The following is a 72089-nucleotide window of genomic DNA, read 5'->3' on the forward strand; positions in this document are numbered from 1 at the left end:
TTGATCCAGGCTTATTGCAGCTGATTGCAGAGTTATTGACACATATTTTTAATCTGACTGTTTTCTCAGGTGCTATTCCCAAGGTTTGGAAGGCAGCCCATGTGCTCCCTCTCCATAAAGGTGGTGACCCCTCCGACCTAGATAACTACTGCCCAATATAATATCCAAGCTATCTTGCCTTTCCAAAGTATTAGAGTCCCCAGTCAACTCCCAGCTAAGAACCTTTTTAGCTTCATTTTTTTTTTTATTCTATTCTAAATGTGCACCAATCTGGCTTTAGATCTGGTCGTAGCACAGTCGCTACACTTAGATGATGTGTTAAATTGCCTAGATCAGAAAAACATTGTGCTGCCTTATTTATAGGTCTCTCCAAGGCATTCGATACAGTCAACCATTACCTACTCATTCAGAGGTTGCCTGAAATAGGCCTGGATCAGGCTTCATGTAGCTGGTTTGAAAATTATTTAATGGACAGAGCGCAGTGTGTCTTAACTGATGGTGTTAGATACTATTTACATTCACAATATTGGATTACCTGTAAATAATTGTAACCTGCATCTATATGCCAATGACACTATTGCTATACACCCCACAACATAGACCCAGTGGAGATCGACCAGAACCAAAACGTTGTTTGCCATCAGGGAGTACTACTAGGGCGACAACAGGAACAACTCGGCCAAATGGCAGAAACACTCCAGGCACTTACTCACTCCGTCCAGCAACTCCCCAACCCCGATCCCGGAGGGGCCGCTGTCCAAGCCACAGCGCCCAGTGTGTCAATTGTTGGTGGAGACCCCCCCAGTGAATCAGCCCCGCGAACCCAAGATCCCAGCACCCAAACAGTATGACAGTCACCCGGGAAGGTGTGGCTGACTTTGCCATTGAGTTCCAGACCCTAGCGGCGGAGAGTGGTTGGAATCCGGAGGTGTTGATCACTGCTTTTCACCATGGATTGCCCGCTGCTATTAAGGATGAGCTCGCTGCTCAAGATCTAGGACTGGACCTCAAATTTCTAATTATGATGGCTATCAGGATTGACAACCGCATCTGTGAGCGAGTGAGACAACGCCACCTCAACACCACCCCAGTCTTCTGGTTTCCCGATCATCCCAAGCCTCCCGAACCTAGTCCTGAGGAGCCCATGCAGCTGGGCCATGCCCACCCGATTCCTCAAGTACGTGATAGGCACAGGCGCAAAGGTTGCTGCCACGACTGCACACATTTTCTGCTGATCACCTGAGAACCCCCTTATCCTCGGGTACCCTTGGTTAGTGCAGCATAACCTGCAATTCTCCTGGGCCACGGGCCACTTACTGGACTGGGGAGAGGCCTGCCGGATTTACTGCCTAAGACCCCTGCCAAGATCCTCTCTGTATCCTCCTGTTTGTTGGAAGGCTCAAGATCTCTCCACACTCCCTCCCGAATACCTCGACCTCCGCAAAGCTTTCAGTAAGAGGCGGGATGCCACCCTTCTTCCTCATTGCCCATACAACTGCACCATAGACCTCCTGCCTGGTTCCACACCTCCCTGGGACCGCTTGTATTCTCTCTGGGGCTCTAAAGCAGTGGCCATGGGCCACTACATCCATGAGTCTCTGGAGGCAGGCTTCATTTGTCTATAGAGACCTTTGGATCCCAAGTGAAAAAAATAAAGTATACTTGAGCTTAAATATACTAAAGTATATTAATTTATATTAAAACAACGCAGTTTAAGATTGTACTAAATAGTATTTAATATACTAAAATTGTAAATTATGTAGGTTTTAAGCATATTAAGTATACTTGAAATATGTTAAATTGACCCCTCTTAATTCATATTTAAGTATACTTACAATAAGATTATCTGAAATGTACTTTCAACACACTTAGAATGTAATCTTAGTCATATTCAAAGCGACTGTCAAATAGTATGAAGTATATTATAATTGAATAATAATATTATAATAATGTGTCACTAGCATATTTCTGTGTCTACAAAAGGACACTTAAATTAGATAGAAAATGCATTGTTATTTACTAGTGATGGGACGATTAATACCAAAGCTCTGACACAGTTTTCAAAGCACTAATGTACCACACAATGTACCAATGCTTGTATCGAAATCACAATACCACGTGATTGATGACGTTTGTGTCATGCCCTCCACTTCCTCCTATGTGCCAGTGCCTCCCTCTCTCCTGTCTGTCTGTCTGTTTGTGTTGTGTTGTGTGTGGGTGTGGCCAGGCTCCAGTTCTCTGTTCACATCATCATCTCCACCTGCCCGATCTACACACCTGCTGTTCATCAACCCATCACCTTGCTGTACCCCGGCTTCCCATCCACTCATCGCCAGATTGTTGTTTAGTGTTTCTACACGTTAGTCCTGTTCTTGGCCTCTTAGTTTAGTAAACCCCTCAGGATAAACAACTGATATGGGCAGGATCCCTGCTGTTACAGAGGTCCTATCCATATTTACCCACAGAATAAACTGGGACCCAGTGGAGAACTCACCGACTTTTCAACCTCATCACAATACACCATCCCGGTCTGGTATACAGTCAGACCTGAAGATCTTAAAATCCAGCCAATCACTATAGAGACAGTTAAAACTTACCGGCCCTCAAACAAAATCACTGAATCTGACACAATCAATATGGCTTTGCTGAATGTCAGATCTCTAACAAATAAGAGGTTTTTTATTAATGATTTTATATCTGAGAAAAAGCTGCACTTTTTGTTTTTAACTGAGACCTGGCTTACCAAGGATGGTGTAGCAACTTTAATTGAGACCTGACCTCCCAATTACAATTTCTTTCAGTCAGTTAGACATGACAAAATAGGAGGTGGAATTGCTCTTATACTCAAACCAGTTTACTTGTACTAAGATCAATTTCGGCAATTTCTCTTCCTTTGAATATCTTGCGTTTGAAGTTTTTGTTAAATAAACAATGAAAATATCATATTTTTAGTTTGTGTCCTTTATTTCAAATGTCTTGGGGTTTATTTTATTTTATTTATTTTATTTCAAATGACGAATTGGGGTTTAGACACAAGATTTTATAAATTCATTTTAATATTTATACAAAAATAATGACCATCCCTGTAGGATTCACAAACTTTCAAGCATCACTGTAGATATGCAGTATATGCTTAAACTCAATGCTTAACCCTCATGTTGAGATCAAAAACACATTGGATGTTAGACACTGGGATTTGTTCAGCTGTTCAGTCGTCATTTCACTTTTAATGCTGTCAGCGCATTTTCACCAGTTTGACCCTTGCAATGTACAATAGTTTCGCTGAGCGCGCACATTGATTTTATTTACAATATGCAACAAATAATGAAGGACACACCAACAGACGATGATAAATGCCCAACAACCTTTAGCCAAAGGGTTTTCACAGCCACACTCTACGATTTAGAGGATCAGCTTCAGCAAGACACATCGCAGATTCACTGACATTGATTAACTAACGAATCGGTGGTTACGTTGCGTGCACTGTCTGTGTGGTAACTTGTCTTCCCTGTCCATGTCCCACTCCTTACATTTTGATATAGGCCGAGTTTTTTTCATAGGTTTCAGAGATTTGACAGTGAGATTGCTATTCCCTTTGAATGTGTGATATTGTAGCGCAGCTGAGAAGATCCATGCATCCCATCTCCATTGTATACAGTAGCTTGTCATGTTAAATAACATGGATATGGGGGAGTAGATACAAGTGAGAAAATTATACTTTTATCACACCTTGCTGCATTGTGATTGGCTGAGAAGGTGCTAATAAAAACATGCAGATTATTGTGTTTTCTGTTTTCCCCTTTATATGACATCTACAACCTAATGTATTGTTTTTTTTTTTAATTATTATTATTATTATTATTATTATTATATATAATGATCATGTTTTGACAGCCCTTATTATATTGTTTGACAGCCCTAGTTATTTTACTTCACTGTTTGTACAGTTTTGAAATGTGTTTCCAATATTATGGATTGAAATGTGTTTCCAATATTAAATATGAATTCGAGAGTGGTCACATTTCCCCAACTTTATACCAAGTGGCAAAAACTAATTAATCAGTCCATGGGATAAGATTTTGGCATCGACACATAGCATTTTAAAGGGTTAAATATCATAGCACCGCACTACTGCTGTAAGCAAGGTTCAGGTCAGCCCCATTCCATGCCAGCCATAATGGCTAGTATAAGTTTCATAAGCCATTCAAGATCCTTACTGAATCCATAGTTCAGTTTTAAGTTCAACATTTGTTAGCATCATCATTTTTTAGATGTTAGCATACTCATTTTTGAATCTGCATTATTCGTATTCCTCCTCAATGTCTTTCAGTCTCAAGAAACTGATGTCATGTTTGGAAAGGACAGGCAGAGCTTCTTCACCAATGGGCTGACCTTTTATAAACTAGCCAGGTAGAGATTTTTGAGTTGCCATGCCAATCATTACACGCGTTCCAGAACTATCAAGCAACCTGCGTCCCTAACTACAGTACAGTGATATTTCATGTGTTCCAGAACTATCAACGAACAGTTTTATGAACTACTTGTATAGGCAGATGGCATAAACCAATACAATATATCATGAACAATATCTAGGATATCGGAACGGAACGGCTGTGCCTCGTGCCTATGACTGCATCACAACCGATATCCACAATATCGCACACCCTCGTGTGTTAATGATTAACTATTCTCAGTTCTAATAATACACGTTTACGCTTGTAATAGTGGAAATCACTGCTTAATTTTCACTATCTGTCTTATAAATCGTAGAACGATTCTTGATTTCTGCACCCGCAGAAATATAGTGCCATCACATCAGAACATCAATCCTCCATTGCTTTCAGTGGCATTGCCTTATACTTTATAAAGTATAACAACTCAATTAAAACAGGCTATTAGAGTAATTGGCTACTTTTAGAGATACTTATATGCACTGTTTTGTATACACAGGAGTATGATGAACACCCCTTTCGTTCCGTATAAAATGTGATTAAACCAGCTGGCTAGTTGACCAATCATTGCTATTTTTCGTTTCATGACAGCGCATATTTTAGAATCAGAGTCGCGCTATCTGTCATTGAGTGGGAGAGACTGTTTTTCACCTCGACGCTCGGTCGCGCGTACCGCTAGCAATTAGGATGCGGTGTTTTGCGTAATGATTTGAAAATAATATTGTGCCAACTTTTACAAGCTGAAATTGCTGACACCTGTGCATGCGAGATGTGAAGTCTTATTGGTCGGTAATCATGCGCAGCCCATAAACAAGCCGTATAAACGCTTCTGACCACTGGTAAATCGACGTTTGCGTCACACTGATGTGGTGGTCTGGTGTGTGTGCGCAAAAAGTGACTTTTTTTTTTCAATGTCTTGGAAAGGGAAAGGGGGCCGTCAAGCTCTGATATGCCTGATTTTGAGTTATCTGAGCTCTTGTAGTCATGGCAGTGTATTAACGCGGACAAGATCAATTTCATCCAAAGTTCGGAAAATCCATTTGATGGGGAATGCAACTCAGAATGATGGAGGCCTAAATAACAAGTCTACAGGTGATGTGCGATTTGGAAAGCTCATTGTTGGTCACACAACAAACGTTTTTCCAAAGATGTGGATAGCTAATAACTCACTGGATGATGATGCTGACTACCAGTCGGATTTGGGTATGTATAGATTTGGCATGCGAGGGGCTCGAACTCTGGCCGCCGTATTTGCTAGATGTTATTCAGAAAAGTAAATGGGATTGTGTGGGGAGGCTGATGGCGGGCTTCCATTTGACCAAGATTGCTACACTGTATATGAGTGTTTTACCATTAAAAATGGTTACTTGGATTTATATTTGTACACTACTGCAACGTTCAGTCTAATGAGTAGCCTGTGTTGCCATCTTTCAATAATCAAAAATTGATTACTTTAGTTGCACCTGCCATTGTAAATTGAGGTTTCAGTGCTACAGTTCTGGAACCCATTCATTGCTTTAATTGTATTGAGAAAATAGTGTTTTAGCATGCATGGCATGTGCCTTTTTCATTTTGAGTGAAGAGCGCTTCTCATTTCATTCAAAGGGTGGAATGAGCCTGAGTACCTTAAGGGGCAAGTTTATAGCACGGCTAGCCCCAATAGTCCCGTGGTGGAACTTCTCCTGCAGATGGAACCAAGGGTAGAATGTGTCGGTCACTCCATGAAACTCAGGGTCCATGACATCGGGTCTACATCAGGCTCCTGGTTTCATGTGGACAGAGGCAAGTGACTATCCATCTCTACAAGCCATACCCTTGTATTTTTGATCCATTGTTTTTGCAGCAGGATTGAGGAGCCTAAATTAGACACTTCACCCTTGTTTATATTCATTCATTATCTCCAGCACCATATCATTGTCTACATATGTGAAAATGCAAGTTTTCTACCTTCTGTAGTCAAAAAGATGACACAAGGACCCATGATGTCATTGGGGGTAAAAACATATTTTCTCAGTCACTGAGTACAAATAAATAAAATGCCCCCAATTACATTGTTTTGACCTAAATCTTAATCTTGCAGGAAGTCTCCTGTCTCCCCTGCCTCTGTCCCAGTTGCCCCATAGTTGTGGTTACACTGTGAAGGCAACAAGGAGGGACTTTATGTTCGTTGCACCATATGATGGCTGCTATGTGACCCGAGAGGTGGGATTATTATATCTTTTTTTTGTTAAACTCATTCTCTTTTGTGTAAGACTTAGAATGGACCTTTATTTCCTTTACAGGAGGATAGCTATGTTCAACCTTTGCGTCTGTGGGGTTTGCCAATGAGGATGTCCTGTCCTGCCTCAAGGCCATCGACACCCAACCCTCCTATGGTTTCCTGCTACCCTGAGGGCATGATTGTAAAAATGGAGCGGGCCATCTCTGACCAGGACATCAAAGTGAAGTGTAAGCAGTTAATCTAAACCCGTGTGCTGTTTCCCCCTTGATATAGTAAGCGTATTGTGTTTCTTTATTTTTCATAAATGTTGTGTTTGACAGTGTTGGGTAGGGCTGCTGCATTTTATTGGAAGCAATGACGTTTCACCTGTTTGATCCTTGTCCTGCAGTCAATGGCCGGTGGCAGCCGTTAATGATGGTTTCCCTTCAGTGTGGATACAGTGTAGTAGCTCATCCAGAGGGTGTGGTCATATCTGCTCGTTATGCACCCTGTGTGGAAGTCAAGGTAAACTGTAGCAGCCCGCATTTTTAGGCCAACATAAATATTGGTGTCATTGATGGTTTAGAGGACACTACTTATTTCATTTTGAATGTTTTTGATTGACTACTTTAACCCTTTCCCTGTACTTTTGTTTCAGGATGGGATGTTTACTCTTGAACTTGCTGGAGAGGGCGAGATTGAAGTGTCCTGCCCATATCAGGCTGCCTCTAATCCGGATGTACCCAAAAATCCAAACCAGCCTGACCCCAACACAAAAACTCCAGAAAACCCCCAGAAGCTCCAACGAGTTACTAGTCCCCCTTCTGCTCAGCCTACACCTGCCATACCTCCTTCTACTACCCAAGCCCCACAGGGCAAGGTTCCACAACACTTCTACCCATATCCCTTCTACCCCCAGTGGCCCCAACAAGTCAACTATCCCCCTCCTGACCAAAACCCTACTCCTGTCCCTACCTATGCGTCTCAGGGCCCTGTGAATACACCTTATGATCCAAGTCCTCTCTTACCCCAGAAGCCCCAACGAGTTACTAGTCCCCCTTCTCAGCCTACACCTGCCATACCTCCTTCTACTACCCAAGCCCCACAGGGCAAGGTTCCCCAACACTTCTACCCATATCCCTTCTACCCCCAGTGGCCCCAACAAGTCAACTATCCCCCTCCTGACCAAAACCCTACTCCTGTCCCTACCTATGCGTCTCAGGGCCCTGTGAATACACCTTATGATCCAAGTCCTCTCTTACCCCAGAAGCCCCAACTAGTTACTAGTCCCCCTTCTCAGCCTACACCTGCCATACCTCCTTCTACTACCCAAGCCCCACAGGGCAAGGTTCCCCAACACTTCTACCCATATCCCTTCTACCCCCAGTGGCCCCAACAAGTCAACTATCCCCCTCCTGACCAAAACCCTACTCCTGTCCCTACCTATGCGTCTCAGGGCCCTGTGAATACACCTTATGATCCAAGTCCTCTCTTACCCCAGAAGCCCCAACTAGTTACTAGTCCCCCTTCTCAGCCTACACCTGCCATACCTCCTTCTACTACCCAAGCCCCACAGGGCAAGGTTCCCCAACACTTCTACCCATATCCCTTCTACCCCCAGTGGCCCCAACAAGTCAACTATCCCCCTCCTGACCAAAACCCTACTCCTGTCCCTACCTATGCGTCTCAGGGCCCTGTGAATACACCTTATGATCCAAGTCCTCTCTTACCCCAGAAGCCCCAACTAGTTACTAGTCCCCCTTCTCAGCCTACACCTGCCATACCTCCTTCTACTACCCAAGCCCCACAGGGCAAGGTTCCCCAACACTTCTACCCATATCCCTTCTCCCCCCAGTGGCCCCAACAAGTCTCCCGTCCCCCTCCTGACCAAAGCAAGACTGTTTCAAGTCCCCTCTATCCCTCTAATCCGTGGGCTGGTCTTCCCTTTTTCATTCCTCCACAGCCGACTCCCTCCCCCTTTATTTTCTACACTTGGCCAGCCAAGCCTGAAGCCCGTCCCCCTCCTACCCAAAACCCTACTCCTGCTGTGCAACCCCCTGTCCCTACCTATGCGTCTCAGGGCCCTGTGAATACACCTTATGATCCAAGTCCTCTCTTACCCCAGAAGCCCCAACTAGTTACTAGTCTGCCTTCTGCTCAGCCTACACCTGCCATACCTCCTTCTACTACCCAAGCCCCACAGGGCAAGGTTCCACAACACTTCTACCCCCTGTGGCGCCAACAAGTCTCCCGTCCCCCTCCTGACCAAAGCAAGACTGTGTCAAGTCCCCTCTATCCCTCTAATCCGTGGGCTGGTCTTCCCTTTTTCATTCCTCCACAGCCGACTCCCTCCCCCTTTATTTTCTACACTTGGCCAGCCAAGCCTGAAGCCCGTCCCCCTCCTACCCAAAACCCTACTCCTGCTGTGCAACCCCCTGTCCCTACCTATGCGTCTCAGGGCCCTGTGAATACACCTTATGATCCAAGTCCTCTCTTACCCCAGAAGCCCCAACTAGTTACTAGTCTGCCTTCTGCTCAGCCTACACCTGCCATACCTCCTTCTACTACCCAAGCCCCACAGGGCAAGGTTCCACAACACTTCTACCCCCTGTGGCGCCAACAAGTCTCCCGTCCCCCTCCTGACCAAAGCAAGACTGTTTCAAGTCCCCTCTATCCCTCTAATCCGTGGGCTGGTCTTCCCTTTTTCATTCCTCCACAGCCGACTCCCTCCCCCTTTATTTTCTACACTTGGCCAGCCAAGCCTGAAGCCCGTCCCCCTCCTACCCAAAACCCTACTCCTGCTGTGCAACCCCCTGTCCCTACCTATGCGTCTCAGGGCCCTGTGAATACACCTTATGATCCAAGTCCTCTCTTACCCCAGAAGCCCCAACTAGTTACTAGTCTGCCTTCTGCTCAGCCTACACCTACCATACCTCCTGCTACTACCCAAGCCCCACAGGGCAAGGTACCACAACACATCTACCCATATCCCTTCTACCCCCAGTGGCCCAAACAAGTCACCCACCCCCCTCCTGTCCTCCATCCTGGGTATTGTCCTCCAGTCTGTTCTCCTGGGTTCTTAACCTGCTGCCCCCCACCCTTCTCTTTTCATCAACACTACCATTATATAGTTCCTGTACCATTCAAGGGCAATGGAATCCTTCCAATCCATCCTACAGAAGCCACAACTGTGAAGACTGAAAAGGCATTCAAAAATCCATGGATAAATTGAGTCTGCTTGCATCCTGTTGACCAAGACTGGTTGCTTGAATGAAAGGCTCTTTGTACTGCCTGCAAGTGACTCCAACAAGCCCTCTGAACAGCAGCCTCTAATGTATGGCCCAGCTCATCCCAGTGACCCGCTCCCCCCCCCCCCCCCCCCCTCAACAGGCCCTTTGAAACTCAGCGCCTGCCATGGACCCCAATAAGCCCTCTGAAAAGCAGCCTCCAATGTATGGTCCAGCTCCTGCCAGAGAACCTCAACCTGTAGTGCAGTATGACCAACATGTTCTCTGCACCCAAACCTCAAACACAACCCTATGGAAAGTCTATTTGTGACTCAAAGATTCCGGGCCATAAAGCTCCAATGACAGGTTTCCTCTCTTACTCCAGATGCCAAATTGTCGGTTAAGACCACTGCTGACCACCAACCAAATCGTATGTTATTTTATTTGTTCATTGTATTGCCCATGTCGTGTTGATCCATGTGAACTGCATTTTACAAAACTGATTGTTTACATTTAGCCTGTAACCCCTCAATTGAATATTGTATGTGTATTCTTTTCTTGCAGAGTTCATGAACCAGGGTCTCTCTCATGCCTGCACAAGTGATGTGACGGAACACACCTGTCAAGCCAATATTCCCATACTTTTGGTGCCATGAAATAGGGGAACTATGTATAAAAAGGGTAGTCATTTCTAAATGGTGAAACCAGACAAAAGAAAACATTGAAATAAAGCTGATCATCTCTACTTTAACATCAGTACTTGTTTGATTTCAAATCCAAACTGTTGGAGTATAGAGCTAAAAGACAAAATGCTTCCTCTTTCTAATACTTATGGAGGGCACTGTATGAGAACGTATACTGTATGACATGGGAAAAGTGCAATGTACAGTGCCTTCAGGAAGTCTTCAGACCCTTTCACCTTTTCCACATTTTGTTGTGTTATAGACTCAATTTAAAATGGATTAAATTAAAATAATTTGCCATCAATCCACACACAATACCCCAGAATGACAAAGCAAAAACAGGTTTAGAAATTTCACTTGGTAGTGACATCCTAATCTACACAGTGTGTAATTGATTCCTATGCAAATCAGAGATACTATAAAAACAAAGATATTAATTCCAAAATTACGTTAACTATTATCCTTGCATTAAGATGGACTCAATTCAACTTATTGAGTGATTTGTTGATGGCATTTTAGCTAATTTTAAGAGTGCTATAGCAAAGGGTCTGAATACTTATGTACATGAGGTATTTCTGTATTTCAATTTTAATAAATTCACTGGAATTTCTAAAAACGTGTGTCGTTCTGGGGTATTGTGTGGATTGATGGCAAATTGTTTTAATTTAAATGGAGTCTATAACACGTGGCAAAAGTGAAGGGGTCTGAATACTTTCCGAAAGGCACCGTATGTATTGTAATATGTAGAGTATGTGATGTGCAGTGTCATTTTATATATAGCAGTACTGGGTGTCTAAGACAAATGTCCCCTCTGGGATATTCAAGTTTATCCATATCCTATCCTAAATGTGAAAGCGTATAAAGATGTCGTGCCTACAACTTGATATTCAGTGCGAAGACTGCCATCATAATTCCTCCACACACTTACTATAGTGCAATGCAAAAGAATGTCAGTGCATTCTTTTCTTTTCATTTTATAAAAAATTTATACATGAGAGCAAGAAATGGTAACCGTACTGAGAGCAACCTATGCATATGCAGTATATCAAATCAGCAATCAATGCACTGTGGCAAGTGTGTGGAAGAAGTTTCTTTAAAAAAAAAAAAAAAACATTTGATTGTATTAGCCTGATGATGTGTACTTTGTCAATCTGATATTTACCCCAGCTTTCAGACCGTTGCACTCCTGGATGGTCTTGTCTAGGCCCTGCAGGACTATTCATAAGCCCTGCTAGGCAGTGGCAGGATGGTGGTGTCATCGGGTCCACAGGGTTTGCATTGGCATAGGACGCCAGCATCAGCAAACAGTATCCCAGTGCTTTTGCTGCCAGACTGAAATAAATAAGTGAATGATAAAAATGGTGCCAAGTGATTGAAGATGGCAGTGTGTGTTGGTTCACTTCTTAAAATTCTATGCAGATTATTTTACGAGGAAGTTGGAAAGAGGTCCCTAGTAATTTGGGTTGCAATTCTTTGAATTGGAAGAGGGGAGAACATGGTTTAATGATTGACATAATTGATTCAAGCAAGTATCAATGGTATTGTGAATGAAAAACGGTACAACATCAAAGGCCTGTTGATCAAAGCATGTTAATGATTCATTGTGTGTGACCCTGCACATGTGTTATTGGAATATTACTTTTCTAAATTGTCAATATTTCTCATTCGAAAATATCGTAAGATCCTGGACATTACACATGTTAAGTTCAAATCAAAAAGGACAATGTGCAGATATTTGTAATAAAAAACAACTGATGTTCACAGCTATTGTTTTCCAGCATTGAAAATCCGACCCAGTCCTTATTTTTCCACAGATTGCAATGCAGACGCAAATGGATCTCGAGTGAACCCTCTGGCTCCTCCTATACAGTATCTGAGGTAAAAAAAACACATTACCTGTTATGGACTCAATCCAGGATTTGATCTGCTGGTCATTTCACTTCAGGATACAGTATTGATTGATTCTCGAAGAATATGACTTAAAAATGCCATAGTAGCTTGGTACAACTGTCATGGCTTATCATAACCCAAAATATTAAGTTACTTTACTTTCTTTATACACAGTTTTGATTTTAAAACTCTAATTTCAATATCATGGACTGTTTGTTAGTCCTTGCATCCAGAACTATGAATTTGAGTCTTGTCACATTTCCCAGACTTTATACCAAAACAAGAGGCCAGCCATTTGGCTGAAAAACTAATTAAGGATTGCATGTTTAAAGACACATGAGCAGTGAGTAATGTAAATCTTTATTATTCTCAGGTATTAGACAGAGCAGTATGGAGTACACACACACCATAGTATGTAACTCCTCACAGGCTTAGCACCATGACAAACTCCCTTACTAAGTAGCCAACAGTACATCTCTACCTAACCAATTGATAATGGTCTCTTGACAGCAAAATGGAGAGACTGTCAGGTGACAGGCTCATGCCTTTGTTCTATATGCATCAATATGGTGAAAGACCGCTGCAGTTGATCATTGCAATAGTGAAGAGTCTTTGCTTTATCAAAAGTACTAACTAAAGAATTTGACCTTCCCTGGGCACACTGGCTCCAGTGGCATGACCACTGGCTGAATGGCAGGACTGTCTATTGCAGCAGCATCTGCTGCAGGGGCCTGTCTCTTTACCACTGTTAAAACAGGCGCTTCAGTGCCAACTGCCTCTACAGGAACTACAGTGCCAACTGCCTCTACAGGAACTACAGTTCCAACTGCCTCTACAGGAACTACAGTTCCAACTGCCTCTACAGGAACGACAGGGACTACAGGAACGACAGGGACTACAGGAACGACAGGGACTACAGGGACTACAGGGACTACATCCTCCTCTGACTCTGCTGACTCTGCAGACACAAGGCCGCTGGCACTGGGGTCATGGAGGCTAGTGAGTTTGTGGTGCCTCAGGCCGTCAATGACAGGGAGGTTGCCAGTGTGGACGTGGACCACTTGCGGTGGGACTGCCACCGTGCCATTGCCCATAGGAGTCTGTAGGACGAGATAACGTGTTTAATTACAGTGTCAATGTAATAATAATAATAATAATAATGCATTTTATTTGGAGGCGCCTTTCAGGTCACCCAAGGTCACCTTACAGAAAAGAAGCAAAAGCAAAAGCACGACATCAATCATTTAAAAACAAAACAAACAACACATCAAGACAAAAACAAGTGAAGTGCAGAGTGTCCAATTTATGGATAGTATGCCAGTTTGAAAAGGTGGGTTTTGAGTTGGGACTTGAATGTTGTGATGGAGTCTGACTGTCTTATGTGTGGGGGGAGAGAATTCCAGAGCTTGGGTGCTGAGCAGCTGAAGGCTCGGGCACCCATGGTGCTGAGGCGTGACGTGGGGATGGTTAGCAGTCCAGCAGAGGTTGAGCGAAGGGAGCGGGAGGGAGTGTATTCATGGAGGAGGTCACGGAGGTAAGTGGGGGCTAGATTGTGGAGGGATTTGTAGGTGAGGAGAAGGTTTTTGTACTGGATGCGGTAATGTACCGGGAGCCAGTGAAGTTGGATGAGGACAGGGGTGATGTGGTCAGATGATGTATTGTGTAAATGTTTTGTCTACATACAACAAAAAAACGATTTCAATAGTGTTTTGATAAACATAGTGTTTAATAAATATTTTATTCTTACCGTAAATATACTGCAGCTCAATGAACCATCTTCACCTTGCTGGTAGAGAAAAGGGAACACATGCCTCTTGTTAACCTTTCCAGATTTTTTGTGTACATATTTTGTCTAAATACAAAAATGATTTTGATAGTGTTTTGATAAACATAGCGTTATAATAAATATTTTATTCTTACCATTGCAGTTAATATATTGCTTTTGACTGGGAGACCTTTTACTTGACAAAAGCCATGTTGCTGGTAGAGAAAAGGAAACACATGCCGATTGTTAACCTTTGCTTAATCAGTTTTGGTTTACACTGTTCTTAACTTTATAAAATACATTTATAAAGCTTTTTAAAAAAATAAGCTAATAAATTTAATCTTTATAGGTTTTCATGTTCCTTTCAAGATACAATAGCTGATAATGTATACTTACAGCCAGAGTATGGTTCAGGGGCACACAGTTATCGCTGTCAATAGCTGTGCAGTTAGTCTCCACTATGGCATATTCTGCTAATATGTATGTGGTTCCACCAGACACAATCTACAAACAGAATTAATATGTTAATAATACACACAATCACAGATGACACAAGTGAAAAAATAGTTTGTATCCCAAAATGAGTGGGATTTATTTGGAAGTAAGAGGTACAACCTGAATGTTATGTACAGTTATGTACAATGAATAACTGTTTTGCTAGGCAACATGATGATCATGTGATCAGAAGGACATTCACCTGAGTTGCCATCCGTCCAACCTCCATGATGGCAAACAGTGATGCATTGCCAATTTTGTTGTCATTGAAGGTGTCGATCGAGGCAGAGACCATAGCTAGGCCTGCGGTATCGTTGAGGGGAAGGAGCGAAGGACAGCCTAGACAAATGTCCTCAGTGGATTCTATACATGGTATCAGACAGAGAGAGGAGGTCATGAGTTTGTGTGTGTGTGTGTGTGTGTGTGTGTGTGTGTGTGTGTGTGTGTGGATGTGTACTCATAATTATATAATCTAGTTGGAATGAAAGAAAGAGATGTTTTTATTTTTTTAAATAACATAAAGACATTGCCAGTGACATACACTTACCTTCAGTTTTACACTTGAAAGCTGTGACAGACAAAACTTCCCCAGTTTTCGTCAACACCACATCACAATCTGCCTCCACTGACTAGATAAAGAAAGCAAAACAATATTGCCAAGGATGCACTGGCATGAATGCATCATAGAACCAGTAATGTTCTAACCTACACACAGCAAATAAACAACATGACATACAATATTTCTCAAAAGTTTCTATTGGTTCATTGCAGATGTTGAGAAAATCACCCTTGAAACAAAAAAGGACATTATTCCTAGTTCTTCTAGATCAATGGCTCAATTTATGGCTCAATGTAACAATTATTAGAAGTAATACATTAACACGAAGTGTTAAAAGGTTCACGATGTACCACAACAGTCAACAGGTTTTTTCCACACTATTTATATGAGACATTTCACCTTGGCAATACAACCACCAGGGGGCATTGTTAGGCAATTCTAATGGATGGGCTTGTTGTGAAACAGGAGCTCATATCTGTGTCTTCACTTGCCCAATTTCTGAGCTGATATTAATTGTATGGTGGAGATATGGCCTCACCGTCAAAGCTTTGGGCCTGACTGAGCAGTTGGCCACAGGTGTGGGGTCCAGAACATGACAGTAAGTCTCCAGAAGGTCCAGTTCCATCAAATAGTGTTCTCCCCCACCAGGCTGAGTTATAATAAAGGATAGCATTACAGCAGCTCAGGGCTAAAACTGAATGGCATTACAGCAGCTCAGGGCTAAAACTGAATGGCATTACAGCAGCTCAGGGCTAAAACTGGGATGTTGCAAAATAGATGCTTAGGGAAATCTGTATTTTTGTTGTAGTGCTAAAGCATGCCTTTGAACTGAGATGTTTGCTGTTCTTTCATACATTGATTCACCCAAAAGTAAATATTTTCTGTCAAATTAGTCAGCATATGAGTCAGTATATCCACACATAGCAAGTGTATGGTGACACAGGTAACCAAAAATGTGTATTTAGTTTTAACAGGACACCAGTTGAAAGACATACAATTTAGATTATAGTATAAATCTAGGTAAGATTGATTTACAATAATAAAAAACACATCAGAGTGTCAGATCTAGTATGGTATTAAAAATGGCATATGGCCATATAATATGGCATATTAATGAATTACAACTATAAGTATCAAACCACAGATGTGAGCTAAGCTGTCAATTCTTTACCCATAATGATATCTAAAGATTGTTCTCTCTTTGGTTCTTCTCAGGCTAGAGTTTATATTCTAGGACAATATCATCAAGTGTTAGTTCAGAGATATTCAAACTCAAACATATCATACATACAGTACAGTATATGGTATTTTGTATGATCAATTGTCCATGCTAGCACTGCCTCACCATGGTAAGAATCTTGAAGTCGTCAATCTGGTTCAGCCTGTATTTGTAGCCGTGAGTGTGCTGGGCATTGAGATAGTCTTGTGCCACCAGAGCTGCAGCTTCTGCCTCGGGTGAATCACATGGTGGACGTACTGTGGGCATCAACTGCGCCCAGGTCCCCAGCACCAGTAGCCCCAAAACCAGCGTGATACCCAGAGGACTCATTTGGAGGGTTGGAGCGGGCATAGAAGTATTGTACCAGGCAGGTAGTCAGGGGGAGAGAGTGTGGGACTAGGTCCATGCAACCTGTGGTAAATATATATCCTGTACTTTAAACTGAACAACAGGGCCAAGGTAAACACGATCACCCCCCTAGACTCCTGCGTCACATGTGGGTTGTGTATGCCTTTAGATTGGACCCCTGGGGAATACTGCCAAAATAAATGCAAACTGACAAAGTCTGGGGTTATCAAGTGCATTGGTGTCAGAAAGACTTCAAAGTTTGAATCTTCGGTAACTGAATTGATAAATATATTTTCTATAGGGTGCCATTTGTAAAGTTGAATATTTATAAATCTGACTAGACCCCTTTTTAGTAGATTTAATTTATATATCTGAGTCTCAAATGAACACATTTAAATATTTACATATTATTTTAAAGGAACTATTTAGTAAATAGCAAAGTGAGGCCGTACCCAGTATTAGTATAGTGTTCCCAGTGAGTGTATATGTTTCTACATGTTACTTAGCAATCACACAATAACGTATGGTGCCCCAGTAGCCCCAATTTTATGATCTCAGCTAACCTTATGCCATTGACAGGCAATGACTGTCAATGACAACACAGTGGAGTGGCCCAATCTCACACAAAAATCAACAGGCACCTGTTTAGACACCCTTGTCTGACCACTGAACCAGAACACACCCATTTCTCCTTAGGTGGATGGGGTTAATTAGCATATATAATACATCTGGCAAAGGGTAAATCTCAGATTTAGATTTAAATTCAATATTTAATGTAATATCCCCAGATTTAAGATTTTATATAAATATGTGTCTATAAAATAAATATGTAGTATTTTTAATCCAGATTTAAGATTTAAATTAAATATGCTATACTATATATACTATTTACTATTTGACTATATTTACTACTTTAAATATGTATTTTGCATTACAGATGTTTTTTGTTAAAACATTTTTTCAAAACACTGATTTAAGATTTAACGTAAATATTAATTCAAGGTGAAGATTTGTAAATTAAATCTATTTATTACATTTATTTGACCATATTTATAAATCTAGTCAGATTTATCTAAATCTGGGGAAAACAGGCCTGTAAAAAAGGATGAATTAAGGTACCTGTTAGTGCTGTTCTGGCAGGGTCTGGTTAGTGCTGTTCTGGCAGGGTCTGGTTAGTGCTGTTCTGGCAGGGTCTGGTTAGTGCTGTTCTGACAGGGTCTGGTTAGTGCTGTTCTGGCAGGGTCTGGTTAGTGCTGTTCTGGCAGGGTCTGGTTAGTGCTGTTCTGACAGGGTCTGGTTAGTGCTGTTCTGGCAGGGTCTGGTTAGTGCTGTTCTGGCAGGGTCTGGTTAGTGCTGTTCTGGCAGGGTCTGGTTAGTGCTGTTCTGACAGGGTCTGGTTAGTGCTGTTCTGGCAGGGTCTGGTTAGTGCTGTTCTGGCAGGGTCTGGTTAGTGCTGTTCTGGCAGGGTCTGGTTAGTGCTGTTCTGGCAGGGTCTGGTTAGTGCTGTTCTGGCAGGGTCTGGTTAGTGCTGTTCTGGCAGGGTCTGGCCACCACTAGACAACATAAATGATGCGGGGCTGAAAGCACAGACACACAAACAGTAATAAAGCTGGTCAAATAAATTAGCTGTACATGATTGAATAAAGATACAGCATTTCTTTTATGATGTGTTGGAGCAAAGGACATGGAGCAGATCATCACTTGAATATTGTGCTTTGCAAGCAGTTTATTTATTTGTTTGTTTGTTTTAATATTGTTGAACTCCATAGGCCAACACATACATTTATTTAATTGACCTCATCAGATCCCATTTTTCTTTCTTGTAAAATTCCGATTGGTAGGGATTTAAGTGACGTATACGACGTGCGACCGCTCGATATCAACAACAAATCTTTTCTTTTAAACTGGCTGGATGAACGTTGACAACGCCTGGTCCATGTTAGAGACATGGGACATTGTGGTAATATAACAAGCTGTATGTGTTACCGCACATTTGTAAATTCATGTTGCTAAGGGAGGTTGATAACTGCAGCTAGTGTTACTCATGCCATGGCATGGTATGTGAGCTACACATGCGGCTGAAATGATTGTAAATTAGCTAACGTTAGCTATTGTAAAAGGGCTGGCTGGTTGGCTATGCGCTATCTAAGATGAAAACGGGAGCCTAGACGCTGGCATATATGTAGCTAGTTCATTGAAGACTTGTTCTAAAAATAATAATATCTCTTCCTAGGGTAGCCATGCCTGTATGACTAAGTAGAACGCGTTCTCAATCTGAATTCAGATTAAGCACGCCTTCTTCGTCATATTACACATATGGCTATACTTAGGATAGTTAGCTTGCCTTGCTTATCATATCATGTTTTGACATCATCACACAGCTAACCAACTAGAATTGAGCCTTACAGCAGCCAGGTGTGCCATCCCGTGTCTCTCAGTGGTAGATAGCTAGTTAGTCCAGTGAAATATTTATGGACACCCTCCAATGAGAAAATCAGAAAGTATGTTTGTAATTACCAATTAGCATTGTAACATGTGGCTACTGGCCCAGATGCTGGTTTGCGGTGTTACCTGAGGAGAGTCACAGTATCTAATTCTAAGGACATGTTGTTTCTCTCAACCAGCAGTGTGTGTGCATGGTGCGTCAGTTGAGGCGGTATAGGAGAGCAAGAGTGAAGGCAAGGGGCAGGTGTCTCGCCATCCTCCGTCGGGCCCACCTGAGAGCATTCCCATGGAAGAACAGGAGAAGATGGAGTGTTCACAGCCACTTGGGCCTACTCAAGAGACTTAAGCTCTCAGCACTCCACCCAAAGACTAGGCTGGAGCTAATAGCAGTCCAACTAAAGAAGACGAGGAATAGTGAACCTGAGACGGAGCCTCCTGACCCTGCTTCAGTCCCTCACAGTGTGATCAACCATGACCCTGACTCAGAGTGCCCCTCTCCCACTGACAACAACACACAAATAGTCCTGAGGTCAAGTTTAAACCTGAGCTCAGTGTCACAGACCTTTTCTTCAGGTGACCAGGGTATGTCTCTTTCCATGACCATTCTGTCACCCCCAGCCCCTTGTATAGTGTACAGCAATGGGCAGCCCCTCCCAGACCCCTCTCACCTCTGCAACCCTGTTGCACCAACCATTGCAGTTACCAGAGCAAATCAGAGGCAACGTCAGAGAAAGGGCCTCAAGTCCACTATGGAGGGAGTGTCACCACTCTCCAGGCGACCCAAGAGGCAGTCAAGGTGTAACATCCAGTTCTGGTGCCGGGCATGGAGGAAGTGGGGTCACAGGAAGTGGAGGAGAGCCAGGTGTCTCCTGTGGCTTTCCATGTTCAAAGCTAAGAGACAGGTTAGAGCTAGGAGTCGCCCGTCCAGCCTGGACACACAATCTCAAAAACACACAGTGACTGTGAAAGGCAGCGATCAGCAGGAATCACAAAGGGTGCAAGAGAGGAGAGCAGCTCCGATCAGGGGCTGTGGTGGTCAAGGTCCTGAGGACAGGCTGGCGACAGCTGGCTCTGACCAGACAATTTGCCACTTGATGGGCACATCGGGTCTGTGTTGCATCCCTCCACAGGACCAGTGCACAGCCAAAGATGGGGTGTTGGACACCACCAGCAATGCCACAGGAATAAAGAGGGCAGTGCCTGCTGCTCAAAGCAAACAGGCTTCAGTGGAAGTCAGTCGTGAAGCAATGCAGAAGCTCATCTATGGTACTTTTTTGTTTGTTTCCTTCTGTTCTGCTTCTACTGTCCAATTCAGGGTTGGGGTTGTCATATCTGTTCAGGAAGTGAATTGAAATTGCAATTCAGCTATTGTAAATTGGGAATTTATTTTTTTAATGAATCAAATTACTTCCTGAATTTAAATCAAATTCACCCCAATCCTGGTTCAATGTTCTTTATCTCTCTCTATAGAATTCCTTGACTGTTTCTATGGCAAGTATGGAAGCTTCATCCCACTAAACAAGATTGATGTAATGAGGCACCTTAGCAAGAAACTAAACAGTGACCTGACTAAAAGGCAAGTTGGCAAGCCATGGGTTTGATTCCCTCACTCAGTAATCCTATATGAGGCTTAATCAAATGCAAATACACTCTAGCTTTTGGGAATCTCAACCCAGTTTGTGTTCTTATCTGTTCTCTTCTCTCATAGGAGGGATTTCATCTTCACAGAGGTAGCAAAGTGCCAGGCTGCTTTGGCAAGAAGGCCGATGCGCTCTTTCCGGGTGGTCTACAACAAACACACACTAACACTGGACGACTTGTTTACACTGGACAATCAGAACTGGCTCAATGACCAGGTTGGCTGCTTTGACACAAAACTATTATTTCAGTCTTTATGTACTGTAACTTTATATCCATAGATAGACTGATACTACCCATACTGGGCTGTCTATAACTTCAGTGTGATGTAAATTAGTGTCATGACTGTGTCTTCGGTTCTTGTGTTTTATGTTTGACACTTCAAGGTGATGAATATGTATGGTGAATTAATCATGGAGTCTGCACATCACAAGGTAGTTTTCATTTCATGTCATATTCCCCCATTTATTCATTTACAAATGTGTTATGATATTATATCATTTGTCACAATAGAGTGGGGCTTGAGATTTCACTTCAAACTAATTAAAAGATCTTCATGCTTAGAACTGCTTTGGTTGTCATCCCCATACTTTTCTAGGTCCATTTCTTCAACAGCTTCTTCCATAGACAGCTTATGACCAAAGGTTACGAAGGCGTGAAGAGGTGGACCAAAAAGGTCAGGGTTGAAATTGTTCTGCTGTGATTTTGTTTTCAGTAGTCTGTGAGCATATTTTTATTGGCTCTTTATTTTGTCATGTTATCATTCATTTTCTATGACTGTTCCATGGCTGCCTCTACTAACAGATGCTGCTGTCATTTCAGTTCACTATATATTCTTATTTTCTGATTGAGCCAACCAAAATAGTGTCACCTACAGTGTCTCTGCTCTCTGACAATTTTGTTGATGTGTTCCTCATTTTGTCGTGTTGTTGATATATCCAGGGTTATATGGGCCAGTCAGAGCAGAAATTAGCCCTTATCAATGAATGGTAACATAAGGTTGAGTTTATTGGTTAAAGGCCTCCTGCTGTGAAGCTTCCTCCCTATTGGTAGGTGGCTAACCTGGCTGTGTGTTCTGCAGGTAGACCTCTTCTCCAAAACTCTGCTGCTGGTACCCATTCACCTGGAGATCCACTGGTGCCTGGTGACCGCAGATACCGTCAGCAGGAGGATCCACCTGTACGACTCTCAAGGCATCGTGTTCAAGGACGCTGCAGAGGTAGAGTCAGTGCCTATAGAAATGTACCTTCATGCCTGAAATGTACCTAGATGCCTTCATCTAGATAGATCAGTTAAGATGTTTATTTGTTACACAAGTACAATCGTGTGAGATACTTTCGCTGTGGGTACGTAGTAAATATATAAGACATATAAAATATAATAGCAAAATATAAGAGACAATAAAATTTCTGATTATATACATTTAAGGCACGAAAAATATACATTCAGCAGAATATTGCACAGGGGTTGGGTGTGTGTGTGTGTGTGTGTGTGTGTGTGTGTGTGTGTGTGTGTGTGTGTGAGATTTATTTAGCAGTCGTATGGCCTGGGGGACACAGATTAGGCCTAGACTGGATTTATTTAACAAAAAACACATTTAAATGATATCTACATATTTGATTTCAAAATAAACAAATCAATATTAAAATCTCATATCAATTGAAAGTCTCCATTGAAGATGCATTTTAGTCTAGGATTAGTCTTAATCTGTGTCCGGGAAAACAGCATTAATCATTAATGGCCACATGTACCTAATTGGACATACAGTATCTCCAGTTAATTATGGAGAGGGTTAACCGGTAGAGAATGTGTTCTTTCTCTGCTGCAGAGATGGGTAACTGGTGGCCCGCGTACATTGATTTCACTGTGATGTATTTTTGAGAGAAATTAGAATATTAGAATTTTTGCTGTTGAAAAAAATACTTAGGATCTTTTGGGATTATTTGAAGTTCTCCACTCTCCACAATAAGAACGTGAGTATGTTGATTGTTACTGGTATAATACAATTGGTTATAAGAGATTTAGTATAAATGCATAAATTGATTGTGTGTGTTTCTGTGTGTGGCCCTATCATAGCAAGTACTTTATTCGGACCCACCAGCATCAAAGTTGCCCATCTCTGCTCTACAGAGTTTATATTGGTGTGTTAGTGTAGTAGCTATGCAGTATGTTGTTTTTGACAGTTTTAGTGGCGAAGTTTACACATGCAAATAATGTTTAAGAGGGATGCTGTGTCTCCTGACTTGTAAAAGTACAAAACATGTATTTTGTTTTCCTACTCTCTTTCTATAGAACATCTTGAAATATATAAAGACTGAAGCAAAAGAGAAGAAGCAAACTGCCTTTCAAAGTGGCTGGACAGTGTTTGTGCATGAGGTATGGATGCACAGATACCACTTTTATTGCTGATACCGATACCAAGTACCTATCTGCTACTGCCATCCCTAGAAACCCTAAATTTTGCAACAAGCTGTTTTGCTGATTTCTGGCTCAAGGGTAATTCCGGACTGCAAACATCAGTCGATGATGCACGTGTTTGGCAGGTTTTTACGACCTACGATCATCGCATCAAATCGGTAAATAGAATTCCCCATCTCAGATTTCCAATCCGGCATTTTAGGCCAATATCGGCCCTATACCAATGCTCTGTATCGGATCAGTGCATCTCTAGCATAATGTATGACGTTGATGACATTAGAACGAATGTGTATTAACATGTAGATTAGGGGTTGGTCCTTGAAATAAACATTTGAATGTATTAGTAATGCAGACGATTTTTATCCAAAGTGACTTACAGTACAGTGAGTGCATACATGTTATGTATGTATGGTCCCAGTGGGAATAAAACCCTCAACCTTTGTGTTGCTAGCACCATGCTCTACCAATGGAGCCACACAGGGTTCAGGGTCCAGAGGTGTTCTAGGGGAGTGGACTCACTGATTTCTGCCTTTCTGTCAAAGAAAATGCAGAAACACAACAGCTAATGTTCGGGGGGAGGTTATATTATTATTATTAAGGAGGATGTTGTTTGGAACTTCAAACTGAATTTTGCGGCGATGTCCAGAGATGGCAGATTTCTGATAAACTTACGCCCTGATCCTGTAATGTGTTGTAATGTTCAGCCTGCCAGTGGTACATCCAGTCATATAAATCCTACCAAACATGCCTGTCTGAAATACCACCAATACCATAATTACAGTGCCTTCAGAAAGTGTTCAGACCTCATCACTTTTTCCACATTTTGTTGTGTTATAAACTCAATTTAAAATGGATTAAATTGAAAGAATTTGCCATCATTCCACACACAATACCCCAGAATGACAAAGCGAAAACAAGTTTTTTGAAATTTCAGTAACTTTATTCAAATTGAAATACAAAAATACCTCATGTACTTACATATTCAGACCCTTTGCTATGACAAATTCTGGATTGATGGAAAATTCTTTTAATTTAATTCATTTTAAATTGAGTCTATAACACAACAAAATGTGGAAAAAGTGAAGGGGTCTGAATACTTTCCGAAGGCACTGTATCTGTACATGTCTCTCTGTCTTCCTCTATTGTTTTTACAGAGAATTCCACAACAGACCAATGAGAACGACTGTGGTGTTTTTGTGTTAGAGGTAACTATGAACAACTTTTGATAATAAATCACAATTTCTTGAATTCTCTGCTTTTATCATCATGAAATTCACCTTAATTTGCCAGTTCAGCTATCCGTCTTATTTTCGTGTTGCTCTCCATTTCTCACCAACCACTCTCTCCCTCTCTCTCTCTCTCTATATCTCTCTCCCTCTCTCTCTCTCTGTTTCTCAGTACTGCAGGTGCCTTGCCTTGGGGAAACCTCTCCATTTCTCACAGGAGGACATGCCAAGTGTGCGCAAGAGAATCTACAAAGAGCTCTGTGACTGTAAGCTCAAGGGCTGAGGCTGACCTTTCACCTTTCACTCTCCCCTCACACTCACTCATCTGAAACCATGGCCCTGCCTCAAACAACCCCCTTGCCCCTACTCCCTAGATCAGAGGTAATTAACTACTCAACAAATGTGTATTTTCTTTATATAATTTAGGAAAGAAATAATTCCTTTCTTAATACTTTTTGTTGGACTCATTACTTACATTCCTTGTTAAGACAACATGGTAATTAGAAGGCTAGCCTGCTACAGGTCAGTTGTGATTGCACAGAACATTTTTCATTTTCCAAATAAAGAAGTTGTTTGTAAATCATTAACATTTATCAAATTTCTCTCATTCAATGTATTTTTTTGCTTGATTACTCAAACTCTTTTGTGGTCCTCTCTCAGCGCCCTGAGTCAGAGCTGCTATATTTTGCTGGTCCTCACCTCACCTATTTTGAGGATGCGTCTGTTTGAAATGGCTGTGTTTACGTTGTGGCCTTTCAAATTCCTGCTTTTCACAAGAGCTATCGACTCTGAGCGTATCAGGCACATTAAGCTCATATATAGCCCTTGTATCACAAGAATGACGTCTTGGTATATGCCCTAGACACTTGTTTAGAACTGAAATCCAACAAATGCACACTTCAGCAAGTGTGGGAAGAGACTCGGACAGCAGCCTCCCTCACTCATGGGAATGTATTACATCTGGCTGCTACTTTTGATTTGATTGGAGAAGCACCCTCATGTCCTCTCCCTGGATGGAAACAGGAGACAGGGGGACCCTAGTCCTCCTAAAGTCCACCACCATCTCCTTTGTCTTGCTGATGTTAAGTAGCAGGTGGTTCTGCTCACACCACTCAAAAACACTGTCCACCAGTCCTCTGTACTCGGTCTCCTGGCCTCCACTGACCCCATCCCACAATAGCAGAATTGACCAAGAACTTCTGCAGATGGCAAGTTATCTGTGTTGTGAAGTCCGAGGTATAGAGGGTGAAGAGGAAGGGAGCCAGAACTGTCCCCAGTTCTTTACAAGTCATTTAATAGATTTTAGCTTATCTTAAAAATGCTTTCATTTTAATGCAAACCATTTTCCTCCGGTTGGGTCAGTATATTCTGCACTATTTTGTGAGATTAAAAATTTCCTGAGGTTTGTTTACCTTTAATATCAAATGAGTCAGGCCTTGAGCAAGTGAATCAAAAATGTACAGTTAGGTCCATATATATTTGGACTCTGACATAATTGTTGTTATTTTAGCTGTTTACCAAAACATAATCAAGTTACAGTTATATAATGAATATGTGCTTAAAGTGGAGACTCTCAGCTTTAATTTGAGTATTCACATCCAAATTCGAGGAAGGGTTTAGGAATTACAGCTCTTTAAAATGTAGCCCCCTCTTTGACTCAAAAGCAGTGTCATGGACAGGTGTGTGCTATTCCTTTGTTATTTCTTTATCATTTAAGCAGGTAAAAGGTCTGAGTTGATTCCAAGTGTGGCATTTGCATTTGGAAGCTGTTGCTGTGAACGCACAACATGCGGTCAAAGGAGCTCTCAATGCAAGTGAAACAGGCCATCCTTACGCTGCAAAAACAAAAAGAATCCATCAGAGAGATAGCGGTAAATTAAGAGTGGCCAAATCAACAGTTTGATACATTCTGAGAGAAAAATGACGCACTGGTGAGCTCGGCAACACAAAAAGGCCTGAATGTCCACGGAAGACAACAGTGGTGGATGATCGCAGGATCCTTCACATGGTAAAGAAAAACCCCTTCACAACATCTAGCCAAGTGAATAACACTCTCCAGGAGGTAGGCATATCATTATCCAAGTCCACCATAAAGAGAAGACTTCACAAGAGCAAATAAAGAGGGTTCACCACAAGGTTCAAACCATTCATAAGCCTCAAGAATAGAAAGGCCAGATTAGACTTTGCCAGAAAACATCTAAAAAAGCCAGCCCAGTTCTGGAACAGCATTCTTTGGACAGATGAAACTAAGATCAACCTGTACCAGCATGATGGGAAGAAAAAAGTATGGAGAAGGCTTGGAACTGCTCATGGTCCGAAGCATACCACATCATCTATAAAACACAGTGGAGGAAGTGTGATGGCATGGGCATGCATGGCTTCCAATGTCACTGGGTCACTAGTGTTTATTGATGATGTGACAGAAGACAGAAGCAGCTAGATGAATTCTGAAGTGTTTAGGGATATACTGTCTGCTCAGATTCAGCCAAATTCAGCAAAGTTGATTGGACGGCGCTTCACAGTACAGATGGACAATGACCCAAAACATACTGCGAAAGCAACCCAGGAGTTTTTTAAGGCAAAGAAGTGGAATATTCTGCAATGGCGGAAGTCAATCACCTGATCTCAACCTGATCGAGCATGCATTTCACTTGCTGAAGACAAAACTAAAGGCAGGAAGAGCCACAAACAAACAAAAACTGAAGATAGCTGCAGTAAAAGCCTGACAAAGCATCACAATGGAGCAAACCCAGCATTTGGTGATGACATGGGTTCCAGACTTCAGGCAGTCATTGCCTGCAAAGGATTCTTGCCAAAGTATTAAAAATTAACATTTTATTTATGATTGTTAATTTGTCCAATTACATTTGAGCCCCTGAAAATAGGGGACTGTGTATAAAAATGGTTGCAATTCCTAAACGTTTCATACTATATTTTTGTTCATTAAAGCTGATTGTTTCATTTCAACTCCATTGTGTTGGCGTACAGAGCCAAAATTATGAAAATTGTGTCACTGTCCAAATATTTCCGGACCTAACTGTATATTTTTTGCTGCTGTAGCCTCCTTACTTTGAAGAATTGCAAGGAAGGGGAATCCTATAAAAGAAATACAAAAGTAATCTGGGGAAATGTTTGAATAAAGTGTTTTGTTTTCATTCCTAGATGTTTTAACATTGCAACATGATATTAAAGAAAGGTAAACATTCAATAAAAAGTTTAAATGTATGTCCACAGTTTATTGCACAGCTTCGCTTTACAGATCAAGTATGCATATGTGTTGTGTTTCATGTTGTGGTTTTGGGTTGACTATATCACATATTTTCTAGTAACACATTAAATGTTTCTCAAACAGATATGCACACTGCTATACAGTGCTGAACGTATGTATACATATACATATAAGCTAAGCATACAGTAACATGGGTTTCTGGCAACATTACGTTTCATTACGTCATAAAAGAAGAAATGTTAGAAAAATGCTCAGTGAAAAAAAGATGATAAGGCACGAAACAGCCTTGTATCACGTTGAGCTTTTAGCTTCTTCTATATGGAGACAGAAATAAACATTTCATTATTGTGATAGGAATAGCTGTAGGTCATTCTGTTCATGACAGATGAGTTTACATTTCTATCACCACTCCTGACCTTGCCAGACTTGTTGACACATACAGTATGAAACATTCACTGTTCATAATCTATGCATTATAATCCTAGACCTCTCCCATGCCACTTCACCCCTTGTCACCCACATTGCCTTCCCCATTTTATACCACATGTTGGCTCCCCAATCAATCAAGAGTAGGATGCCCTTGGCTAGATACTGATATAAGGTCAGTTTGAATCCCCCATGATGGTTGAGTTTACAATATAGAGCTTAGTGGTTTAAGTTTAGGATTTGGGGAGGGTAAAGCTGATTATAGATCTGTGCCTAGATGGCAACCTTTTACTTAGAGCCCAATTCAATGGACCCCTATTCATCGAACCATGCCCAATCGACCTCTGGGCCATCGTCGAGGCGTAGGATGAGGTAGGACATGACCTGGAAGATGTTCTGCCACTGGAGCATGAAGATGTAGAGGTAGAGATCACTGACGTCGATCTGACAGTGAACGCCCGAGAAGCTCGCCTCGCACACACACTGGAACCTGTTGACGAGGTTACGGCAGTAACCTCCATTTTCACAGGGGTTTGACCAACACTCATCCAGGTCTATCTGACACCTGTAGAAAAGGGGACGTTTTTTCACTGACATTAGTACATTACATTGACAACACATCCCACTGTATATCCCCACTAATGGTGATATGAATGGTCTACCATTGTCCTACGAAACCAGGCAGACAGTCACAGGTGTTCTCCACCCTTGAGCAGTTCCCCCCGTTGAAACAGCTGTAGTTCCATCGATGGCCCAGACACAGGGACACAGGCAGGTTTGGAAAACTGGAGAAAAAGCATCAGATATATGATACTGTATACGGTGGTGGTCTGATGGTTGGACTCAATGGTCAAACAACATGATCAGGTGGCTCAGCTGAAGCTAATGTTTTGAGTCACTATATTTGAACTAGTCTCACTGATCAGATTCTAGGTTCAGAGATTATGTTTAAAGGCTTACGGATATGCTAAAAAAAAAAAGTAGGCAATTTGGTACTTACTGTATCTCGTCCATGTACCATGGAATTTCTGGGACCTTCTCTCTGAAAAAGAATAATTTAGAGATATTATTTTGTGTTCAATGCCACTTCTTTATATAATATGCCTTAGACAGATGTACATTGTTTTGTACAGTTGTTTGTTTTTCTCTCAATTTAAGGAGAGGCTGGAATTAAATTAGTTTAGTTAAGTTTAGTTCAGGGTTTGATGGGGAGTCACATGTTTGAGACTAACTCGCAGAGTGGCCCAGTCATCTTCTGAGGACAGAGGCAGGCGTAGTTCTGGAACCCTCTGAGGCACGTGGCCCCCTGGCCACACTTGTTGTCTTCACACAAATCCATCTCCGCCTCACACCTTGCCCCCATGTACCCTGGCTCACACACACACTCGTACCCCCCCACCAGAGTGCTGCAGTTGCCATGGACACAAGGACCGGAAGCGCAGGTGTCCGTGGAGTCCTGGCACTGTGGCCCCGCCCACCCAGATGGGCACCTGCAAAGGGATAGGTCAAAGAGATCCTCACACACCCCCTGGTTCAGGCAGGAGTTGGGCGCACACACACTGACTCCCCAACAGCCATACCGGGGGGCCCCAGTGCTAGCTATCCTAACAAACTGCTCATCCTGCGGCCTTGGCAGGTTTAGATTAGTATCTCCATAATAGGGCAATGGAACCCCCCCGATCTCAACAGGGCCCAGACATCCAGCCAGGTTCCCCCCAGCGTCAGGACCCAACCCCCCCAGGAGGATGTCAACCCCATCTCTGAGGAAGTCCAGGTTCCCAGAGGAGATGGCGGACACATAAGGTTTCTCCTCTCTTCCCTTATCCAAGACCATGGTCCACCTGGAGGTCTGGAGGTTCGGAGCCTCCATGGAGAGCTCCACGGTGTGCCACTCCCCATCGCTGATTGGACCCTGGCTCTGTGCAGTCAGCTTGGGGGAACCCTCCCCACCACTGGCCTGTAGCTCCAGTAGCAAGCGGGACTCCTGGAGGGAGATGGTGAGGTACTCGGAGCCTCTCTCTGCATGCAGTAAGGTGGCATCAGTCTGCCTTGTTCTGACACTGAGGAGGACACTGCTGAGGCTGCGACTGATCTTCCCGTTGCCTCTGTAGGATAGAACGGCTGTGTCATCCCGGAGGGTCACATTGGACACACCTGGAATACAAACGCAACAGTAGACAGTTTAAGGGTGCAATCTGTCATTTTACTATGTTCAGTGGTGACTAGAGGTGGTAATACAAATTGATTGATAAAGTAACACGTGCCATTACTTGGGAACCATGAACCATGAGGTGGGGCAGTTAACTTGGCAAGGGATAATCTTAGGGATAATCTTTAAATAATTTATAATTATTTAAAATGATTCTAATTTATAGTGTACATGCCCCATACCCATTTCACAGCCTCTAGCCTTATTGCCACTTAGCCTTGCACAGCCTACAAAATGTATTGTTTTATTGTTCTATTCTGTAAATGTGTTATTGCTATTGTGTTAATATTTTTGGTGTTTTGTAATTTTTTTGTTATTATTATTTGAATTATTTGAATTATGGAAATTCAGGGCCTCTGCTGCTGCCTCAAGCCCCCCACCACCCAAATAAATGAGAGGATACACCATCAGCCACTAAGAGTGTGAATAGGCCTACATAATGTGGCATAAAATACAATGCATGGCCTAGGATTACAATGAGTGTGCTTTTCCTGCTACAGAGAGCCAGCTGGTGGAACCAATGTTAAGCCTAAATTATAGACATACACTCACCAAACAATTTATTAGGAACACTATACTAATACTGGGTAGGGCCTCCCTTTGCTCAATTCTTTGTGGCATTGATTCCACAAGATGTTGGAAACATTCCTTTGAGATTCTGGTCCATGATGACATGATTGCATCACGCAATTCCTGCAGATTGTTCAGGTGCACTTTCAAGCTGTGATTCTCCCGTTCTACCACATCCAAAGGTGTTCTATTGGATTCAGATCCAGTGACTGGGAAGGCCATTGAAGAACACTGAACTCATTGTCATTTTCATGAAACCAGTTTGAGATGACTTTTGCTTTGTGACATGGTGCATTATCATGCTGGAAGTAGCCATTAGAAGATGGATAAATTGTGGCCATGAAGGGATGCACATGGTCAGCAACAATACTCAAATAGGCTGTGGCATTCAAGCAATGATTGATTGGTATTAACGGTGTCCCAAAGTGTGCCAAGAAAACATTCCCCACACCATTACACCACCTCCACCATGAGAAGGTGTACAGGTGTTCCTAATAAAGTGTATGGTGAGTTATAAACTCAGTGAATTACATAGCTTGGTAATCTTGTCTGAAAAGGGTATTCACAACTCACGCTCAAAGCCCTGGGGTAGGGGCAGGCAGACAGACTCACATTCAAAGCCCTGGGGTAGGGGCAGGCAGACAGACTCACACTCAAAGCCCTGGGGTAGGGGCAGGCAGACAGACTCACACTCAAAGCCCTGGGGTAGGGGCAGGCAGACAGACTCACACTCAAAGCCCTGGGGTAGGGGCAGGCAGACAGACTCACACTCAAAGCCCTGGGGTAGGGGCAGGCAGACAGACTCACACTCAAAGCCCTGGGGTAGGGGCAGGCAGACAGCAGTGGAGGGACATGGTGACAGTTCACACCACTTCACCTCCTCGCAGCGCTGCCCTGCAGTGTTGGGCGGGCAATTGCAGGTGAAGTCGTCCCACAGGGAGTAGCACACTCCCCCATTCAGACAGGGGTTGATCTGGACAAGATACACAAACCCCATCATGCAGCTGTAAATGATCTCACACAGTCCAAATGCAAACAAGGGAGCACATTATTTTTTAGTCAGGTTTACTCCTACCTTTGTCACTCCTCTATTTCTATTCTCTCCTATCTTCTCTATCTGGGAGAGGGTAACATTACACTTCACTTCACAAGACATTCATTATTGAGTAGTCTCACTAAGATAAATGATTGAGGAATGAATGTAGATAATTAATCTAATCACAGATATGGCTGTGTTGACATCATTACTATACATCAGTAAGTAAGTAGCCTTGTGTGCCGCAACACCCCAACCAGAACAGCCCATAGCTTATCTTCTGTTTCTATAGCATGAGGCAGCTTCATGTACAAGTACACCGGGATCGAACCCCCAACCTTCTGATCTCAGTGTTCTAACCACAGGGCCACTGAGTCGGTTTACTGTTGTGCCCTTTTTTTGGAAACAGCACCTGCCCTGTCTGTGCAGTAGCAGTAGGAGGCCTTCATCAGGTGTCTGTGGTCATACACCTTTGTAACTTACACTGCAGGCATTATCACTGGTGCAGCTGTGTGTGACGTTGATGAGGTGCTTCAGGCTGTAGGAGCTCACAGGGACTCCTATGAGGTAGAACTGCAGTCTTCTATTATTGATGCGCAGGTCCTGAACACAACCCTTAAAGTAACCCCCGAAGGAGGCCAAGGCCCGTTGGTCGACGAGGCCCCCGACGTACACCAGGTCCCCTAGCCGGGCCAGCACATGCCGCATGGGGATGGTCCCCTGGCTCTGGGCAGACTGGAACAGGCTCAACGTGTCCCCCTCCAGCCTCACTGTCACTAGGTGGAAGTGGCCATTGCTGACCGAGACCCGCCCCTCCAGGCTCTCAAAGTTGTTGACCTGAACTTTGACCCTGCCCTCCTCCAGCCACACCCGGAGGTACTGGCTGGTGCTGTTGGCCATGACCAGGAGCAGGCCACTGGGGCGCCGCGTGCGGATGAACATGGATACGGCGACACTGTCCCCCAGGTCGTCATCCAGGGAAAAGATGGCGTAGCTCTCCAGATCTTCGTTACCAAACCTGGCCGTGATGTATTCTGTGTAGGTACAGGGGGTCAGTGCCACTTAAACTCAGCCAAGTACATTCATAAATAGGTAATAATTCATGAATTAAGTCTACAAAGAAAATAATTGGCATTATTATTCTGAATTGAAATAGAATTGATGCTAAATTTTATTCCACTCCATTCGTGGCACAGCATCTTATGCTGGCACCCAGACAAGTCATGTAAACAGATGACGTTGAGGGAGTGTGGCAGGAGCCATTGGGAAACCCTGTTTTCCTGAAAGTGAAGGTGCTCTGAGTCGACTTCTTAATCCCACGTTTCCTTAATCCGTGGTTCAGGTGCTGTTGATTTCTTATGTGCTTTAGTGTGTGTGTGTGTGTGTGTGTGTGTGTGTGTGTGAGAGTGTGTGTGTGTGTGTGTGTGTTCTGTAGGCCTTTGTGCTATTTTCACTTGCTCTGTAAGCTCCTTTTGAGCTTATTGTATGTCTCTGTTAGGTGCTAAATTCAGATACTTTCCATTGCGATTTTGCAGTGATTCTATTGAGGCTGAACGTGACGCGACCTAGCCTAAACGCAGCAGAACACTGGATAGTACAACTACTGCCAGAGTCCAATATGAAGTAAATGAGTGATTAACATGAGAATATTGCTTTGAAATATTGTTGCAATACCTGCTGACAGAAAATAATGGGAATGAAAATCATGAAAAATGTATGTAATGTATGTATTGTTATTTATCTTGATTTTTTAAGTTGAAGGCCTTTAACTATTGCAATGTTTCAAACATGCTTTTGTTTTGTTGGTGTTTATGGTATGGCATTGTTAATGGTAGACTTTCATTTCTATTTTTACATTATGTTGCCACTTTACCTGTGTAGTAACTCTGTAGTTACTGTAGTTAAATTAAGTATTAAGACGCTGTTGCACAGTACGTTTAGTATTGCTTTGTAATTGTTGCAGAGCGGTTTGTGTTACTACAAAAAGTGAATAAGGAATGTTTCTTGTTCCACTTTTAACAACTCAATCTGCTCAATGCCATACTACCATGAAATGACCAAATTATTATGTAACAGCATCTAATACAATGATGTTCCTATAGTGGTTACACCATTAGCAGGTAAAGGGGCAGCAAAACATTTACCTCTATGGTTGCACATTACTCAGACCTTACCCTCAGAGCAGTTGGGACCCTCATACGGTCTGTAACACTCACACGTGTAGCTCCTCCAGCCCTGGCTCACACACCAGCCCCTGGCCTGACACGGGCTGTCCTCACACTTGTCCTTGTCGTTGCACCCCATCGTGACGTTCACCTGGGCAGGCGAGTTAGCCAACCTCCCAGTAGGTACCACCAGCTGAGAGTCCACAAACACGTCTCGAAAGCAGCCCAAGAAAGAGGGGGGGGTGTCAGCCTCCTTGCCCCCCATCCCACCTGAGCCCCAGCCCACCCCTCCTAAGAAGAGGCTCTGGTGGACAGAGCCCAGGTCGGGGAGGCCAGACCCTTGTTCCAGCAGTGTGCCCTCTGTGGTGGTCTCCCTGGCACAGCTGCCCTCAGAGCAGGGTGAGTGGAGCAGCCTGATCAGGCTCACTACACCGCCCAGGGAGGCCTCCACCGTGTGCCACTGGTGATCCATCACATTCTGAGGGAGCTCCTGCACCAGCGTGCGTGACCCTTGACCTCGCAGGCTGCTGAGGCAGAGACGGTGATCCACCAGCTCGATGGTGAGCAGCAGGTCGTCGACCGTGTACTGGAGAAGGGTGCCAACAGGCTGCTCTGTCCTGAAGCTGAGAGTGACGTTGAGTGGTGCATCATGGTCTAAGAGCTGGGTCTCTACGTGCATGTAACCACTGGCCTCAAAGGAGAAGACGGTGGGGGTCTGACACTTTTGACCAGAGAAGCCGACAAGGCAGATACAAGTGTAGGTATGTCGATTGTCCATGAGGAGCGGAGAGCAGATCCCTCCATTGGTGCACCGGTTGCCTTCACAGCCCAAGAGTAAAACTGTGCAGTTCTCCCCTCCGTACAGGTGGCCATTTTGACTCTGCTGAGAGCAGAGGCATTTGTAGCCACCATTAAGACTCTTACATACACCGCCATTCTTGCATGGGTACTTTTGACATCCATTAATGTCCTCCTCACATAGAGTGCCTAGGTAAAGGATTAAACATAAGTCCATGTCACTGCTCTTAAAATGAGAGTAGACAATCGAGAAAAGGGGATTATCAATCAATGTTTCACCCATGTGGACTGCAATATAAGAAATGCAATATAATCAGACCCTTTGCTATGACACTCTTAATTTATTAGCTAAAATTCAAAAATGTCATCAGAAAATCACTCTAAGTTGAATTGAGTCCATCTTAATGCAAGGATAATAGTTCATGTAATTTTGGAATTAATATCTTTGTTTTTATAGGGTCTCTGATTTGCATAGGAATCAATTACACATACTTTCCAAAGGCACTGTACACATGTAAACATCCTACCGTATTGCAATGTTTATGCAAAGGTTGACATAAGTACCCCCCTGTACAATATGCATTTCACTATAAATGTCATGGTATCTCATAGAAAGACAAGAACAAATCATGAACAAGAAACAAATTCAGCAAATGCAAGATTACCTGCATAGAGCAACCATGAAATCCAAATGTACTTATTGACTCTCAACATTGTCCTTATCCAGTCCTCCTAATCAATGGCTATCTGAATATGCCCCCATTGCATGTCACATAACAGTTGAGGATACTGGTTTGAGGAATCCCATTGCAAGTAGCAGATTCTTCTGGTCTGTTTCCCCATGCATGTACAGTACACATGTCTGGTCTAATGCTGGTGGAATCACTACAAGCCAGATATGTGGGATTAAGCTAATGCACTTAAAATGTCTTCTCAATTCAGTGTTAGCCAGGGATGGGTTCAAGACACTAATGTGAGCAGTGACAAACATCTTCACCAGGCAGATTTCAAGCGAACAGATTTACTTAAGAGACTGATGCCTTGCCAATGGTAGGAGTAGTACTGAAAAGGTGTTATCAGTAATTTGATACACTAAAGGACAGGTCTCATTCACCTAAATTAAACCCATTCCTGTGACTAAGGGTTAGGGATACGGTTAGAAAGTGGGTTAGAAAGTGCTTTGTAGTCCAGGAGTACACTTAATATCGGTTGAGATGAATGAATGAACTGAAATGAATGAGATGAACTGATGAGCACAAACATACACACCCAAAGGCACATACTTGCATTCAGGTACACACACACACACACACACACACACACACACACACACACACACACACACACACACACACACACACACACATTGTTGTTGATGATTACAGCTAATGCACTACAGCTAACTGATTACAGCTAATGTTGATTACAGTCTCTAAATGAGCATAGATAGTCTATCCTATCCTAATAATCAGAATCCAAATTGTATATGTACTTGGTTACATTTCATAGACCTACACAAGTACAATTTGTAGCCAAAGTTCTTATAAATTATTATAAATTATTATTATTATAAATCACTGACTGATTTATAATATCAATATATTTTATCCGTCACAATCCTACTGATGATTCTCATAATGTCATGTATATTCCAATGTTCCTAGTTCTTGTTTTACTACAATACCCATAATGCCGTATAGCCAATGCATACCTTGTGATAGAGTTCAGCACATTCTTCAACTATCAGTAGAAACAAACAGTTTTACCTTTCACAGCGGTCACATAAACATCAACCTGCATGTATATTCAAATAAACATGTTCAACATTGGCTCTGCTTTATGGTTGTAATAAACGTGCTTTCGAAGATAAAAGCTGAAACAGCCAATGTGAACAAGCGGCTTGTTTATGTGTCCCAATGTATTGTGTCCGACATTTTTGCAAGAATGGGAAGGTGGGGCGTTTTGAGATATTCATGAAATTATGATTTTTCTGTTTTTCTTAAAAAGAATATATATATATAAGGATTTTCGTTTTTCTTAAAGTGCGTGGACTCCTAAGGTAGGCTTGAACACAATTTCGCTTGCATTTTTGTTTCCCGGGGGGCAGTAAGGGTCGTTTGTCAACGTTCTCCTCTGAGGGGGGCCCGTTGTAGAGCATAACATAGGGGTCCTTGAGGTGGATAGCGAATTTGTGACTTCATCATTGTAACCCATTGTCAGTCAGCTGGTGCAAAATGTTACACGACAGAATACATTCTCTGAATGCACTTTGACACATTAATTTGAGACATTATGAGCAAAGAACGTTCCGTGTTGTTGATACCAGATATCAACCTGGGCAGTTCCGTGTAAAAGGACCCATGAGGATCAAAATGTGAAATTTATCAGAGCATATCAAATGGGGTGTCAAATGAAAGCTAAGAGTCTATATTTTTAGGAAATTAAGTCAGAAATACATTTCTCAACCAGCTTCCATCAAACAAATGGGATAAGCAAAGGTTTTGACTTCTGGTCAAACATGGAAAAGAAAACATCTACCAGAAAAAGTATTTAAATGTGTTTAGAAAAACATCAAACCTCATTAATGTTCTATAGACCCCGGTCAACTAATATCTTCACTTACATTTAGTTTTTAGGAAATGGTTTGGCTTCTGTAAGATTTAGAATAAATTCCCAGTCTCTGTGTCAAAAACGTAGTATGTAGGATATTTTCGATTTTCTCTGCCTCATGAGGAGTGAGCATAATGAAAGTTAACACAATTAAGAAGTATAGGTAGACCTACCAAATACTTGTAGTGTTTTAACTAATATCGATTTAGTTTATAAATGAATAAGTAATTAAAACTGGTCATTCTGTTAACAAATCCTTAACAGAATCAATATCCTCATCTCATGCTCCAATAAATGAAGACTTCATTGTTGTTGAGTACAGTGGGGAAAGCCATGCCAACAAATCGCACAAATGTGGAGCGCAAGTTACACTTCTTCCATTGAGAATGATGACATACTTGTTGCACACTTCTACAAAAAGGACATCAAGGGATTTATCTTCATCATGAAAGAGCGCACTGACACGTATGTTGTGGTGTCCCTAAGACAGATTCTTAGGATCCTTCCCACATCGGTTGCAGACAAGAAATAACGTTTTCATTTTGCCGAGGCTATCTCTGAGGCAGACTAGGAGCAAATTGGGTGTCTCTGTGTGTGTCTACACATGACATAGGCCTACAGTACTTGTTTTTAAACAATTTCCAAATCAGTTTTTTAACACTTTCCCTTTTTAACATTATATATATGTTGATAAAATAATACATTATTACCTTAATGAGAGTGTCAATTGTATACTTCAACCTTTGTTTCCCTATTTTAGCTACATCATCATGTACAGAATGACATTCAAAACCAGAAATTATGCATTTCTGTAGGGGACCCATTTAGTTACCATCATTCTGTTACCACTTCACTTACTGTAGTTCAACAACCGAAAGAGATATTTTCAAACTCAAGGTATCATATGATAGATCACACCCCACTCTTTCTGCAGACATATTTGAATCTTAATTTGGAGCAGATAGTTTTTGGGGAAATGTAGTTACATAAAAAACCCAGAGAGATTGTAGGGTCATTCCGTTACGGAACTTTTAAGCTGCACAGTTCTTAAAGCAAATGTGTTTTTTAAAAATGTTCAGTTAGAATTGTTCGAAGTAGTCCCTGTGCATAGCGTTGTGTAGTTTGTTAAAGTTTGCTATCAAGGGTTTTTGTTTGGCATACATTTGAAAGTGAAAAATTGAGTCCACGGGTCATTCTGTTACCGTGGAATTACCCCTATAGAAACATCTGAAAATTCTTTCATGCCTATTCTCCTCTTTTTGTTTGTCTGTTTCTTTTTCAGAACAGTTCGATAACCCATTGAACATAACAATGAAAAGGAAGTCTAGTCAGCCTCAACCCCCTATGCAGAGAGGAAGGGTCAGTGCTAGTATAGAGAGGGAGTCAGTGGACTCTAACATCACAACACACCATGAGACTCTGCCTTCATCTCAGAAGAGACACCTGACCATGATGCAGCACGGCTCCAACTTGCTCAAGTTCTTGGACGAAGACAGAACCAAGCAAAGGTTCTGCGACCTGTCCATTACCGTGGGTGGGAAGCGCTACAGCGCCCATAAGGTGGTCTTGGCCCATGGCAGCAGCTACTTCCACGCCAAGCTGACAAAGAACCCAGACAGGGACCATATGACCCTGGACCACATGGAGGAGACCATGTTCCAACACTTGCTGTGCTTCCTGTACACGTCCGAGTGTGTGGTCACAGAGAGTGAGGTCCCTGGCCTGACGGAGGCAGCTCGATTCCTGGACATGATGGACGTGGTGAAGTTGCTGACAGGTGGGGATGACCTGGCAGGACCGGCTATAGCCCAGTCAAAGGCAAGGGGAGCAGGTGGAGGGGGGCAACCAGGTGTAGATAAGAAGACCCCTGAACCCCCAACGGATTGCACGGTTGTCCAAAGCCCAGCTGGTGTCAAGTGTTTGTTCTGCAGTCGTACGTTTTGCTACAAGAAGTCTCTGGAGAACCACTTGGCCAAGAGCCACAGCACTATGCAGGGAGAGTCAGGGGAAAAAGAAATGTCAGTTAATCAGGAGATTGTTAACACTAGAAGGTCTGCCCGCAGGAGGAGAATCCCTGCCAAGTTCGAGAGAGGTGACACATGTCACAACCCTGCCAGTAAAGAGACAAACACTCTCACAACTGAGGAAGAGGAGGGAGATGACGATGAACATGAAGAGGAAGAAGTGAAGAAACAAAAGCCCAAATCTGACACAAGAGCGGCATCAACCCCAACTGAGGCAGAGGATGGGGAGGAGGAAGAGGAGAGAGAGGAGGGTGAGGAAGCGGTGAGGATTGAAAACAAGAGTGCGTTGGCATGTGGAGCCAGAGGAAGCAAGGAGAGTTCAGACATGGAAACAACAGAGCAACAGACTGGGAACGAAGTGGAGGTGTACAGTCAGGCCACTGATGCCTCTAACCATGCACCAGTGTACCCAGAGGGCCTGGCCCCAGTCATCATCCAGACCTCCAGCAAGAAGACTCTCAAGTGCCCCAAATGTGACAAGACCTTTGACCGCACAGGTGGGCACTATGTAGTACAGACTACTGACTTTAAGACTTTTTTACCTGACTATGTGACCTGACCAAGGAAAACTCAAGGCCCTAGGTTAAACAACTAGGACCAGGTCAGTTTCTGTAGGTCAGGTCACATGGTCAGGAATAATTCTTGGCCCCAGTATGAATCACATTTCCTGTCATAACCCTGTACTGTATATATTTCCATAGGAAAGTATGAGAGCCACACCAGGGTTCACACAGGCGAGAAGCCTTTCCAGTGTGACATCTGTTTGCAGTGTTACTCCACCAAGTCCAACCTGACAGTGCACAAGAAGAAACACACCAGTGATGCCCCTTTCCAGAGGAAGGACCACAAGTGCCCCTTCTGCAACAAGCTACATGCCAGCAAGAAAACTCTGGCAAAACATGTCCGAAGGTAATGCCTGTCACATGACACACTCACTTATAATGTATCTACTGTATGAATTATTGTGTGGTGGCTAGATTGAAATGATGCTGACATTATGGCCTTTAACACCAGTTTGATTAAAAACCTGTATTTGGGAGTCCTCGTATGTAAACTAAGGGTATTCTGGGTAATGGTAATCTGAATAGTTGACTTTCATAGGACGCCAATAGGTGCCCCAGCAAGTTCACCTAATAACACTGCACTTCTCTCTTTATTAGCAACTTCCCCGGTGATAGTTATATGAAGCACTTTTGATAATAAGCAATGTGCATGTACGTGTCAGAGGTCATTCCCAGTGTATCAGTGCATATTGTACATTGGTATATGATGTGTTTTTTATCACTGTGTTGTGTTAGGTTTCATCCAGACCACATCCAAGAGTTCCTGGCGATGAGGAAGAGGAAGAGTGAAGGCTGGAAATGTGATGTAAGCTTTGATTTGATTATCACATGATATTAGCCTCTCTACCAACAGCAATACCTGGGATCCAGGAGCAGTGTGGTAGTTGACCCTCACCTTCTCTTCTCTTGTTCCTCTTTGTTCAGATTTGCCACAAGTCTTTCACACGCAGGCCTCACCTGGAGGAGCACATGATCCTCCACTCACAGGACCGACCCTTCAAATGTGCTTTCTGTGATGACCACTTCAAGTCCAGGTTTGCCAGGTTGAAGCACCAAGAAAAGTACCATTTAGGTAATAATGGAAAATGCACATTTATTAAAAAGTAGTTTAGATCATGAAAAGACCTTGTGGATTCTTTAGTGAGTTTCATTTCATTGTGTTCATTCAGACTATATAGAATGGCGTGTTAAGTTTTGTTGTTAAGTCACAACCATCTAAGGCACAGGTGTCAAACTCATTCCATGGAGGGCCGAGTGTCAGCAGGTTTTTCCTTTCAATTAAGACCTTGTCAACCAGGTGAGGGGAGTTCCATACTAATTAGTGACCTTAATTCATCAATCAAGTAGATGAGCAAAAACCTGTAGACACTAGGCCCTCTGTGGAATATGTTTGACACCCATGATCTAAGGGGAGAGCTGTCCTATAATATTTTTTAAATAATGTTATTGAGTTTGCAAATGTTTCACGTTAATGAATTACCATATGTCGATGTTAGTTTACTGCGGTGACAAAGGGGTTTTGGGTTCAACTTTGACCCTTTCCCTCTGTCCTCAGGCCCATTCCCATGTGACATCTGTGGCCGACAGTTCAACGACACGGGCAACAGGAAAAGGCACATTGAATGTACACATGGGGGGAAGAGAAAATGGACCTGCTTCATCTGTGGGAAATCAGTGAGGGAGAGGTAACTGTCAGAATTCCCTAATAGAACCCTATCCCATATACCTTAGGCACCCCAGTAGATCTGCTTCACATACTGTACATACATATACTGTACTTTGATACCGTTTTCCTTCAAATCTTTTAACATTTTTGCCATGTAGGCTCTTGAGCTCATCACTCACCCAAGGCCTCAAGAATGGCAGACTTTGTACTGTAGTTGGGAACTGGAAGAGACTCCTGCACGTTGTTTATACTAGCAAAGTAAACATTTATTGATACAAAAGCAAAACAACTTTATTGATTCGGTCACTTAAACTTTCATCAAGAGTGACAGGCTACAATCAAGTTGGCAGTAGAGTCATCATGGGAATCTGATCTGTATAACTACATTCACAGACTACAGTCTAATGATTGAAATGTTTTTTTCTGTCTCTAGAACGACATTGAGGGAACATTTGCGGATTCACAGTGGAGAGAAACCTCACCTCTGTAGTATCTGTGGGCAGAGCTTCCGCCACGGCAGCTCCTATAGGTCAGTGTCCTTTTGGAAATTAATGACATAGGCGATCTTATTGGCCATCATCTGTGGGTGGAGTTCCATGTTTATGTAGTTTCTATTGGTTCAAATACTATGGGATGTTTTGACTTCGTAAAAGAGTGAAAAATGTATATCAGATCAGCATTTTAACAAAAACATTTCAATAATTTAGAATCAGAAATACAAAGCGGTTGGCCTAGTGATGGATTGATTAACATAGTTTTGATGCATATCAAACTTTTTTCCCAATCTTGATTTATAGGCTTCATCTTCGAGTCCATCACGATGACAAACGTTATGAGTGTGACGAATGTGGAAAAACCTTCATCCGCCACGACCATCTGACCAAACACCAGAAAATACACTCTGGTATGCTATTTCCATCATAAATTCCTAGGTTTGTTTCGCTAGTTTGTGACACAAAGTGCTGACTTTGACATCTCCTTGGTTCTGTTCAGGGGAGAAAGCGCACCAGTGCGAGGAGTGTGGGAAGTGCTTCAGACGCCACGATCACCTGACTGTCCACTACAAGAGTGTCCACCTGGGAGAGAAAGTGTGGCAGAAGTAAGTGCTCATGTGACCGAGGGGACGGGGGTTTGTTCTATAGAAATAGAATTCTATGATATCAGAATTAATATTTTCCAATAATATTATGTTAGAATTATTCTAATTGTGCTTATTCTGTGATCAGGATCCCTGAGCCCTCAAATCTGTGTTGCAAACCGTATCTGCTTGATGAATTGTTTGACGAGGGCTGAGGGTTTGATACAGTTTTTTTTTCATAGATATAAAACAGCTGTGCATCAGTGTGAAGTGTGCAAGAAAGAGTTCAAGGGGAAGTCCAGTCTGGAGATGCATTTCAGGACCCATTCAGGTAAAATGATGATCAATGAAGTCTGTCAACCTGTTTGGGTGGCTGCATACAGTACATTTCTTTTTTTGACATATCAACTTTTTATTGACCTCTGAATTTGATATACAGTAGACAGATGATAGAATGGTAAGCAGTATGTACATTTCTGACTTATATTTCAGACTTAGCAACATGGATGATATATGAATATGCTTCAACCTATATTCTTTAAAACTGTCTTTGTCCCGCTAATAAACATATTTTCTTTAAAAATGAAGATGAAAAACCCTACAGGTGTCCCGTCTGCCACCAGACCTTCCGGATCAAGAAGACTCTTACGAAGCACATGGTGATTCACTCCGACGCCCGCCCCTTTAACTGCCCCCACTGCAGTGCCACCTTTAAAAGGAAAGACAAGCTCAAGTACCACATGGACCACGTGCACAGCACCAAGTTCACAGAGCAGCCTCTAGTGGTGCTGACAGAGGACAAAATTGTGACTCTGCCATACGACGGGACCTCCAAGGTTTACCGGCCCGAACCCAAGGCCGTCCTCCAGAACACCCCCACAGATGTGTGTGCACCTGTCACTCTAGTACCTGTCCAGATGGGAGGGGTCCCAGGACAGGGCGACCTGGGCGGGCATGGGGCGCCTCTCTCTTCCCAACCCCACAGTGTCTTATCCATGCAGGCCCAGGGGCAGCAGCAGTCGGCTGGGTACCAGGCTGCCACAGATCTAGCGTTCCTGGAGAAGTACACCCTCACCCCTCAGCCTGCCAACATCGTGCACCCTGTGCGGCCAGACCAGATGCTGGACCCCAGGAACCAGTCTTATCTAGGCACGCTGCTGGGCCTGGACTCTGGCACCAATGTTCAGAACATCTCTAACTCTGATCACGCCCATTGATGCCCTCTATCCTGCTCCTATAGACTCATGTTGGCCACTCCTATTCAAAGAGCCTTTTTGAAATGTTTTTAATGTTTCTCTTTTTATATAAAAAGCCTATTAATTATGGACTCTCTGTCATGCCATGAAATGAGTGAGCGAGTCTCCAGCTAATGTCTCAAAGCGCTGGGTGTCGACTGGCAAAAGTTAATACAGCGGGATCTGATCAAAGGATGGGATCAAGGTCTTGTTCACCATAATGTGTTTATCCCTGTGCATATTGAGTTTATTCATATGTGACATATCATAATACATTTGTCACCAGTATAGAAGTGAATCGTAATGCTGATTTAGAGGGTTAGTTAGCCTGCAATCCCCTCTAGATGGGTACTCTCGTATCGGCACATCATGCCCTTAAAGGGACACTTCACCAATTGTTTCCAATTTTCATTGGAAACTGTGATTTTTTACGTTCTGTAGTCAAAAAGATCAGAGAAAAGGTCCTAAGGAAATTAATACTATTAATACTAATTCAAAAATTACAGCCACACACACATTCTGAACTGAATGAATGAATTTGTTTTACCCCCAATGACATCACAGGAATGAGTGTGATGTTAAAAACTGGTGAAGTGTCCCTTTAACCATGTCTGAACCAATCAATGCAATATGTATATCATGTGTATGTACTGTATGTCTCATTGAAATGTAATTTTTTAGTAAGTTCATTAGAATGTGTTATTCCTTTCATAACATGCAGGAGGTAAGAAAGTGTTGCTAATGAGTTGTCCTTTTGTGCCCTTATGATCTCCTTATGGTGACACCTCATACTGTATATGTTGCCTTTGGAGGAATCATATGTTGTTGCAATAAACAAACTTTTCTGTCCATCAAACACTTTCACCAAATAAAGCAGACCATGTGCACAAGTTGGAGGTAACCTGGATCATTATGTTGTTAATGTGCAATAACAATCTGTTCTGTCCATTCAAAACATGTGCTAAATAAAGTGAACCATGTGCACAAATTGGAGGTCCTGAGTATTACACCTACAGTAGGAAAACATGGTCCCACTATAAACAGATGAAAGCTTTATTCACATAAACTTATTCTAAACGCATGTCTTTGGACAAGTATCAGGACCGATATGTTGTTGGTTTTTAAAATGTGAGGTTTTCAAAAACGCGCCATGTCTGTGGACAGTGATGTTTTTATATCATACAAAATATGGATGTAGCTTAACATACTCTATGTCCATCAAAAATGTCCAAATCCTGACATAGGCAACTGACAACTGTTTTCCATCAGTCAATTTTACTGGACCGCGGCTGCCTGCCTTTTCCCCGATAATAGAATATCGAGGGACATTTATGCTTTACTGTGAAATGGATTGGTTATGTTGTCTTAGCTCATACTGTAGGTAGCCTACTAAAGCTTGTGGGGATCGGTTGCTTACATGTATAGAGCCATAATTATAATTATATATAATACCTGCAATCTGCCTGCAATCTCTGTTTCAGCCTGTTTTAAGCTCCACACCTTGAGGATCAATCAACCTGATTATCTGTCGTATAGTATCTTGCGTTACTACAAAAACCTTTCAGAATTGCACGATGATGCAACCATTTGTAGCCTTGCATTTGTCCATTACTGTTGATTTCACTATGCCCAAAGGCCAGTACCTCATCCAAGTCTGTGTGGTTCCTCCTTCTGAAAAGTTTTTGGCCCTGAAAAACTCCCTAGTTGCTATGGCAGTATGTTTGGAATCATTGTCTTGCTGTATGATGAAGCGCCTTGAGTTTGAAAGCATTTGCTTGGACACAGTGTTACTGTACACTTCAGACTTCATTCAATAAAGATGTTGTAGTTACAGTAGTCTGGATTTTAGGCAGTATGTTCCTTTTTTTTCAACACACATTACTCTTGCCATCACTGTGGTACATTAACAAGTATAGTTTTACCATGCAAGGTCATCTAACCCAGGCATTTCAATGGTGGTGCACAGCAACAGGGAGGCATGCAATTAACCAAATACCATACTTTAATCTTGAAATATAACTGCGGCTTTATTCTCGAAATGTGGACAGAGTTATCATTAGATAGGGTGGCACACAATCCAAAATAAGTGTGAAGATTCTGTACAGGTGTGACTCCAATGGTAGATCAGTATCATTTTAGAAATTATCCATCTATTAATCAATCACTCTTCTGATGCTGGCACATTTGCTTGGTTTATAATGAGTAGTCTATTTATCTTTGGCTTTTATTTATTCTTAATATATTCACTTAAATGTGGGTGTTTTATCACCAGTATGTTTATTATTTGCTCAGCACCCAATGTACGATTAATAGAAGAAAATGAAGGTTGTTTTAACTTGTCAGATGTCCTCAGATGTCAAATGTAAAAGAATCCTTCTTGATTCCCTTTTTGTTCTTGTTTTATAATTGTATTTTTGTGCATAACAACAAACAAGACAGCCACCAGTCACAACACGATCAGACACACAAGCGGACAAAACAAGAACAAAAATGATACAGCCTAATATAAGACAGGGACAGACAAAGTAAACAGAAACTATAACATGGCTCGATAATACACTACAATATAACATACACTCACTCACACCCATTTACACAGTCATCCTCTCCTGCACTTTCTCACTCACACACTCTCTCTCACACACACACACACACACACACACACACACACACACACACACACACACACACACACACACACACACACACACACACACACACACACAAACACAAACACACACACACACACACAATTTGCAGTTTCCCACTCAAATGTTTCCACTGTACTGAGGCCCAACAGTTAAAAGTGCCACCTCTAGATTGCATAAGGAACACATAATGGACTTTACACAAAATATTTTCCAAGGCTAAACATGATTTTCACTACCACTATACTCAACAACACGTCTAGTATACATATCAGGTGAGTTTCAACCATAAGGATGTCATACGAACAGTTATTGACCCTTTACTGTGGCCCAACAGTTAAAAGTGCCTTGTCTAGATTGCATAAGGAACACATAATGGATTTTACACAAAATATTTTCCAAGGCTAAACATGATTTTGACTACCACTATACTCAACAACCATTCTAGTATACATATCGACTGAGTTTCAACCATGAGGGATTTCATACGAACAATTATTGCCACTTTATTGTGTCTCAACAGTTAAAAATGATCCAATCACTTTCCATTCATGTTTTAACTCTCGCTTTTATTTTGAAGCCGCGAAAAGCGAAAAACCGGAAGTCTTAATGGAGCTTTATAGAGCCAGTTGGAGCTCAGAGCACATGATTATGTGTCCTACTACGCAGTGCAAATAGGGCACGTTGAGGTGTATGGCCGCAGAAAATAGCCAACATTTGCTAAGACAAGGCTTTAGACATAAACTCATCTGATCCATATTCCATAAGTGTTGCCTGGTAGAATAGTACCAGTGATGAATTGAAATCTATACAGTCCAGTTTATACAAATATAATAGGCATGTGTAAAATGACATGTAATGGCACCAATTTGTACATTTTAAAGATCAAAATTGTATATACTTTCTGCTGGGTAATTTGTCCTTAATTCAGCAAAAATAAGAGAAAATATTGTGATCCCATCATTTTCCATTTAATGTTTTAACTTGCGCTTTTATTTTGAAGCCGCGAAAACGGCGAAAAGCGAAACCGGAAGTCTTGTTCTGTTTGGAGCTCAGAGAACACAGATGCCTCAGGTCGCGATCACGTGCATATTTTATCTCCGTGCCATATGGATAACTTTCTTCATCAGGGACAAAATAACCGCGAAAGGCTGGGTTTAGTACAGACCAGAACTTGTCCAGAACCTTGTCCTAAAATCGAAAAGTCATTGACAATGGAAAAAAACATTTGAACTCCATTTTAAGCAGTGTTGAACCATTATATACTGTACACAGGCAGTTTCATTCCGTTTTTTTAAAGTCATGATGAGGACAGGCCCCCAAATCAGCTGCTAAATACCACCCTACCTGAAACGTTTTTGGTATGGCATGGATCTAGCAAAAGCCTCCTTATATATTCAATGATAGGGGAACACAGTGACATATAGTCATCTATCCAATGTGTGAGGTGTTTAAATGATATTGAGTCAAAGCTCTTATCGTATACTGTCCCAAAATCAAAGTCAAAAGTAAACATCTCAGTTCATCCATCCTTTTTTTCAGAGCCTATGCCTGTTCAGCCTCATGGAAATGCTTCTGCTTGAATAGTGAGTGTTGATCTCACAAATTATTCAGTTCAGATGTGTCCAAGTTAATAATTGTCTAGAGCAGCAAAACCAAGTGTTTTGAAACATTGCGATAGGTCTTGGTCTAGTTTTCCAAATAATCTTGAGGTCATGTTGGTCAACCTACATTACTAAAGTTTAAGTAACAACATGTGACAGCCCATAGCCTAGCCTGCCACAGTAAATAAGTGAAATGAGTACATTACCCATATGCATGCATTAATAGCTGGCCTATTGGATACCACTTATTTATAAATGTAGGCTGTAGGCCTAGCCTATGCTATGAATCTATCTCCGCCGCAGAAGTTAGGATCGAGGGTATAAACACAGGCTGGGTTACATTCTTAAATTCTAAACTTAAACTTAAGCCTACAACCAAACACAAAGAGAGAACAAAGATAAATTAAATAAACTTCAGCATGTCAATGCTTGCCATATGAGCGCGCTCTGAATCTTTGGATGCTAACTGCGCATCCCAAATGATGACGTAATAGGCTTGGGCATTATACACGAGTCTCAAATGCACGAGTCACGCCCGTCGTGGATGCTGATAATTAGTCCGAGAGAGGGATGAGAATGGTACCTACATTTTGTCTACAAAGAATGAATGTCACGTCTTTCCCAAGATTATGCAGTATTTTATGTAGGTTGGAATTATGCACAGTATTTTCGGCGAAGTCTTTAATCCGTGCGACACTTGTTTGATTAATGTTATCAAAGTTATTATTATTTATTTGGGCTAGTCGTTGACCACATACTTGAAGTGACCGTCTGATGAACAGGTTTGGGGAACTATGGTTGATTTGGAGAGCGAAGTACCCCCTCTTCCCCCCAGGTATAGGTTTAGGGATGTGTTACTCAGAGACCAGAACTTTGACGACAGGTAAGTTTACGGAGTTCACATCAAGACAGGGAGATTAGTGAAACACATAGTAACACTTTACACGAAATCTTTGTACCCTGCATTTGCAAATATTAGATGTGTATTGTCATTATGGATGTTATCTTTAACAAGGTCTGCCTATTAACCACTATTGGCAACACATAGGCCTAATGCCTGCTGTTCTTAATTTATGCTCTACGATTTTATCCTCAAAATGAATAGGTAGACCTTACATGTATTCTGGATAGCTAGATACATTTACACATTATACACAGTTTATATACCGTCCTATTAATGGTTAATTCGTTTAAAAGAAAACACTGTAAAGTAATGTGCAACCCATACTTTCTTGTGGCTAAAGTAATAATAATTGCAACACCAGGTCTTTTTTGACATAGCCCATCTACAGTATGTCCTGCAAAGTGTAGTGATTATGGAAAGAGTGATGACCTGTATAGAGAAATACTGCACATTGTTTTATGTTATGCACCCTAAATGAATGGTAGAGTGGAGTGTTACTGAAGTAGAGTGTTACTGAATGTACAGTATAACTATATTTTATGCTTGACGATAAATACATCATAAAACTGTGGGCCTGATTCACTAAATTTGCACTGTAGTGCAAATTGCATCTGCTTTTTCCAAAGGGAAATACACATTTAAAAATAAAATAAAAAGGTTAAGAGAGGGAAGGATACATTGCAATAAAACACAAATGAAGACAGTTTCATGTTCAGTTCTGTTTTTGGTGTTTTATCTAGTATTGAATAAACAGGTGTAAATTGCTCCTGGTGCAAAACTCTTAGTGAATCAGTATTATATCATGCTAAATGTGCCATAAATAGTGATTATGAGGGAAAATAGCTTCCCCCTCCCTGAAAATAACATGCTTAGTAGATCTTGCTCAACTGACAACTTGTCTTTACTATTTTTCCTAGGGTGCAGGTTGAATTTTATGCCAATGAAAGTACCTTTAAAGAGAGACTGAAGCTGTTTTTCATCACAAACCAAAGATCAAGTAAGTCATATTTTGGAAGTTGTAGTCACCTGTTGTAGTCACCTGATTAACTTAATGGTACAGTAAGATACCAGTTACAGACAGAATGTGTCAAATGCAGTCTTGGTGCAGAAGAAGAACATGACTATGATCGCTTTGTCTTCTCTCAGGCTTGAGAATACGAGTGCTCCACTTCTCTCTGAAGGTTCTGAGCTGTGTCCTATATATGTGCCGAGTGTTGACAGATGACCTTTCAACAGGCCACCGTTGGTATGGATATTCAATATTAGAAAAAAAATTATAATATTTTTTTAGTATTTAACCCCCTATGAGGGTGAGGTGTGTTCACTGTCAGTTTCCTGCCTTTGCCCTTGTGATAAACTATGACCTCAACATGTTTAATATTTAATTATTGTACATATTTTGGTAGACATTTTTTTTCAAGAGACCTTCGGCAAGGTTTTATTATTGTAACTCATGGATTGTTGACCCCTTCTCTCTTTAAAGCTGGGGATGCACAAATCAAACATATGTCTTTTTGATGATTGACTGGTGAGTATTTAATCTATTACATTTACATTTACGGCATTTAGCAGACGCCTTTATCCAAAGCGATTTACAACAAATACATTGGCTTAAGTAAGTGAATCATCTATCCATTAGTCATCATAAGAAAAAGTAACCTATGGTAGGACCAGGGGCCGTTGGCAGTCACAATGCTAGAAGAAGGAAGAATTATTGTTATTATTATTTTTTTACAGGAGAGAAACTTGTACAGGGGGGTAGTGGGGATGAAGAGGTCTTTAGGAGGGACAGTTAAGATGTAGCCTGAAGAGATGGGTCTTCAATCTATGGCGGAAGATAGGTCGTGACTCTGCAGTCATGACAGCAGTGGAGGGGAATTTCTACATGAGTACCTAATAGATTCACCAGCTACCCTTGTGATAAAGCGTGGGGGACACACTCTCAGTATCACTTCTAGACTCATCAGCTGTTTCTACTGCGCACCTCTATGGTTCTATCCTACTGCAGTGTCACAAATTCCACCTTCCTAGTGTCCTAGTTCGTTGAGGGGCTTTGACAAACATGGTTGTAAACCATGTACTGTATTAAAGTGAGATTTTCCCCCAGTATCAAACTTTGTAGATGTTTTCAAATTTCAATTGTGTTTAAATGTCAAGATGATCAATGGAAAAGCGGATGTTATGTGGCATTTGATGAACAAACACAAGCTTTTTTTGCGTGCAGGTCGCCAATTATATGGGTTAAAAGAAGTCTTCTCATATGGGCACTACAGGTGAAATTTCTGAATCCACAACAATCACCAACTACACACAGATTTCCTCATATATCATTGGCCTTTCTTTTTGTCAACCCAACCAAAGTTGGTGAAAATACCTTACCATCCTTCTATTACTTCAATTTCAGGTGTCTGTGGCAGTTTGTTGTCTTCTCGAAACAATTCTGTTGACCTACCTGAGTTACAAGGCAAGTCTCATTCCATTGACTATGTTGTCTCTCAGACATACATGTACAGTATATTCTGTGACAGCGATAGGCATGGTCTCTTTCAACAGATGCTTCTGGCATGAGAGACTACATATGTTATATAAAATATGTGTAATTAAAAAAGTAATGAACAGAGCAGAATAAATGAGTAGTAGTAATGGGGGAGACTGAATTGAGTCGATATAACAGGGGGCAGAATTGAGTCGATATAACAGGGGGCAGAATTGAGTCGATATAACAGCGGGCAGAATTGAGTCGATATAACAGGGGGCAGAATTGAGTCGATATAACAGGGGGCAGAATTGAGTCGATATAACAGGGGGCAGAATTGAGTCGATATAACAGGGGGCAGAATTGAGTCGATATAACGGGGCAGAATTGAGTCGATATAACAGGGGGCAGAATTGAGTCGATATAACAGGGGGCAGACAGTGGAAGCAGATCAAGAGTGTGAGAGAAATTGTAAAACATCCAGTAGCAGAACAGGAGAGGCTATCGTAATGTCAGTGTCAGGAAAACCCCTTATATTGCATATTTCACAATATTCTCATCAAAACTGTATTATGATTGATAAGGATATGAAAAGGCATCCTTGCATTTGTTGTCCCTTAATATTTACTTAGAAGCTCGAAAAAACAGCTAATTTAATACCAACAGATTGTAATCTATCTATTATAGATATATTGTAGAGTGCCCTGCGTAATGGGACAATAATATTTTTTTTCTTTTGGCACTACACTCCAAAGTTTGGATTTTAAATCAAACAATTAAAATGTTTTACATATTGGTTACACCATTCAGAAATTACAACACTTTTTATGCATAGTCCCCCTATTTTAGGGTACCCAAAAGTAATGGGACAATTGGCTTGACAGGTGTTTCCGGTAAATCAAGTGTGTTCCATCACATCATTTGTGCAGGCATAAGAGAGCTGTCAGTGTCAAGTATTGGTGTCAATGAAAGTCAAGGAAGCCATTATTAGGTTGAGAAATCAGAAAAAAAATAAACATAGCAAAAACCTTAGGCTTGCCAAAATCAACAGTTTGGAACATCGTTAAAAAATAAAAAAAACTGGTGAGCTCAGCAATCACAAACAGGCTGGCATAGTGGATGACCGAAGAATGCTCACCATCATTTAGAAAAACCCCAAAAGAACTTTACCACAGACCGGAACACTCTCCAGGAGGTAGGCATACCACCTCATCTGATAAACATGGTGCAGGGGGTGTTAGGTTTGGCCATATATAGCTGCCACCAGAACTTGCTATCTTGTCAGCAGCAGAATGCATTCTGAAGTGTACAGAAACTTGTTGTCTGCTTGAGTGCAAGCAAATGCCTCCAAATTCATTGGATGGCGCTTCATCATACAGTAAGATAATGACTCAAAACATACCGCCATAGCAACTAGGGAGTTTTTCAGGGCCAAAAAGTGGAAAGGTTGAATCAATCTTCAGATTTAAATCCAATTGAACATGCATATAATTTCCTGATGATATGATTTTAGGCAAAAATACCTCAAAACAAAACATCTGGTGGGGTTATTGGGTCGCAGACTTCAGGCAGTTATTGCATGCAAAGGATTGTCGACCAAATACTAAACATGAATGCTTAATTTGAACATTTCATGAATATGTCCCATTACTTTTGGGTACCCTAAAATAGGGGGACTATGCATAAAAAGTGTTATAATTTCTGAATGGTGAAACCAATATGTACACGTACATATGTAATAGTGTGGGGAATGTTTTCTTGCCACACTTTGGGCCTGTTAATACCAATAAATCATTGCTTGAATGCCACAGCCTATTTGAGTGTTGTTGTAGACCATGTGCATCCCTTCATGGCCACAATTTACCCATCTTCTAATGGCTACTTCCAGCATGATAATGCACCATGTCACAAAGCAAAAGTTGTCTCAAACTGGTTTCATGAAAATGACAATGAGTTCAGTGTTCTTCAGTGGGCTTTCCCAGTCGCTGGATCTGAATCCAATAGAACACCTTTGAGATTCACAGCTTGAAAGTGCACCTGAAAAATCTGCAGGAATTGCATAATGCACCATCTTGTGGAATCAATGTCACGAAGAATTGAGGCTGTTTTGAGAACAAAGGGAGGCCCTACCCAGTATTAGTATAGTGTTCCTAATAAAGTGTTTGGTGAGTGTGTATATATACATATATTCTCTATGTTCTCTCTTTTGTCATTAGGGGAACATTTGGGAGCAAATAATTAGGTTGACGTTCTTCCTGGAGATGGTGAACACCGTCCCCTTCCTGCTCACAGTAAGAACACTCTAGCCTGGGCTAGATATACAGACATTATAGTGGTAGCAGCCAGTCATAGTAGTCATAGACAAATGATAAATGTTATCAATGCTACATTTAATTTTGATATTATTGTCAGTGTTGCGTCTGTCAAACTCATTTGAGGCAGACTGGAGTAGTTTTTTTACTCTGAGGCAGGTGGCATGACAACAGGCACTGGGCTGATGGGGATAGGGTGATTTGGTGATTTCTGTGCTATTTCAGATCATATGGCGGCCTTTACGAAATCTCTTCATTCCGGTGTTTCTGAACTGTTGGCTGGCCAAGTATGCCTTGGAGAACATGATTGTGAGTGTTAGGATTTAGTTTTTGGTGCTTCCCCTCGCAATGTCACTGCATGCAAGAGAGTAAGCCTTTATTTTAGGTGCCCTAACCCCTGTATTTACTTGCCCCCCCCCCCTCCCCCTCCCCACAGAATGATTTGCATCGTGCCATACAGCGAACACAGTCAGCCATGTTCAACCAGGGTCTCATCCTAATCTCCACCCTCTTCTGCCTCATATTCACCTGGTGAGTGTGTGCGTGTGCGTGTGCGTGTGCGTGTGCGTGTGCGTGTGCGTGTGTTTGTGCGTGTGCGTGTGTGTGTGTGTGCGTGTGTGCGTATGTGTGTGTGTGTGTGTGTGTGTGTGTGTGTGTGTGTGTGTGTGTGTGTGTGTGTAAGTGAGACTATCTCTCGTTCCCTAGGCCTGTATGGGGCCAGCCCAGATTGAATTGCTGGTAATAATCTGTGGTTTCCACCTTAGAGCTTGAAGCACTCAGTCACTGTCTGATAATGCTCCTCCACTGACATCATGTTTGTGGGTCACTGATTCTACAGCTCAGAGACCTGTAACCCCAAACTCACTCTGTGCGGATGGAATTATATAGTCAATTATCTCAGAAGTATTCCCTCAATACCACACTTTCCTGCCACAAGGCCATCTCTGTAATGTGCTATGCCACGAAAGGTAATGGCTCCAGTTAGATCCTGAAAAACAGACTCGCTCTTAATGTGTTGATGAAAGAAGCTTTCACAGTTTTTTAATGAAGATGGGACGTTCTGCCTTGCAGTTCTGCCTTGCAGTTAATATAGTGCTTCAGTAGAATGATTGTAAATTTAATATGAACTCCAAAAATATTATTTCAATGTTGCTATTAGGTTGATTTGTGCCTTTTTGTCACTAAACAGAATTGGCTTGTTTTTGGCAGATAGGTCAGATGTTTGTGACCTGGCAGGGCAGAAACTGAAGGCACCTATTGCTCTAAGTGGCTCATAGACGTGTATGTCTATGCTGTATTTGCACATGTAGACAATGTTCCGGCTACTATCAGTGAGTGATTGTAAAAGCAACGCTAACAGCTCCTCTGAGTGTCTGGTGGGTTGACTCATCCATGCTGATTGCCATTGGCTAATGGTTCATAAGTGATCTCAGTCCTGCCTTTTGCCCTGCCAGTAATGTTTGTGTGTGTCTGATTGTAGTGTTTGTCTGTTACTGATGAGTCGTAAAGTGATGTTACTGGTGGAGGCTAATGGTCAGAGTAAACAGACAGACAGACAGACAGACAGACAGACATGCACGCGCACACACCCACCCACACACACATACACAGACATAAGAATATTCCTGTAAACTTGTGTTTGTCCTGGCTGATATGTAAATAAAGGTTTAAATAAAGGAATGGCAACATGTTCTCCCATTGTAATCATAAAGTCACAAAAGAGAGGACATGTATTTGTAAGCCAAGTCTTTCAAATCTATTTACCAGACTAGAGGGACTAAAGGTGATTCCACTGAAAATGTAAATAAAAGACCAGCCACAATATTAAAACCAGAACATAAAAGCAAACAACATTAGATTTACAATAAAATATTTCCATGATATCAATAACCTTTCGGTCAAATATACTTTGTACTCGATAAGATACATTTGAGGACATGCTCTTTACGTAAAACACTAATGAATTACGTCACAATTGGAGATCACTGAAAGAGATAAAGGAGATGGCTTGATACGTATTGTTGTGCGCCTGTGCATTTGTAAGTGCGCAATTGGACATCTTGTAAGTTTACACAATCTTTTTATTGTGATGCCCCATGTGTTATTGTTATTGCCTCCCCTGTGTTGTGACAGTATCTGTGGGATCCAGCACCTGGAGCGGACAGGGAAGCAGCTGACTTTGTTTGACTCCCTGTACTTCTGCATTGTCACCTTCTCCACCGTGGGCTTCGGTGACGTCTTGCCCAGTGTGTGGCCCTCCAAGCTGCTGGTGGTGGTCATGATCTCTGTGGCGCTGGTGGTGCTGCCCATCCAAGTGAGAGCACACATAATTGGAGCATGGTGCTTCTAACTCCAGAGTTGTGGGTTTGTGTCCTGTATGGGTCATACGGTATATAGCTAGTGAACATACTGTGTTGTTTATAGAATGTCTCTTCTTCTATAGGTCCAGTATCTAACATTCAAGCTTTCTAAAAGCTTCCTAATGGTTGTAATGATTAATCGGTAGCGATCAGGGAATGAGATCCATTGAAAAAAAATAATCATTTACGAACGCTGTTTTGATAAAAATAAAAAAAAACGCTTTCTAAAATGGAGTGTCCTACCTGACACTTGGTTTGAATACAAACATGTTGTTATTGTATTTACATTTACATTTATGCCATTTAGCAGACGCTTTTTGTAGAGGAACTGTACAGAGGGGTAGTGGGGGGTGAGGAGGTCTTTAGGAGGGACAGTCAAGATGTAGCCTGAAGAGATTGGTCTTCAGTCTACAGCAGAAGATAGGTAACCAGGGGTGTTCACGGACTCAACGATTTTCGCCTTTCTGTCTCCGGTAACTGCCTCTTTGAATTTGCGGGCATGCAAAAACACAACAGCTAATGTCCAACACTGCCAAGTCCATTTCAGGGGGGTTTATATTATTACTTCCAACTGAATTTCGCCACGGTGGCCAGAGGTGGTAGAACTTATGCCCTGCTCCTTTAAGATAAAAGCATCTGTTACCGTAAATGACCTTGTACTGTACAGCATATCACATTACATATTTTCGGTAACAGGAAGTCAGCCCAATGACACAAATGCATTGTAATCATATTAGACACATTATAAGGCAATTGGTTTGGTTGGCCTAGAGCAGACAAACCCTCATGTTCTCTCTCTTCCTCTACACTGGAAAGCCAATTATAATGGGATGATTTAGTTAGATTTGACCACATTTCCCATGATTTGATAAACAATATTTGCTTTCTCCTAGAAAATGTGTTGGACAGTTGTACTAGGTGTACTGTACTGTTAGTAAATAGCCATAGCAGTAGACTTAATAACACCTTTGGCAGAGCCAGTAAGGTTTGGTGGTTCTGGCTGTGATTGGTCAGTTTGAGCAGCTGGCCTACCTGTGCTTGGTCAGTTTGAGCAGCTGGCCTACCTGTGCTTGGTCAGTTTGAGCAGCTGGCCTACCTGTGCTTGGTCAGTTTGAGCAGCTGGCCTACCTGTGGATGGAGAGGCAGAAGTCAGGGGGGAACTACAGCAGACAACGGGCGGAGACAGAGAAACATGTGGCCCTGTGTGTCAGCTCCCTCAAGATAGACGTACTCATGGACTTCCTCAATGAGTTCTACGCACACTCCAAGCTACAGGTGAGCCTCAGTGTGTGTGTGTATGTGTGTGCACAGTATTCCTGTGTGTGCGTGCTTGTGCAGGGTCTAATGCCATATGATCATGCTAGCTCCATCAGCTAGATCCCCAACCACCTCATCTGTCCTGGCTCCTGTTCCTCTGTATTCTCTGTGCTCCAGGATTACTACGTCCTCATCCTGTGTCCGACAGAGATGGACGTCCAGGTGCGCAGGGTCCTCCAGATCCCAATGTGGGCCCAGAGGGTCATCTACCTCCAGGGGTCAGTCCTGAAGGACCAGGATCTGATACGGGCCAAGTGAGTCAACGCCTCTTCCTCCCATTTTCTCCCCATCAAGTACACTAATGTGAGAGAGCTGTAATGGTGACAGGAAATAGCGGATAGCCATCCACCATATTGCTTTTTTCTGTTGCCATGGTTTATGGTGGATATAGCAGAAGGAGATGAGCAGAGGAAGCCACTTTATACTATTGAGATGTAGCTAAGGGTTACTGTTACCTATGTTAGTTATTAGTACAGCTGGCTGCTTTGTGTTTCGTTCTCCTGCAGACTGGACAATGCAGAGGCCTGTTTCATCCTGAGCAGTCGCTGTGAAGTGGACCGCACAGCTGCAGTACGTCACCTATAATACATTTACCTCTAAAAAACCCTCCTTTAATTGATTCAACATTGATTCTGAACATTTTAAACATACCTTATCTTGCATTTTAAATGTCACTATCACTAAAACAACTTCTGCAATGACATTTACATTGTGCTTCCAGGCTCAATTCCAAAACATTCCAGTAAGTTCAGGAAATGAATAGCAAATCCATGTTTACTTCAACTGACTGCAATCGAATTGGAATTGGCGCAACTCTGGAGTGACCTGACTGATAATAGAATGACAGGACTATATATTAGTCGAGCGCTGTCAGTGGCGCTTAGGTGGTGTGTCTGAACTTCTCACACGTGAGCACAGACAAGACAGCGCTGTTGTATTTTCAACCTGCTACCAATGCCACAAATTGCCAATATGCCTTGCGTCCGTTTTGCGTTGACTGAAAATAGAGCCCCTAAAGGTGGTCTGCTCCGCCTGTCTGTTTGTATACCTTCTGCTGAAGGGGGTAGAATGATCCTTGATATAAACATAATCAGGACCCACTTAAATGTGTGTTTGGATCCACATTATCAAACTCTGTCAAAATTATACCTGTCTGCTACAGCACATGTAGGCCTACAGTATGTTTTTTCTTCTGCATTGTAGGACCATCAGACAATTTTGCGAGCTTGGGCTGTAAAGGACTTCGCTCCAAAGTGCCCTCTTTACGTCCAGATTCTGAAGCCCGAGAATACATTCCATGTCAAATTTGCAGGTAAAAGGTCCATTAATTATACTTATTAATTGTTGTAATACAGTTGATTGGATACATTTGAATTACACTCGGAGGTCCATATCTTTCTGGAGTACTACTCTTCTATTGGTTAACAACGTTTATTTATTTTCAACTTTGATTGGTCCACGTTAGCCACATTAATCTAAAGGTGAGGGAAGCCCTTTCTAAAACATTGTGGCTCTTGTCCTGTAGATCATGTGGTTTGTGAGGAGGAATTCAAGTATGCAATGCTGGCCCTGAACTGCATCTGTCCAGCCACCTCCACCTTTATCACCCTACTGGTCCACACTTCTGATGGCCTGTAAGTACAGTTCAGATCCTACTGTTCAATACCTACACATATACGCTCAGGACACTGAATTACTCTACACCCTTAACTTGAGGTCCACACATTGTTTTATCAGTGGTTTATACTCCACGGGATCTGTAATCATAGAGAATCTGAGTCATGGAGAAATGCCACATACCCTCAGATGTTACCTATGTATTCATCTGCAGGGGCAGCCCAGATAGAGTCCAACCCCATGTTTCTGTATGTGTTTCAGGGAGGGGCAGCAGTCTCCAGAGCAGTGGCAAAGGACGTATGGAAAGTGCTCTGGAAACGAGGTGTACAACATTGCCATGAGAGACAGTGTCTTCTTCTCGGAATATGTGGGGAAAAGCTTCACCTATGCCTCCTTCCATGCACACAAGAAGTAAGCTGCACAAAAATTTACATTTATGGCATTTAGCAGACGCCTTTATCCAAAGCGACTTACAACAATACATTTGTTTAAGTAAGTGAATCATCTATCCAACAGTCATCATAAGACAATGTAATCAATGCTCACACCAGGGGTCATCGTAATGCCAGTAGGCAATTTTTTTTTTTTTGTGTCTGCAAGGTTCCAAGAATTATTTTTATCTAAAAGTCTTACCTATCAAATGGCTTTATTTTTATACAACACTGGTGTGATTGCGAGATCATCGTCATTTGAGTTGTATCCATGCTGCATAAAGCTGAATATGGCAATGCGACAAGATACCTACTTATAATGAATGTCAACATCCCAGGCCAAATCATGACCAGAGACCCTGGATTTGTGTATTTCACACATATCTCCCATTGATTTCAATGCATGATTTACCCAAATGTTACACCTGCAGAAGTGAGGATTGGACCTTTGATGCTTTGTCCTCAGGTATGGAGTGTGTCTGATGGGCGTGTGCAAGAAAGACAGTAAGGGCATCCTCCTGAACCCTGGGCCTCAGTTCAGAATGAGCCCCAACGACACCTGTTTCTACATCAACACCACCAAGGAGGAGAACTCCACCTTTAAGACCCAGAGGGTGAAGAGGAGCAACCGGCCAAGGCTACCTGTTCACAGCGTTATTGCCAGCATGGGTTAGACCTTAGAAATATAAGAAAACTATACAGTGTTGTTTTAGTGGGTCAGACATCAACTGTTCTGCATGATGATGATGATTAATTTGTTAATATATTACAACTTTGTATATGTGTCTTTTGTCAATGTATCAGATATATTCAACACAACACATGTTGTATAGTATGACACTTACAGAGACACCATTCATACCCCATTCTGTCTTAAATGGTTTATGTTACAATGATGGCAACCTGCATTGCTGTGTTCCTCATTATTTTCAGAGATCTTATAAATTAATTGACAGTATGTTTGACAGCTACAGTAGGCCTATTACAGTAGGGCTGGTATGTTTGACAGGTACAGTAGGCCTATTACAGTAGGGCTAGTATGTTTGACAGGTACGGTAGCCCTATTACTGTAAGCCCAATCACTGTAACAGTGCAGTGGTTATGCCATTGGGTGCTTAAATGAAATGAAATGAAGGCCTTAACATACAATACACTATATGTTAACATTATACATTGCATGCTCCATTTACACTTCAGGCACTGTGGCTATAGACCTCCAGGACACAGGCTGCAGGCCCAGTTGTGGACCAACTCTCTGTCTCCCCCCTGAGGACAGGAAGGGAAGTAGCAGGAGGCCCAGCATTGGCCCTGTGCTTGAGGTGCCCGACCCTTCCTTTCTGCAAGCAGGTGACCCCTACAGCGACCTATCAGAGGACGAGACTATGCACTCTAATGAGGACCTAGCAACTGAGGGGTGTGTTTTTTGTTTTGTTTTATCCATTCACATCATTGGGAGCTTTTCATGGTTTCAGCTGATTTGTGACTCATTTTGTCTGTTGATATGAGGTAATATTGGAGACTTGTGTAAACTTATGATTTGTGAATTGAGTGTTTCTTCATTTCAAGCTTTGTCAAAGGATATCCTCCAAATCTGCCCTACATTGGCAGTTCTCCCACACTGTGCCATATCATGAAGGAGAAAGTGCCAAACTGTTGTCTGAGGCTGGAGAGGGTAAATGCAAGTCACTTATCCAATAAATGCAGTATAGATTATTCTAAATCATCATGAACATTGCCTTTCATACAGTACTGTGTATGGTCTTTACTTTGGTCACAGGTTTGCCAGCATAACTACTGTGTGGATGCAACAGCATACAACTTTAAAAACAAGCTGATCATCGTCTCAGCTGAGACAGCGGGGAACGGACTGTATAACTTCATTGTCCCTCTCAGATCTTCCTACAGACCAAAGAGAGAGCTGAACCCTATCGTGCTGCTCCTAGATAACCAGTAAGGACACCATATTTCTATCTCTTTTATAGTAGCAATATAGTACATTCCCTTTTTCTCTTTTTGGGGTATATCTTCAATGATAGATAAGGTTCAAGTTGGAGATCGATTATCTACATGTTTAGAAGTTACAAAACATTAACGTCAATGAAGAGAAACAATGGCTATTGCTTACATCTATGTGGCCTTTTCTCTTATAAGTGACTGTTTTAGGGATGTCTTGTAATGGGTGTGTTGTATGTCTCTCCAGACCTGATACACAGTTTCTGGAGGCCATCTGCTGGTTCCCCATGGTGTACTACATGGTGGGCTCGATCGACAAGTACGTGAAGCATGATATATCACTACTAATCTTATAGACCACCAATTGTTGTGTGAATACGCTGCATATTTTTTTATGCATTAACTCTTCCAGAACAAGCCTCGCTATGAATAATACATCTCAAGGGAAATGGAAGGAACCTCCTAAGATATTTCTCATGAATCCTGTCACCAAAGTCATCCTACCAGACAGCTTCTGACTGTGATACTATCGGTTAAGCCTCTCTCTTTCCAAGCGACTCATGCTAAGATAGATACTGTAGCTCCTATTGTTCTCTCTCTTTCTCTCTCTTCCCCTAGCCTGGATGACGTCCTGAGGTGCGGGGTGTCCTTCGCTGCCAACATGGTGGTGGTGGACAAGGAGAGCACCATGAGTGCTGAGGAGGACTACATGGCTGATGCCAAAACCATAGTCAACGTACAGACACTGTTCAGGTACCCCAAACCACTGTCACCATTGTTATACATTTATACATGGGTGAAGATATGGGTGAAGCCATTGTATACTGTAGTTCTGCACAATATGCCATATACATAACATTCGCATACGCTTCATATTTGATTAAATTATTGATGTGAATTTGTTAGCAGCATTGTGTTGGCACCAAAAGAGATATCTACAGACATATGTTTTAATATATTTTGCCAAACCGCCATCTATAAAATACAGAGATTATGCTCAAACAAGTCATTAGGGGCTGGGGAATTTGTTATATTCACTAGGTTGTGTAAAATAGACAGAGAAGAGGCACATACTGCAGAGCTTGTTTCCTTGGCAACCTTGTCACAGTGCATCAGTGAATCAGTTCAGGTTTCTGACGAAAATTGCTCATGTTCTCGTCTTCCTTTTGTTGAGAGAAAAGCAGAAAAGAATGCTGATGTTTTGTGAAAATTCTTTATACATCCATTGACTATGGGCCTATATTGAAGATGTTTTTAAATAACAGATTTTGTGTTCAAGGTTCAGAATTTACCCACTGTTACTGTAACATATTTGTAAAACAGTTATAGTCAAAACCTAATTGTTTTAGTTGTAAAGACATTTTGTGATAGATTGTTGTTGTCCCAAAACAAAACATTTTTACAATATCTTCTGTTGTGGTTTTCTGATTTGTGTTAGTTTTCTCATCTACAATGTGTTTCTCACCCAGGTTATTCTCCAGTCTCAGTATCGTCACAGAGCTGACCCACCCTGCCAACATGAGGTTCATGCTGTTCAGAGCAAAAGACTCTTACTCTCTGCTCCTCTCCAAACTGGAGAAGGTAATACACCTGAATGTATACCTATTAGTCAAATCTTTCATTTTCTTTCCTCCGACAACTACATTATTATACTGCATTGCCTATTGTTGTCTATAGTTCTATAAACACACAGATTTACATTGCTTATTGTTGTCTATAGTTCTATAAACACACAGATTTACATTGCTTATTGTTGTCTATAGTTCTATAAACACACAGATTTACATTGCCTATTGTTGTCTATAGTTCTATAAACACACAGATTTACATTGCTTATTGTTGTCTATAGTTTTTCATTTAATCTGCAGTAGTAAAGGATGTACTGCCTGTGCATAACATCAGTGGAGTAGTCTTCTAAGCTAAGGAACAGATGGTTTTGCATATGCAAAGCCTGGAAACTACAGACGGTTAGATCACATCTCTGCCCCTCTCTCAAACAGTGCCAGCTGTGGACCTTTTTCCACAGAGAAAGGTGTATTAATAGATACATGTATCATGTAATATTTGCAGAGGGACTATGGTAGCATTATGTCATTATTGATATCACTGCATTCCAGTTAAACCTTCCACTCGTACCACTATTAACCACCAGGGGGCCCTCTCTTACACATATCTTGCTTGCTGTTGATGTCGTATTTTTATCTGTCTCTCTGTGTCTATGGGAGCAGAAAGAGCGGGAGAAAGGCTCCAATCTGGCCTTTATGTTCCGACTGCCGTTTGCTGCTGGGAGGGTCTTCAGTATTGGGATGCTGGACACTCTCCTCTACCAGGTAACCAGGAACCACCTGTATGTAGGTCTACAGCAGCAGAGAGTATTGGCATGTTACTGTTGATCTATCAAAGCTTAGCTCTGTATGTTCTCTTGAGGCTATCCCTATTTCCTGTTGGGGGTCATCAAATATAAGCAATACCTATAACCTTGAGGCATGCAGTGAATATCTGCAGTGAATATACTGTATTAAGGGCTTACAGGGATGTTCAAGTCTATTTACGTCTTATAGTTGTTTTGCACTTGGATTTGATATAGTCACCTACCTCAAGTAGTTTTTATGTGTGTATCTCGCTTCTTTCGATGTTCAGATACAGCTTTTGGTCAGCTTGCGTTGCCCATTGAAGCCCATTCATTCTGTAAAGACTTGAAGAAAAAACACTCAAATCAAGGATATGTTACACCAATGTTGCTTCTGAGTAACCGTTTTTAACCTAATTTATTGCAAGAAGTTCAGATCCAAAAGGCATGGACTTTTTTTTAATATGGTGATTCTGACAGAAAAACTGTCTGGGGTGGTGCACTACTTTGAATACTAGTGCTAGACAACTATAAGATGTAAATAGAGTGGGACATCATTTTAATTGCATGCTGATTAGATAAATCAGGTGTGTTTGTACTGGGTCAGAACAAAGGCCTGCACACCCTGGGGGTGCCTAGGTTCAGGATTTAAAAATACTGGTCTAGAATATAAACTGAATATGACTGTGTTGCTGTGACTGTCCACATGAACACTGTTTGACATCATGTGCTTATCTTGTCATGTGCTCTTCCTGCGTTTATTACCTGGCCTGCTGTTTCAGGCGTTTGTCAAAGACTACATGATCTCCATCACCAGGCTGCTGCTGGGGCTGGACACCACCCCCGGCTCTGGCTTCCTCTGCGCTGTGAGTGAGACAGGGTGCATCCATCTCAATAGTCTGAGTTGGCTCCCTCTGCTCCTCTAAAGGGAGTGATAACCCCAAGGAAGGAAATAAGGAATGAAGAAGGGAGGGATACATAGAGGGAAGAAGGGACAAAACAAAGGAAACAAGAATCGACAAATAGAGGGAAGGAAGGAGGGAGGGAGGGAGAAAAGAAGGGAGAAAGGATGCATTTCTAACTTATATGAACAGGGCCTGTTCTGCTTTATCGCCAATGCGCTCCCCTTTAGATGCAAATCTCTGAGGAGGACCTATGGATAAAGACCTATGGAAGGCTCTATCAAAAACTTTGTTCTACTGCCGGAGACATTCCCATTGGAATCTACAAGACGGAGCCCCAGCCAACGGAGTCCTTAGAGGTGCCCACTCAACCAGGCTTGTGCTTTATACACATTTTTTCACCTGTGAAATCAAATACCAGCTTAGAAGTTCTCCATGCCTTGCTGGTCATTTTAATGTTTCTGTTTTTGCTGTTTGACATCATTGGTGGATTATTTTAGCATTTAACAATTTAGTAACATTGATATGATTTATCTCTTTCCTTTTGTCATTCCCAATAATAAGCAATATGAGCCGTCATCACAAGTAAGTTCATTATTGTCTGCTGTATGTGTGATTCTGTAATTCATGAAAACAAATGAATATTTATTTTGCCTGATCTGATTTTGGTCTTGTGTAGTCCTGCCAAATAGCACAACATTTTTTCTTTGCTGTGATCAGACTTGGTTAAATTGGGCTTGATATGTTGTGCTGAGGCTTGACATTGGTAGTGGTATTAAGACATGTCCAGTGGTGCACATCATCTGGTGTGTTCTTCATCACTTTATCACATTGTGACTTTTTTCAGTCTAGTAAATACACTTGATTATTTATTGGATTTAAAAGGGGAAATATGGGATTGGTTTATCCATTCATTTTTGGACTTTTAAATTAATAATACAGGATATAGCCATTGATTCTTGAAGAATATAACTTATTAATGCCTCATGAGCTTAGACCAACAGTTGTACCCCATCAGAACCCAAAATATAAGCTTCTTTTACTCCATTGTTTGTAAACAATTGAATCATAAACAAATACTGTATAGCTTCAAAGCATAGTTAAAACAATCATTTTGATGTCATGAATTGTCAGTCCTTGCATCTATAGCTCTGTCTATGAATTTGAAACATGTCTCCAGCCCAATCCCTCAGCTATTCAACAAAAAACGTGGCGGGGTGATCACTTTGTTGTTGTTTGAATCCCAGATTACCCCTTTAACATTCCTGTTTAGTTCTAGTGTACTTGATCTGCGTCATTAGATTTTTCTTTATCATGTTATTGCATCCAGTCCCAGCTCTCAGTGAGTGTTGAGGACCTGGACGATCCCAAGGAGCAGAGAGAGCCCCTCCATTTGGCCAGGAGGGTTCATCGTAGCTCCACCTCCAGTGACCCGTTGGATAGCAGTAAGCTGAGGAGGAAGAGTGTACAGTGGGTGCAGAGGCTGAGTCGAAGGGGGCCGCGGCAGACCCACAGGGGGGCCCAGAGGGGGGGTCTGGGTCTCGCCCGTCTCTCAGAGAGACAGGAGCTGGCTCAATTGGTCGACAACAGGATGAACAGCCTGGGCCTCTGTCCTGCAATGCACGGTGAGCTGCAACACTGACTACACAATGGGACTTGACTTTATAATGAAAAGTCTGATTATTGTGTGTATATTATAGTAGTTCATTTGCATTCACAAGACAGGATTGGCAGTCTTGAACACAAACTAACAGTAAGTGAATAGCAGGGTGTTTCCATCCTGAACGACATGATCATTAATGTATGCTTCCTGTCATAGATGAAAGAAATGAAAGCCAGAGCACTTACTCCTACGTGCTGATCAACCCACCCCCTGACACCAGGCTGGAGCTGAATGACATCGTGTAAGTATGGCTGAATGGCAGTGTAACATCCGCACTGGCCGAGTGTGTGAACCAACAAGCATGCAAGGTTGGAGTGTAGTGTCTCAAATAGAACCAGATTCTATTGGAAACGTGGGGGAAAACAGGTGCTCGCAGACACGTGCAATTGGATTATGTGGATGACATAACAAGGCCAATATGGGTTCCGTGAAAGTATGGCTGAATGACATACAGTAGTGTACGTATGGCTGAATGACATACAGTAGTGTAAGTATGGCTGAATGACATACAGTAGTGTAAGTATGGCTGAATGACATACAGTAGTGTAAGTATGGCTGAATGACATACAGTAGTGTACGTATGGCTGAATGACATACAGTAGTGTACGTATGGCTGAATGACATACAGTAGTGTACGTATGGCTGAATGACATACAGTAGTGTACGTATGGTAGTAACTTCCTTGTGAGGATGTTACCAATTTAAACAACCATTCATATTTTATTTTTTAAGGAATGGGAATTCCCATTTCTCTTTGAAATTATTTTTAATTAAAGAGAAAGTAAGGGGGAGAAATGAAACGGGAGAGAGTTGCGTGTGGATTCAATCCCTGCATGCTTACATGTGCTTCTGTCTTTCAGGTATATCATCCGGTCAGATCCGCTGGGATTTGTCCCCAAAGACTGTGACAGCAGAGACAGCAGTGTGAACAGCAGTAGCACATGTCTGGGGGAGCAAACTAAGATGGACGCTCCTTTCTGATTTATTCCCTCACACACTATCATGGAGAATGGTTAGTTGCAAAATTATGTTATATGCAACAATTATCGTATCACATTGCATTGCACAAAGCATGGGATTGGGCAATGAACATCATGTTAGTACTACAATAACTACTGAAAACTGTGTCTAGTATTCAATGTACACTGATGTATGGCTTAAGCAGTGTTTTTCAGTGTGTCTCTATTGCAGATGTGTTTGCATGTTTGAACGGGGAATGCAATGTAAACTCATAAACTTATCTCTCTGTCCTGATATGTCCCTCATAATATCATGTATTCATTTGTTCATATATCCAATATGTTTAACACATTGCACTAACAAATTGATACTGTCATTATTTGTATTGTCTAGGTGTAATGTTTTGTATCATTGTCTTTTCAATACCTCAAGGATATATTGCTGCTACCCTTCAAGTAAATAAAAGACTCACAGTAAAGTAAAGAGCACTCTGTTTTTCAAGTGGGACTAAAATTAATTAAATGTATCATCATCTAATATTCATGTGTAATTTGATGAATTACCTCCAGGCTCTGAAATAGTTTTACCCCTTGATACTGTTGACAGTCTATCCCCCTGGTTTCATTAGCTTGTTAATGATGATGATAGGGTAGTAATGTTTACTGTATACTGCAACAGAAATGTAATGAAGTGTTTTGTAGTGGTGCATGGGTCAACTGTTTGTCCTCACATGGCCACTCGCAATTGCTAATAACCGGTCTGCAACCGTCCTGTGTGATATGTGATATGTGATAAGATGAAAATCTGAGGCCTGCACCCAACCCTAACCCACAAATATATATATATATATATATATGTGAAGCTTTTCTCTTTTTCAATTAATGCTGATATTGTCCTTTTGTCTCAGTGGATGGACATTAATTTCTTCTACCCAAGTTCCCAAATTGCACAAGAATTATACATTTATGGATTTTTTAATGCATTTTTTATTCATCCCGCCCACCACCCACACGCCCTTCATCCACACAGTATTTCCTGACCTGCAGGTTATGAGTCAACTCACGCATCACTAGTGCTTTGTCTAACAATGACTATAACTGACTATAGCTCAAGCTTACATGTTGCTTTACATTTCCCATATAAACTGTGTATAATCAAGCAATCCTATGCCTCATTGCTTTCAATTCTACATTAATTGAAAAGCCACAACCATTGCACAGTGAGGAAATGGTATGTGATATACAGTACCTTTAATTTCATGTCAAATGCTGTAGTTGCTGTATGCACTCTTCTAAACTGAAGGTCTTAAACAGTAGCACTTGGTGCATTCAATTTAGCATCCCTACAGTACCTGCTCAGGGTGTGGTTATACTGTACTGTACTGTAAGTGGAGAGAAACACATGTATTTTGCCATGGGTCCAGGCGCCTCCTGGGTCTAAGATGTGTGTGATATCAACCCAGTGAGTGCTGTAGCTAAAGCCCTCTCACCATTGTAGAGCACTCACACAATCTCTGGCCCCAGGCTTAGTCACTCCCAGTCCTTTGGAGGGTATTGATGTGTAGAAGACCTGACAGGTCTCTGTGCCTGGTGCTTCGAGGACTGTAGTGTGTGTGTGTGTGTGTGTGTGTGTGTGTGTGTGTGTGTGTGTGTGTGTGTGTGTGTGTGTGTGTGTGTGTGTGTGTGTGGATAAGGGCGTAGAGCTCAGAGTGAGACACTAGAGAATCCCTCATGAGAGATGGGAAGAGTGATTGTTTAACACCTCCATAACCCATTTATTAGGCAGTTGGTAGGGCTTGATGAACATCAACAGCTCTTTCAATTACTCTTTACTCTGAAAATAATCTTTGATAACGGCCCTATGAATGTATCCTATGCATTTGCAAATTCTGAGATATGTGAAAAAGTGTTTTCCTCTGAATTGAAATATCTAGAACACCAGATCATTCTGTCATGTGATATGCTGTTTCAAATGTTTGCCCTATTATAAATCCATCTTTTGGGATTTATATAACACACACACACACACACACACACACACACACACACACACACACACACACACACACTGAGGTTTTCCTTTTAATTAGTCAGTCCTTTGGGAGAACGAAAAAGTGATCTTCTTTGATCTCCATTCCTCCCCACTCTTGCATCAATGGCTGCCAGAACACGAAGTGCTCTATTTTCAGCCAGCGCAAAACGTACGCAAGTCCAAACGCAAGCGTTTGTGTCGGCGGTAACTAGTGAGAATACCACAGCGCAGAAGCGCTAATATTCCAGACATAGCGCCATAGCCAGCACCCCTCGCCAGTGCCCGCGTTTGCGCTAAGACAGTTTTGTCTGTTTATTCAAGGTAAGAAAGTCATCAAATAATTGTTAAAAGTTATCTGATTTGAATGTATTCCGCTTCACTTGGCTTCCTTAAGGCACTCCCCCTCATATCTCACTTCAACCCCTCATTGAATAGCCTATTGTTCATATTAAAACCTGTCTTTAAAAATGTTTTTAATAATAATCATCTTAAACACATATATAAAATAATAACCTCTAAATAAGGACTGCTTCTCAATGAAGAGACACTGAAGTGCATGCAAGGAAGGTGAGAAATCAGAGCCTCATCAAATGACGGTCTTTTGAGCACCACCAACGATTCATTCACGATCAGTTGTTGTGGGCTCATAAAAAAAAAAAAAAAACTACATCATTGCCTTTGAGGGCACCGAGAAATGTTCTTACTGACACTTGAATATGCAAATGAAACTCTTCATTTTCTCAGAGGGAAGCGTCTGGTAAACAAACATCAAGGACTGCCTACAGCGATTGCCACTTAGGGCTGTGACTCAAGGGCATCTACCTGCAAGTGTGAGAGAGGACTTTCTAATCTACAGAGACCAACTGGAAAACACATTTTTAGACACACATTAAGAGCATTTCACGTTTTGTGGTTTTGTTTTATGAATATAGAGATAAACCATTTCATCCTATCAGTAGCAATAAAAGGATCAGTAGTTGTGCAATTCTCACTCAAGAGCCTATTTTTATTTGTCCTATAACAATGTATTACAAAGTTACATTAGTAACTTACAGTAGGCCTATGTTGTAATTAATTGTCAACTGCAATCTATTGTGATGAGTTGAGTTACAGGCAGCAAAATACAGAAAAACACCAACACCAACAAGCATCAAAGAATACAGCAACCCACATAGAGGGTCATAGAATCCACAGCTCACAACACAGTCAATAGTGTCCAAGGGAACTTTGTCTTTGAGGTCAATGGGTCACTGTTAAACCAAACTCCCCACAGATATCACACTGGATTAAAGACTGAGGAGGGTTGGATGTTGGATTCATCCCCCTCTGTACAGTATACGAGGCCCAGGATCTCACCTTTATATTGATTTATCCTCCTATCTATTTTACCAAGAGCAATTTGTTGCAATCTCAACCTAGGCTTTATGATTGATGGGAGGGCTCACTTGACAATTCCTGCTTCTCTCCTCCATACTTTTGCACTCCATCTTCTTTCTGCTGTTGTTTCCCCTCCATCGGCTACTGATGATACAGAGCAGAGCATTGTGTCCTCCTAGCATTCGCAATAATTGGCTTGAAAATAAGCACACTGATGAAGGCTATGATGCATAACATATGTGGTGCCTGTCAGGAGAATGATTGTGGTATCTAGAGATTGATTTCATTTGTCTTTATTACAGGGTAACAATACTGATGGGGATATTGTAGTGTCATATTATTTGCCTCCCCCTTCCCCCCAGTCTGGATGCAGGGATCTATTCATTTGGAGAGAAGAAAATCGTTATTGTTAAAATGTTTCCCTAGATGTGATTTTTTACGTCCCCCAATATGATTTTTATGAATGACAGGCAGATGGCAAATGGGAAACATTGTAAAAAAGAGTGCATGTGCTCACAAATGTCAGTGGTATTATCCTGTATGCATTACAAGGATTGGAGGACATTCTGTAGGTTATTTACAGAACCCCTTACTATGTCATAGAAAGCACAATTTACTTAATTTGGTAAACATCAAAATTCTCCATCAATGCAATGGTGTAGCAATAGATCCAGTGCAAAATGAAAATAGGTGGACCAATCCTTGCAGGTGCACTTGCTCAGCTCCTCCTTCCTGCTTTGAGCAAGTTGACCATCTGTGAAGTTCCCCAGTGATGATTTAGTACCCATACTATAATAAAGGAGAGTCAGTGGGGCTATCTAAGGCAAACTTACACAGACATACTGTACAGACCTCAGATTACTACACAGTACAACATTAAACAAACAAAAAAAAAGTAGAGAGAAAAGGAGAATCCTTTTAGCTAAGATGTGCTGTATTGACAAACTAAATGACAATCTTTTTGGACACAGTTTTAATTTAGGTATGCAAATACATACAATACGTGAGTTA

General features: G+C 41.9%; 5 protein-coding genes across 7 annotated transcripts; 3 read left to right on the forward strand and 2 right to left on the reverse strand.

The window, feature by feature from the left end:
• Positions 1-13080: 13080 nt before the first annotated feature.
• On the reverse strand, positions 13081-16819 carry ahsg2 (alpha-2-HS-glycoprotein 2; the record flags this gene model as incomplete). The annotated part of the gene is made up of 6 exons (XM_083673908.1): positions 13081-13551; positions 14613-14720; positions 14914-15074; positions 15259-15340; positions 15809-15919; positions 16616-16819. The coding sequence occupies 6 exons, from the start codon at positions 16817-16819 to the stop codon at positions 13081-13083; spliced, it is 1137 nt and encodes a 378-aa protein (XP_083530034.1).
• A 1889-nt stretch (positions 16820-18708) lies between these two features.
• LOC310814821 (sentrin-specific protease 3-like) lies at positions 18709-25137 on the forward strand. Of its 3 annotated transcripts, none has more exons than XM_083684350.1 (10): positions 18709-18812; positions 19462-20548; positions 20753-20858; positions 20991-21138; positions 21307-21354; positions 21519-21596; positions 22002-22139; positions 23213-23296; positions 24493-24543; positions 24737-25137. In XM_083684350.1, exons 2-10 carry the CDS (start codon positions 19474-19476, stop codon positions 24845-24847), a joined length of 1839 nt encoding a protein of 612 aa, XP_083540476.1. In that variant the 5' UTR covers positions 18709-18812; positions 19462-19473; the 3' UTR covers positions 24848-25137. The 3 variants fall into 3 exon arrangements, with proteins under 3 accessions (XP_083540476.1, XP_083540477.1, XP_083540475.1); XM_083684351.1 differs by having other exon boundaries at positions 18735-18812; positions 19465-20548; XM_083684349.1 differs by having other exon boundaries at positions 18764-18797.
• Positions 25138-28534: 3397 nt separating this feature from the next.
• LOC310807522 (protein crumbs homolog 1-like) lies at positions 28535-35214 on the reverse strand (the record flags this gene model as incomplete). The annotated part of the gene is made up of 7 exons (XM_083674019.1): positions 28535-28784; positions 28882-29004; positions 29220-29261; positions 29452-30373; positions 31572-31971; positions 32518-33068; positions 34209-35214. The coding sequence occupies 7 exons, from the start codon at positions 35212-35214 to the stop codon at positions 28535-28537; spliced, it is 3294 nt and encodes a 1097-aa protein (XP_083530145.1).
• A 1715-nt stretch (positions 35215-36929) lies between these two features.
• On the forward strand, positions 36930-45123 carry zbtb41 (zinc finger and BTB domain containing 41). Its single transcript, XM_083678046.1, has 11 exons — positions 36930-37056; positions 38890-40128; positions 40333-40540; positions 40930-40999; positions 41119-41266; positions 41750-41879; positions 42294-42389; positions 42658-42764; positions 42854-42959; positions 43181-43269; positions 43527-45123. Exons 2-11 carry the CDS (start codon positions 38919-38921, stop codon positions 44153-44155), a joined length of 2793 nt encoding a protein of 930 aa, XP_083534172.1. The 5' UTR covers positions 36930-37056; positions 38890-38918; the 3' UTR covers positions 44156-45123.
• A 4096-nt stretch (positions 45124-49219) lies between these two features.
• Positions 49220-67691, forward strand: LOC310807607 (potassium channel subfamily T member 2-like; the record flags this gene model as incomplete). The annotated part of the gene is made up of 29 exons (XM_083674141.1): positions 49220-49308; positions 50247-50326; positions 50476-50575; positions 50813-50857; positions 51554-51602; positions 51734-51793; positions 54022-54096; positions 54343-54426; positions 54554-54648; positions 56251-56431; positions 57588-57752; positions 57912-58048; positions 58301-58364; positions 58998-59106; positions 59320-59428; positions 59673-59822; positions 60309-60511; positions 61040-61256; positions 61409-61514; positions 61620-61792; positions 62043-62114; positions 62414-62548; positions 63265-63376; positions 64024-64125; positions 64928-65011; positions 65278-65406; positions 66378-66672; positions 66867-66951; positions 67571-67691. 29 exons carry the CDS (start codon positions 49220-49222, stop codon positions 67689-67691), a joined length of 3426 nt encoding a protein of 1141 aa, XP_083530267.1.
• Positions 67692-72089: the final 4398 nt, after the last annotated feature.

The sequence above is a fragment of the Argentina silus genome (assembly GCF_951799395.1).
Source record: "Argentina silus genome assembly, chromosome: 1".
Taxonomy (NCBI): Eukaryota; Metazoa; Chordata; class Actinopteri; order Argentiniformes; family Argentinidae; genus Argentina; species Argentina silus.

Coding starts and splice junctions, on each gene's coding strand:
- zbtb41 (XM_083678046.1), top strand. CDS start 38,919: ATGAAAAGGAAGTCTAGTCAGCCTCAACCCCCTATGCAGAGAGGAAGG. Junction 41,267..41,749: donor CCAAGAAAAGTACCATTTAG/GTAATAATGGAA, acceptor CTCTGTCCTCAG/GCCCATTCCCATGTGACATC. Junction 41,880..42,293: donor GGGAAATCAGTGAGGGAGAG/GTAACTGTCAGA, acceptor TTCTGTCTCTAG/AACGACATTGAGGGAACATT.
- LOC310814821 (XM_083684349.1), top strand. CDS start 18,774: ATGTTAGAGACATGGGACATTGTG. Junction 20,859..20,990: donor AACAGTGACCTGACTAAAAG/GCAAGTTGGCAA, acceptor CTTCTCTCATAG/GAGGGATTTCATCTTCACAG. Junction 21,355..21,518: donor TGGAGTCTGCACATCACAAG/GTAGTTTTCATT, acceptor ATACTTTTCTAG/GTCCATTTCTTCAACAGCTT.